The sequence below is a fragment of the Hoplias malabaricus genome, chromosome 1 (assembly GCF_029633855.1).
Source record: "Hoplias malabaricus isolate fHopMal1 chromosome 1, fHopMal1.hap1, whole genome shotgun sequence".
Lineage (NCBI taxonomy): Eukaryota > Metazoa > Chordata > Actinopteri > Characiformes > Erythrinidae > Hoplias > Hoplias malabaricus.
Genome location: NC_089800.1, coordinates 73,218,236 through 73,289,469, shown reverse-complemented (window position 1 = coordinate 73,289,469; position 71,234 = coordinate 73,218,236). Strand labels below are relative to the sequence as shown.

General features: G+C 39.1%; 5 protein-coding genes across 11 annotated transcripts in view; 2 read left to right on the top strand and 3 right to left on the bottom strand.

The window, feature by feature from the left end:
• rin3 (Ras and Rab interactor 3) overlaps positions 1-9,611 on the bottom strand; it is a 21,387-nt gene extending 11,776 nt beyond the window's left edge. For all 4 annotated transcript variants that reach the window (XR_010802768.1, XR_010802769.1, XM_066673281.1 and 1 more), the window contains exons 1-6: positions 9,339-9,611; positions 6,598-7,235; positions 4,111-4,225; positions 3,339-3,411; positions 3,161-3,252; positions 916-2,388 (exon numbers count right to left, since the gene is read on the bottom strand). Coding sequence is in view for 2 of the 4 variants with exons in the window: in XM_066673281.1 (XP_066529378.1) it covers positions 916-2,388; positions 3,161-3,252; positions 3,339-3,411; positions 4,111-4,225; positions 6,598-7,173 (2,329 nt within the window). In the remaining 2 variants the exon portion in view is untranslated. The remainder of the gene's footprint in view (positions 1-915; positions 2,389-3,160; positions 3,253-3,338; positions 3,412-4,110; positions 4,226-6,597; positions 7,236-9,338) is intronic.
• Positions 9,612-14,275: 4,664 nt separating this feature from the next.
• LOC136708578 (synaptosomal-associated protein 23-like) lies at positions 14,276-27,251 on the bottom strand. 4 transcript variants are annotated; one of them, XM_066683216.1, is made up of 9 exons: positions 27,079-27,251; positions 26,835-26,873; positions 24,331-24,445; positions 22,558-22,599; positions 21,537-21,585; positions 20,722-20,839; positions 20,079-20,249; positions 17,466-17,610; positions 14,276-15,133 (listed from the first exon to the last, which is right to left on the bottom strand). In XM_066683216.1, exons 2-9 carry the CDS (start codon positions 26,843-26,845, stop codon positions 15,074-15,076), a joined length of 711 nt encoding a protein of 236 aa, XP_066539313.1. In that variant the 5' UTR covers positions 26,846-26,873; positions 27,079-27,251; the 3' UTR covers positions 14,276-15,073. The 4 variants fall into 4 exon arrangements, with proteins under 4 accessions (XP_066539313.1, XP_066539322.1, XP_066539337.1 ...); XM_066683225.1 differs by having other exon boundaries at positions 27,072-27,087; XM_066683240.1 differs by lacking the exon at positions 26,835-26,873 and having other exon boundaries at positions 27,072-27,249.
• Positions 27,252-28,419: 1,168 nt separating this feature from the next.
• On the top strand, positions 28,420-31,674 carry ccdc28a (coiled-coil domain containing 28A). Its single transcript, XM_066683205.1, has 6 exons — positions 28,420-28,575; positions 29,188-29,363; positions 29,834-29,997; positions 30,134-30,288; positions 30,671-30,693; positions 30,879-31,674. The coding sequence occupies exons 2-6, from the start codon at positions 29,209-29,211 to the stop codon at positions 30,931-30,933; spliced, it is 552 nt and encodes a 183-aa protein (XP_066539302.1). The 5' UTR covers positions 28,420-28,575; positions 29,188-29,208; the 3' UTR covers positions 30,934-31,674.
• Positions 31,675-33,844: 2,170 nt separating this feature from the next.
• LOC136697917 (epithelial cell-transforming sequence 2 oncogene-like) lies at positions 33,845-63,908 on the top strand. The gene is made up of 22 exons (XM_066673255.1): positions 33,845-34,147; positions 36,001-36,113; positions 36,455-36,617; positions 37,542-37,794; positions 38,096-38,223; positions 38,679-38,785; positions 38,922-39,006; positions 40,812-40,980; positions 41,217-41,345; positions 44,860-44,952; positions 45,169-45,345; positions 45,854-45,957; positions 46,052-46,186; positions 54,096-54,301; positions 54,429-54,576; positions 57,837-57,910; positions 57,985-58,141; positions 59,153-59,218; positions 59,375-59,463; positions 59,958-60,130; positions 60,980-61,108; positions 63,726-63,908. The coding sequence occupies exons 1-21, from the start codon at positions 33,983-33,985 to the stop codon at positions 61,105-61,107; spliced, it is 2,862 nt and encodes a 953-aa protein (XP_066529352.1). The 5' UTR covers positions 33,845-33,982; the 3' UTR covers position 61,108; positions 63,726-63,908.
• On the bottom strand, positions 61,120-69,158 carry zgc:162964 (uncharacterized protein LOC560569 homolog). Its single transcript, XM_066673268.1, has 8 exons — positions 68,722-69,158; positions 68,147-68,288; positions 67,789-67,929; positions 67,004-67,138; positions 66,095-66,257; positions 64,503-64,680; positions 63,959-64,231; positions 61,120-63,418 (listed from the first exon to the last, which is right to left on the bottom strand). Exons 1-8 carry the CDS (start codon positions 68,912-68,914, stop codon positions 63,195-63,197), a joined length of 1,449 nt encoding a protein of 482 aa, XP_066529365.1. The 5' UTR covers positions 68,915-69,158; the 3' UTR covers positions 61,120-63,194.
• Between the last annotated feature and the right edge of the window lie 2,076 nt (positions 69,159-71,234).

Sequence of the window (71,234 nt, the reverse complement as noted above, 5' to 3'; positions counted from 1 at the left end):
TTCAATTTCCAGCTTCATCAAAATACTGTGCTACACTAAAAGTCCTTCAGCAAGAGTCCTAACACTGTATTTGTATACATCTGTAACAATGTGATTCTGGGGGGAAATGTCAAATCTGTCAAATGCCATTAATAAGTAAATAAACAAATATTCATTTTACGTGAACCATGTCTTCATTACTGTGAACAAATCCCTACCCTGAAGTTAATCCTAACCCACAAGTTTTCGCAATCATGCGTGTGACCCACAAGTCAACATATCACACTGGATGATGACAGCATGTGCAGTTAAGTGTGATTTCGGGGAAAAGCACATGATGAATTATCTGACCATTATTCTGGACACACAGCCACATATCAGATGCAGATCATATCAAGGAAATAAGAAGATTGCTAAAACTAAGTTTAAAAAAAGGTTTAAGTTCAGATTTTGTGTGTTCCTCAGACTTTAACAGAATCAGATCTGTGCTGAAAAGTCATACTTTTAACAAGTCAACCCTGTAATGTGAATGTTGCCAAAGCTACATCTAGACCATTCTGACCATACACACTTCATATTAGTGGTCATTCATTCATGCATTGTCTGTAACTGCATGTCCAGTTCAGGGCTGCGGTGGGTCCGCAATACTTATACTTAAATCATTTACTATAATGTGTCCTTTACATGTATATAAGCATATGTATAAGGTACTTTACTAGACCTACATACATTTCTCAACCATCCAGAGGCTCTTTAGGGAACCTAATGACCTTCTTCTGGCACCTGGTTTTAATTTGACCCTAAATTTCAAGCTGAATCATGGTGGTTGGGGGCTACTGTGAAATTTCAAGAAGGAATTCTAGAATTATCTTCACAAGCAGAATAAGTGACAACTGCTTTACACAAATGTGTGCTGCAACTGTATAAGCAATTTACCCAGCTTTTCTTCAGAGTAAGCTGCCGACTCCTGCAGGTTCTGCAGCTCTGTGCTCTGGATCAGGTAGCTTTTGAGCTGAGTCATCATTTGTCTAATCTCCTGGAGCATTTCTGTACTTGAGGAGTGCCTTCGCATGGTGTCCAGGGTGTAGGCCCTGTAATCCTGCACAAGGTTCCCAAAGTAGGTGTTTCCATCTCGAGCCATCTCCACAATTCGTTTCTGCAGCTTGTGGTCAGCAGACATGAAAGTTGTAAAAACAGTGGAGAAGCTCACCAAGGACAGTCGCTGTTTAGCTCGATCTAGCATGATGGTGGGTGTTCTCTTCACTATACCACTTGTCGCTGTAGTGTCCGACTCCTCTTCTGTGCTGCTGGTAGAGTAGGAGTCGTGGTCTGGCTGGGGAGCACCTCCTTCAGGAGAGAACAGTGAGACGTCAGGAACTTTTGAGTGACCTTCCGTGACAAATCGGTGTGTGGAAGTAGGAGTTTTGGGGGTTTGTGGCATTAAGATAGGTTCTTTGGTGGTTCCTCCAAGGTTGTCATTGACGTCTTGAGTTGTTGTGTTTACAGCTTGAGAAAACCTTTTCCTTCTTGGAGGTGGCACTGGAGGACCAGGCTTCTTGACCTCCACCTCCAGCACTGTAGTCACAGCAGAAGCTCCATTTGATATCTTAGAATGATCTACAAGGCCTTCATCTACCTGAGACTTTTGCTGCACTGGAGCCTCTTCAAGATTCTCGCACTGTGCCATGTTGCTGTCGTCGTCCAGACAGATGAGAGATGCCACAGGAGCCTCTCCAGGAACCTCTCTCTCTGTCTCAGCTGGTAAAGAGGAACTGGAAGCCTTTCTGTTAGAAGGTTCCTCCAGGATGTCGTCTCCTGACGGCTGATTCTCTGACAGCCTGCGACGGAGTGGTACTGGAGGAATCCTGTGCGAAGGCACACGTGTAGCCTGCTTTGACACTTCGCTCTGAGGTGGTTTGGCTGCGTCTGGCTTGGTCGTCTCGGCGTCAAGGCTGAGCTCTGAGGTTCCCCCTCTCTCTGCATAAGCATGCTGGTTTCCTTCCTCTTTCTTAACCACAGGCAGAGGTGGAGAGCTCAGTGAGATCAGAGTGGACTCATGTGACGTAATCTCCTCTCTTGCTGTTTTATTTAAAGCCTGCACCAAAGCTCCTTCTGATACACCAATAGGACGTGGAGGCAAAGGTGGGGGTCTCTTGTACTTGGGCCCCTGAACCTGAAGGGGATTGTTGAGGCTCTGGCTCCTGAGGATGGGTGGAGGTGAGCTGGAGGACAAACTGCTGCAATATTCCTCAATGAATATAGGGTTGACATACCAGAGACGGTCGCTACCAACAGAAAGTTGGATTTCACAGGAGCTGCTATGATTTGCTGCACTTCGAATGCCACCACTAGCTGCACATTTACTCATATTGTCATGGATTTGGCTGTTCAGTGTTGAATTCCAGAACTCTGTAGCAAGAAAAATAAATTTACTTACTTAGTACATAATAATGTTAATTAGTGTTATAAGATTTTATCCTAAATAATTGTAAATGGTGCATGGTAGGCCTAAAAATTAGTGGGTAGAGTCCAACTCCTAGCGCAGGCAGGAGCACTGCACTACACTAATAATAGTCCTTAGGCAAGACTCCTAAAGCTACATTAGGCTACCTCTGAAACATAATAAATCTTGCTAAAGGTATCGGTCAATATATATATAGTGCACTATAATAGGGAACTGAATTCAGGAGGGTAGTGAAAGATTCCAGGCACTGCCTTGTGGGTTTTTACCAAGCAATGTAATGCTTTATGGGTACCTGCTATGCTTTATTTGTACACTACTTCTTGCTGTACATTTTGGGATTGTTTGTGTGCACTCTGTTTTTGGACACAACTGCAAAATGGCAGAGCCCCAAATTAGTGCACTGTAGAATGAACAGGGCACAGTTTCTGAAATATTTTTGGACATAGCGCTAAATTGCTGCATTCACTGCTGTATACACTCAGTCTAGTGATGTGATCTGAGGTGGAAGTCACAGGCACACGTCACAACACACATTGCTTAGCAAGTTAAAATGCTGTTATAACTTCACAGAATGAGAAAAAGAGGAACATGCGTTTAAATTTTTGTGTGTAATCTGGCATTTCTCTGGAGTTAATAGTTATTGAAAACAAGAACACAGCACTAGTCTGGTCGGTCAGTCATGTGACAATGATGTTGAGTTCACCCATCACGTATTACCTAGGCCAAGGCTGGAAATCACCTCCATGTCTTCATATTTAGTTGCCCTGACAATGGCTTGAGGTAATTTAAGGGGGAAAGGGAGGATGTCCCTAGATGAAAATGAAAATATAGTGTTTATAATGGGCTCAGTTTTATAGTCATATGGTAAATATTTTGATGTTGGAGCATACCTTACCTGCTAACACAGTAAAACGAAATGAGTTTGAAGATATTGTCGAAAACCAGGAGAGAGCCTTCAATATAAAGCACTTTGAGGGAGACAAAAAAGTTTATGGTCAAAAAAGCATGAGAGCTTCAACATGTTTAGCAACATTACATTACAATGTGTCCCCTAATCAGTGGACCCAGGATGCCACCCAGAAGAAACTGTTGGCTGGATATTTTTGTTTCTCAGTCCAGCAGTGACACTGTGGGGTTTAAAAACTACAGCAGCACTGCTGTGTCTGATCCACTCGTACCAGCACAACACACACTAACACACCAACACCACGTCAGTGTTACTGCAGTGCTGAGAAAGATCCACCTCCCCCATCTTACCTGCTCTGTGGTGGTCCTGTGGTCCTGTGACATACGTATGTGTGTGTGTGTGTGTGTGTGTGTGTGTGTGTAAAATGGTGGCCTTAAAAATGAGTTTAGATGGTGACCATATATAAAATACTGAGGCTAACAGAGAGAAAATCCCCTATATTTGGCTCTCACAAACACACACATCAAGACAAGTAAAGTGGAGTGGGCAGGAAGTCCGCTCAATTTTAACAGCTGCAGTTTAAGGCTGAGAACAGGAAACCTATGGTCAGCTCCCCTCCTCCACAGCGCACCGCTGGCCTATGCAACACCTACTGTCTGTCTATGAGTGTGTGCATACACATATATGTGTGTGTTATTGCAATTGTTTCTAAATATTGGATTTGTAGACTTGTTTACAGTTTTCCAGGTTGTATACTCACAGGCCTTTTCTTCTTTTACATGAAATTCCTGGATCTGAGGCTCCCCCTGCTGGTCCTGAAGACGCATGGATACAACCATCGACTTCTGGCCTGTGTCCCGTCTCACTAAAAAAATCTTGGAAGAAACATTGACAGCATTAGAACAGTCTGTTGTACGCTATGAAACTGGCACGAGCTATAGATAGAAATATATATTTACATTGAATCCACACTGATCTCTGGATTAGGAACACCTACATTGTATCTACGCTCATTGTCCATTTTATCAGCTCTATTGACTACTCACAGGAGCACTTTGCTGTTCCACATTTACAGACTGTTGTCCACCTTTCTCTGCACACATTCTTGTCCCCACCCTGTTCTTCAATGGTCAATTGGTGGATCATTCTCAGTACTGCTGTGACACTGGCACGGTGGTGATGTGTTTGTGTATGGTACGAGTGGATCAGACACAGCTGTCCACACTGTGTCCACTTTCTCTTCGTTCTGTTAGACACACCTACCTCGGCCCATCTTGTAAATGTGAAGTCAGAGACTGTAGCTCATCTGCTGCTGCACAGTTTGTGTTGGTTGTCCTCTAGTCCTTTATCAGTGGATACTGCAGTATAGGACACCGTTGGCTGGATAATTTTTGGTTGGTGGACTATTTTCAATCCAGCTGTGACGCTGAGTGCTTTAAAAACTCTAGCAGCCCTGCTGTGTCTGATCCACTCATAGCAGGTCAGGGCACACCAACACGCCATGTCAGTGTCCCAGCAGCACTGAGAATGATCCAACAAGCAAATCATTCTTGCGGTGGTCCTGTAGGGTTCCTGACCATTGAAGAGCAGGGTGAAATGGGGAAAGAAAGTATGCAGAGAAACAGGATGGACAATGAGTGTAGATACTAGTTAGGTGTTCCTAATCCAGTTATCAGTTTATAATCAAGCCTGGAGATCATAGCAAGTAAGTACTCCCTCGGATAAACCTCGGGAGGAACAATAAATTCCTCTTTTTGGAGAGCCCATCTTCCTCTGGTCAAACTACTTAGAACATTATAAATAAATGAAAACTGCTTAGGTAGAAGTTGGTAGGTAGAGTTGTATGCATAGTGGAGGCTTTAATAAATATTTATGCTGAATCATTCCCATCATATTTCCGACTAATAGTAGATCATTGACTGGATGTCAATCCATTGTACCATTACCTTAATTATTAGTGGACATTTAACAGCAGTTACATTCATCCTCCTTTCCTCCTTAAAGGAACACTAGGTAGGAATTTGTATCTTAAAATTACAGCTTTAAAATCAGTGTGATTTAGAGTCTGTGTGTTTGCTACTCCAGGCTCAGAATGGCAGGAACTGCACTATGTAACCCAGTACCAGTCAAAATTTTGGACACACCTTCTCATTAGTCATTGGTGGAATAGGGCTAGTGACTGTACACTCTCAGAAAAAAAGGTACGGTAGAGGTACATTATTGGTCACTAAAGGTACAAACTGTGTAAATGTTCCTTTAACAGTACAGCAGTGTTTAAAAGTCCAGTTTTGCTCCTTAAAGGTACATTACATTCTCTTCTACAGAAGGAGAGATACCTGTTTGTAATCTTTCAGTATAGAACTGTGTCATAATAAAATAAATAAATAAATAAATAAATTAAAAGTCCTGGAGATGAAACGGGGAGTATGAAATGAACACAACTTTAAAATCTTTAATTATAATAAAATAAGGTACAATTATGTTCCCTAATTAAAGGTACAAGTATGTACGTTTCAGGGTACCACCACAGAGACAGGAAAAGGTACCAGCACAGTGACAAATTTTCTGACAGTGTATAGAACTATGTACCAGCCCCAAAGTCTGCACAACTCAAGCTCTGGTGGCGAGCAGTTCTACAAATTAACTCTTGATGAGGCCACAGCTGTTCACTGAAAACCATTCTAGGTGACGACCTCATGAAGCTGATTGAGAGAACACAGAGAGTGTGCAAAGCTGTCATCAAAGTAAAAGGGGGCTACTTTGAAGAATCTAAAGTAAAAAAAAACATGGTTTGTTTAACACTTTTGTTTTGTTTACTACATAATTCCATGGGTGTTCCTTTATAGTTTTTATGTCTTCATATTCATTTACAGTGTAGAAAATAATAATAATTTAACCACTGAATGAGATGATGTCCAAACTTTTGACTGGTGCTGCACATTCACAACGTGGAAAATGACCCCAAACAAAGGAAACCCTTCCTGAGTGGGTGTGTCCAAGCATTTGACTGGTACTGTATTTGGAGGAGGGTAGGAAATCACCCCCCCCCCCTTTTAATTTCAGGAAAGTGCTGCAAAAATGAGTTACACTAGCGAGAGCTGCAGAAGTAAATAAATAAATAAATAAAATTCACCTAGTTTTTCTTTAATCTACCTGTTTAGTGTTGTACCTCCAGGAGCACAGAATATCAATACATGTATTATTTATCATGATGTTTCTGCCCAGTGTTCATTATTTATAATCTCACCCCAGGTGCTTCCTTGTTGAGTATACGAACAGCTCTTTCCTGTGTCATTCCCAGCTGCAGCCACACCGGACACGTCTTAATGAGCTTATCCAAGACACTTATACTTGGAGGAGCTGGTTTCTGAGGCTGGTCAGATGAAACTAGTGTGAGGGGACTTTTTACGACATGTGGTGGCGGGGGTCTGGCGAGAGCAGGAGAGGAGGGCTTGGAGCCAGGACGTGGTGGGGGTCTGGACATAGCTGTGGAGGACACCTTAGGAACAGATGAAGGCTGTTGTGCAGGGACGGGTGGGCAGACTGCCTTGGGCACCTGCGGAGACATGGGCTTGTGGGCTGGAGGAGAGAATGGTTTAGGGTTGAGAGACGGAGAAATGGTTTTCCAGCTGGAGAAAGGAGGTGAAAGAGGCAGTGGAGGGGAGGTGGGCTGCAGGGGAGGGTCGACTGAAAGGTCAACCAGTGGTACTGGAGATGTAGATGGAGGGGAGGACGAGCAGTTGGCTCTCACAGGAGTAGGAGAGCTTGGGCAGTTGGGTTTTGGGAGGCCAGGCGGGGCTGTGGCAGGAGCCGAGGAGAGCATGGTGCATAATGAAGGATTGGGAGAAAAGAAGTTTGCAGATTTACAACGGCCTTGAGGTCACCCTGCAGAGAGATCAAAGAAACATACAGATACCTGTAGTTGAATGAAAGAGCAACACTTCTGCTGCTGTAGGCTGCAAGATGACCACAAAGACCTTTGGTAGAAAAGCAAATAATAGAAACATACTAAATTGTATTTGCTTGCAAATTCAGGTAAAGTTCATTTCCTGGCTGATAAAATAGGCACTGGTAAAATATTGCTGTAAAATACACTGTTAAAAAAATAATTAAAGTTCTTAACGGGGTACTTGGCAATTGGTACAGAACCTTTACATTATGAGGTTCTTTAAAGGAACACTACGTTAATGTGTTTATTTATTTATATTTATTAATATTTTACTCCTTTTTAGCTCCTCTAGCTCTACCTACTATAATTCATTTTAACAGCACTGTATTCAAATCTGTGAATTGGGGGAGGGAGAATGGCAGTTTTCTACCCTTCTCCAAAATGTACATAGTGCCGTTTCTGCAGTGCTGAGCCCAGATTAGCAAAGACAGAGGCTCTGTTCTCTGTATTACACCGCACTTGAGCATCACATTGATTTTGAAGCTGTCATTTTAAGTTAAAATTATTACATAGTGTTCCTTTAAAAGAGCTCATTTTTAAGGGCGCCATCAACTGAGAGACTCTTTTGCAAATCTAAACTTATTTCTTCTGTTACATTGCTCTCAAGAACCACGTTGATATTTTTATTTTGTCTTTTAGGCCCTTGTTTAATTCTGTCAAGTTCTATTTTACCACTTGATCCACCCTATTCCGTTTGTTTTGCAATACATATATTGCAAGCAAAGTTGATTAATGGTAATCAACTTTGAATATAAGGACGTACTGTGCAGAAGTCTTAGGCACCTAATAATTATTTATTCTTAAACTAATGCCTTCTCAGTAAGTGTGGTGCTTGTATAAAGTTAGATATCATCACAGTAAATACAAAAAATATATAATATAAAACAAATAAGACATATCACTTTTTTCCCCATAAAGTAGTAAGTGTGAGTGAGTTTAACGAACGATTTTGTTCAGATTCTCCTTGATTGCATGAATTTGTTAAATCAACAGCACACATCATTTAAAATCATTATTTATTAACCGCTAAAAGTAGGTATTGGATGCTAACCTCAAATAATATGGACTTCCATGAGGAGAGATTTGGAAAAATTTAAACCAACACATTCACACACAGCATATCACACTCACTGGAACAATGTTATTAGGTTTTATTCTAATGTTGGCCGCTATTTGTTGTTTGTTTGTTAGTTTTTTAGCAAATAAACACTTACTGCTCTTGTAAATAGCTTTTCAAATCTCATAACCTCTGGTGCCGAAAACTTCTGCACAGTACTGTAAGAGGAGCTAGGTGTAGTGTCTGGTGCTGTTACTGAGGGTAGAGTTGTAGTAGAATAAAAAAAATCATATAAATGTGGGTTTTTTTTTTTTACATTCTTATGCTTAAACAATAAAAATTTGTTCTTCGCAAGAAACACCCTTCCTCCCCTTGTCCTAGTACAGAAACATGTCTCTCAAAGATGCAATGTCAACTCTGTTAAAACGCTCACTGATTTTTTGGTTCTTTTTGCCATACAAATTTTGCAAACAGAAAAACAAACAAAAAATAAAAAACAGCAGAAGTATTGGTAAAAGTGAATCAACATTGAATATAAAGGATGTAAGAGGAGCTAGATGTAGTGTCTGATGGTGTTACTGAAGATATTGAGACTAAAGAAGTCCAGATAAATCTTTTTAATGTTCAGTAAAGGCCCTTGCTCTATTGTGTGTAATTCTATTTTATTACTTGATGCTGTTTAAGTTTTAATAAAGTCTTTTTTACTTTTCTTGTAAAAAATCATCTTTTCTTCCCCTTGTTCTTTTATAGAAACATCTCTCCTATAGATACAATCTCAACTGTTGAAACACTTAGTAATCTTTAAGATTGTTTTGCAATGCATATTTTGCAAGCAGAAAATAAAAAAAAAGTCCAGGATACTTGTCATAGTAAGCCTTTTTTAATCCGAGAAAAGGAGTTCAATGTAGTGTATGCTGCTAAAAGTTCTAGAAAACTAAAGAAGTCCCGAAAAGTGTAATTCAGTATTTGTTTGTATACTCACCTACTAGATGATCCACATTCTTGGGCTGCAGCAGCTGTTTTCTTCATCGTTCTGTCTTTCACATCACGAAATCCTCTCTTATAGCCCCCCGTTTTTTCTTGCCTTATTAATCTCTCTAGCAAAAAGTCTCTCTGAGATAAGAGGACTCCTCCAGCTCCTTCCTTTGCTCCCTCTGACTTTCAGTTTTCCTTTAATGGAACTGGTATTTCTCCTTTTCTAACAAATACCCAAATAGGATTTGAAATGCCCAGAAACACCCAAAAACTCTCTCTCTCTCTCTCACTCTCTCTCTCCTTCTCTCTGTCTTGACTTCCTGTCTCTCTGTGAATAGCAGTGTTGTCAGGAAGGGGCTGTCCAGGGTGGCCTGCCAAACTCTAACATACGCATAGACAAAAATATTCAAACATGCACAAACACATTCAAAATATCAGAGTCTGCCAAGAAATCCCAGCTTGCTTTCTTTCCTTTTTATTTAATAAACCCAAGCTCCAGATGAGTTGAACTTGTGAAACAGTTCTAAGTAAGTTTGAGCTGGAGACCCCCTTCCCCCACATGTCTGAACCTAAGTAGCTCCAGATGCCAAGAAGACCCTGAAAAGTTCCAAAAGGAATGTAGAGCAACATGAGGTTAGTCTCACTGCTGGGGCCCATACCCCACCCCAGCCCATCCCATCCCTGCAACTCATCATGGTCATAATATTTACAAAGCACGCCTGCACATCATCATTGTCACGGTTTAGTCCTCTAGCTGTGGTACTTGTGAAGGTCATCGCTTTTTTGTTTTTTTGGTGCAGCTTTCGTGCACATATCACAAACACCTGAAGTGTGTATAATTTTTGAAAAATTAAAGGATTTAAGGTAAAATTATACCTTTCAGGGGGCCATTAGATTTCACTCCACTCTGTTTCTAACAGCCCCACTTAGATGTACAAATACATTATTAAGATTTATAAGTATAATTTTAATTCAAAATTCAAACCCAGCCCTTTTGATGTTTTATGGTAATTGTTACATTAAATTAAATGACAAACAAACAAACAAACAAACAAAAACATAAAAATTAATTAGTTTGAAAACGGCAAGCGAAAAAATCGTATCCTGTCAAAAAAAAAAAAAAAAAGAGAGAAAACCATGTGCATCAATTTGTTCTGTTCTTGGGAATAATATTGTAGCCAAAAGCTCATTGGTTTATATGATTTAAAGATGGTCATTTCGATGTTAGCAATGGTGATTGCAGTGTACAAACTTAAATTTTAGGGTTCTTTTTTTAGCTTAATATAATGACAATTGTCATTTTTAGTACTACACAATAATTGTCATAACATGACAAAAGCCCATGGTTTGAATTTTGAATTACATATATATGTTAATAAAAGCACAATTATTTGTACACTTACTGTGTTAGATTTCAGAGGTTTTATTACTGTTTTTATATATGCAGTTTACACCGTAAATCATTAACAATCAGCTATAACACATATAGCTCCGTTTTCCTCCCTAAGTTAAAAAAAAACACGTTGGTAGGTGGATTGGCGACTCAAAAGTGTCCGTAGGTGTGAGTGTGTGAGTGAATGTGTGAGTGTTGCCCTGTGAAGGACTGGCGCCCGCTCCAGGGTGTATTCCCGCCTTGCGCCCAATGATTCCAGGTAGGCTCTGGACCCACCGTGACCCTGAATTGGATAAGGGTTACAGATAATGAATGAATGGATGGATAACACGTATATAATAACATCTAAATACTGTGAAAAGAATCCAGAGAAATCCATTTAAGGCAAAGCCACACACCATTGTTGAATGTGTGTAGGCCGGTCACAATATCCATATTGTATGATTGATATATTTTCCCAGAAATAATTGTGATACAATATTATTGTCATTTAAAGACCATTATATGCCCCTGATATAAAGATAATAATATAGCATTATGATGCAATTACACCCCTTTAAAGAGCAATACAATTTTAGACAAAAACAAACAAAAATAAATAAAACAAAATAGTATTGAAACTATGTAGTATTTTTACATTAAAATTCATTCATTCACTCATTATCTGTAACCGCTTATCCAATTCAGGGTCGCGGTGGGTCCAGAGCCTACTTGGAATCATTGGGCGCATGGCGGGAATACACCCTGGAGGGGGCGCCAGTCCTTCACAGGGCAACACAGACACACACACATTCACTCACACCTACGGACACTTTTGAGTCGCCAATCCACCTACCAACATGTGTTTTTGGATTGTGGGAGGAAACCGGAGCACCCGGAGGAAACCCACGCGGACACGGGGAGAACACACCAACTCCTCACAGACAGTCACCCGGAGCAGGAATTGAACCCACAACCTCTAGGTTCCTGGAGCTGTGTGACTGTGACACTACCTGCTGCACCACCGTGCCACCCTTACATTAAAATTACAGCTGTAAAATCATTGTGATGCTTCACTGTCACGTAATAGGAGAATTGAGACTCTGTCAATGCTACCCTGGGCTCAGAACTGCAGAAACTGCACTGTGTGTCTTTTGTAGCCTTCCCCATTGATTTCAGGACAGCGTTATAAAACTAGAATAAACTCTGCATTTGTAGATGGAGCCCAGGAACACAAAATATAAAAAAATCTTACATAGTGTCGCTTTAAGTATATTCAGACTTTGGAATCCAAACATTAAAAATCATATAAATATATCAAATAAATTAAAAAATAAATAAAACAAACCACTGTTACCTAAATTGTGACAGGTTTTTCGAACCCTCTGAAGGCACTGCATGAGTAAATGTCAAGCTACTTATATAAATATAGTTAAAAGGGAGTATTTAAGGAACTCGCTGTCACTTAACACAGTTCGCTGCTGCATAAAGAAATGCAGCCTGAAACTCTTAAACATGGAAAAAGTCATACATCAATTTTGTGTAGAAATGCTAACAAGTTCTCTGTACTCAATCTCTTCTCAGATGGCTCTAGTGTTTACCTTTCTGGGGAAATCAGTCATTAATACATTTTTAACAACCCCACTCTCTAAAATGTGTTTTACTGGTACTACATTACAATACTCCTACTTAAAAAAAAAGGTTTATAAATGGCTCAATAATGGTTAACAAACAGGTCATATACCTTATAATACAGTTTAAAGAGAAACTCTTCATGCTCAAAAGACCACAACTGTGCTGTACCCACAGATGTTTCCTGTTAGTGATATGTCTACCACACTCCACTGAAGAAAACCATGTTTTTTTTTTAACACAGCTGCTTCAATTTATTTTTAAAAGGCCAAAGCACATCAGTGAGTTATCCATGCCATATTAGAGCACCAAAATATTAAAGTGTACAAAGAGAATCTCAGTCATTCTGCTATTTATAAGGTTATACATAACAGCAACTCAGAATGAGGTGGATGACAAACATTTAGGAACAGTCCAGTGTAGTGTAGTGTATTTCAAAATGTAGTCACTGTAGTTAATGTGGCTAGAGGCTGAGAGCCCATTGATGACTATCATGGAATCTGAGAGGAAGGAAGGACTAAAGAGGAGGGGGTGGGGGTGACTCAGTCTTCTCATCCAGGATGGTCAAGTCATACTTTCCGCTACACGCAACTCCCCCTTCCCTCACCCTCCCACACCCTGTTCTAATGCTGCCAGGTCAGCTGAAACCGAAATCACCACTATCCCTCCCATAGCCAATGGGATTCAGCTCTCTGGTTTATTGGTTTCAACTGGATGAAAGGCTACATGGTAACATAGAAAATCTCCTGCAATTGGACTGGAGAGCTGGCATAGTTTTTACTCACCACTCCTTGACCCTCAACTCCGCAGTACTGGCCAGTCAGTAATACACACAATCCTACTTCCCATTTTTACTTCCAAAACTTGCACATTGTGTTTTCCACAGAGCCAAAGCCATTAATCCCATCCTCTCTATATCAGGAGTAACACCTGAATAAGTGTAAGGTACAAGAAGTCAGTGAGCTATTATTCCTTTTGTGTTTTTAACTGCATGTTAGAAATTGTAAGTTATTTATTGCTGTATTAATACACTAAATATATACTCCTTCCTAAACATTGTATGTACTCATTGTAAAGTGGTACAATTGTGCGTACAGTCTCACACATACATGTCTTGTTTATGTTTCATTTTACGTCATATACCCCTATGACCTTGATTCATTATATTGTACCTTTTTAAAAGAATTTTTACAAAAGTTTATGTTGAATTGATTTTTTATAGTGTAATTTCTTTCAAATCTCCATATATATTATAAACCATCTCTAAAAATGGGAACTTTGCTGGTGATAGGAAACCATTCTGAAGAACGTTTTTAATTTCTTTTTTTTTCATGAAGTCCTTTAGGAGCATTTCTATTGATCTATTAATCATGGCATTTACACAGTGTAAAAAGCCGTGGGCCTGTTCAAATAATGTCAAAATAATGTTTTGTTTTGTTTTTTCCCCCTGATGATTTCAAAAGATTAGCATGAATTAGAATTCAAATTAAAAGGCCTCTAAAAGTATGAGGGGAAGTTGAATGATAAGTACAGATAAGTCCATTTTAATTTGCTTCATATGATGTCATTGTTTATTATGTTTTATTTTGGTCGTGATTAATAAAGTGCAATGATGCTGTGCATATTGCTATTGTTTGTTTTTATCATTGAAATAGCTGGTAATGTTAAGCATTAAAACAACTCAATCTGATTCAGCAAATGTTTAATTATTATTTTACCTTTTGAGGGTTTGTTTGTTTGTTATTTTTTTATTGATAAAATTACTGAAAAGTACATTTAATGAGAAAAGTTCTATATAAATAAAGTTGTTAATTCTTCTTCTTATTATTATTATTAGTAGTAGTGTTAGTGCTAGTTGTATTACTGTAGTCTAAAAGTGCCCACTGCTGGAAAAAACAAGAAACTGTAAAAACATGACAATAAATATCAGTGTAAAGGAATGACATGGGCTTTATTAGAAATTTAAAAAAGACATTTAACAGAATTGTATTTCGAGAGTTGTTAAATGTATGACAATACCATATCCATGCTTTATCCTAAACTTTTACAATTGCACATTCAGTTCATATCACTCTCATTTACTCATTCTAGTCATTATCACTCAGCTTATTCTTTCCAGCCAACAAGTGGCGGGATTAAGAGAGATAAAGAGTTTATTATTTAGACCTTCTCTATTCAAAAGTAATTAAATATGAATACAATAGTGAATAGATAAAGGTGCTACAAAAAAACAACAAAAGTCATATTTTAAACCAATCTAGAAAGGGTTAGGATGAACTTAGGTCACAGGCTATAAGAGGTCAACATCCAAGGGAAATATCCCTCATGGGCCTCTGATCCCTTTATTGCAATGTAGAAAAATTAAAAGGACCAGCTATGTTGAACCAGTTGAAGAGAAGCTATTCCAATACCATCCCTAGGCATGTATATTACAGACAGACAGCACAGCAGGGAACAGTAATTATTGTATATCTACACTCTGTGTGTCCAGCATCTGATATCACATACAGGGGCTCATGCCTGATTGTATGAGGCAGTGTTTTTGTGTGTACATTTACTATTTACAATATAGCATTTAACTATTACGAAAAAAGGCACAGGAGCACTGGAAGAACATATCTCCAAAGCTGAATTTCTTTGCTTTTAAGAAGAGCATGTTTTTGTTTACTTTTCTGAGAGACAGATGGAGAAATAAGGCTATGACAAACTCCTTATTCAAACCTGTAAAAGTCACTTGTCTACAGAAGCTTGTTGGCTCTCTGATTGGCTTCATCAATGCGTGCTTTATTCATTTCAGCCTGTGTGAGGAAAAAAAAAAAATTAAAACATAAAAATATTGCAACATCACTTTTAAGGATCTTTTTTTTTTCCTTTTCCCAGGTGATTCTTCTTCATGTGAAGCAAGTATTATACTCACTGAAACATGGCTACCCCCATGTATAGGGCCCATTCTATGGAGTAAAAACTGAATAATTCTGGGACCACAGAACAATTTGATTTTTCATCCAATGTAAGTTGCACTTTATAGAAACAATGCAGAAATAATAAATTATCAATTTAAATAAATATTTCTTAATATGTTACAGAGTAAAAGAGATTGCTCCTTTAGGTCAAGCTACTTTTAAGTAAAAATAAAGAAAAAGAAAGTCTAAGAAATTTCTTCAACAAATGGAATATATTTGTACATATGTACATTTATATGTATGTAATACATTTACATTTGAAACATTCACAAACTGTTAATTCACAATTATTGTTTGATTTGGAAACAATAAAAAAAATATGTGGCACCCCTTCACTCAGTACTAAAACTCCTTCAAATATTTCTTTACACAGTCAATAGTCTCTGTTCTTTATTTACACATTTTTTGTTTGAGAACATTTCAAGTTCAGATATATTTAGTGGTAGTATTTGCATGCACGTCATGTTTAAGATCTAGGAACAGATTTTTATAAAATTCAAGTCTAGGGACAGAGGAAATTCTGTTTCAAAACCTGAAGCTTTCATTTCTTTAAGTAGAGGGTGGGTGGATGTTGGATTCTGAGCTATGCGACTGACCCCACAGACCTTTCACTAACGGTGGAACATACACTTCCAAAACTTCATAGAAGTCCTTCTTCTCTATTCTGACAGTGTTTCATGAACTAGTAACTGTTGCACAATCCCAAGGCTTAGAATACTGTCAAGAACTGCCAAGCTTAACCAGTCAACAATATGCTCTTTTCGAAAAAAATGCTGCTCATGTGTCCAAATTACCTATTGGTTTTTGTGCCCAATGTGTTTTTGTTTCATTGTAGTCCACCACACTAGCTTAAAAATGCCTCTGGCTGATCGAGATATAAACTGCATAACTCATATTTTGAATTTCAGCTAAGTTTCTAAATTATTATTTTTATTATTTTTTCTTTTTCTTAGCTGCATCAAAATTACACAATGCAGCAATGCATTACTATTCCCCATGGCTGCATACGTTTTCCTGTGGCTCTTTGGCAGTGGTGTGTGTACTTGTGCTGACTTTCAAAAGTTCTCCCTAACTTCCATTTCTTAAAAAAAAAAAAAAGAATGAAAAAGATAAAGATTGAGCACCTTACAAAGTGCTACTTATAAAATGTCCACAAATGTTGTTTGCCAGTGTCATTTATTACACTCAGGGAATGTGTATTTTTACTTTAACGAAGGCCTCAGGAGCAATTAAGCTTTGAGACCTTACAGATAAATGGGACTAGCCGACTTACTAAAATATTTTTTTACATTTCTAAACTTTGCAAATGTTTAAATTTACCAATAAATTAAATGTTAAATTTTCCATTACATTAAACTCATTTTGCTTAGAAAAATCAACAAAATGCCCAAACTTATGACTGTAAAAGTGCATTTAAATAAAGTGATTTTGAATCTTTCACCCAAGTACAGTGAAATGTATAAAAATTGGATAAGGTAGCTGAGAATAAGTTAAGGATGTAGTACTATCTATGGTTAAAGCCACTGTTCTCTCATTTTAAAGTGTTAAAAACGTAAGTTAATCATAAAGATATGCCATGGAATAAGTATTTAATCATGTTTAGTAGTAGCTCTAAAAATCCCTGTCCCCTGAGGGTGGGTCAATCCCAGAATGATTTACCTTGGCATTGCCATGGCAACGTGAACAAAACAACATTAGCAGTGGAGTCCTAGTGCTAGCTGGAATGTTGGGGGAAAGCCTGAGACTAAGCTGAGTTCGGACACCCTGCAATGAGTCTTGTGAGCATTATTACTGAGGAGAGATAAATATTTCATCACCACCATCCACTGAAAAACCACTGCAATCCCAGCAGGGCTTGAGCATTTGAATGTGCTGGAAGGCAGTGTCGTTTTCGAGTTGAATGATGTAAACGTTACTAACTCTGATTGGTTTTCTGAGTAAAATGACATCACTTAGCCCTGCCCCACTCAAATCCATCAAAAGAACACTGCAGACTTTTTTTTGTAAATCTCTCTAAAACCTGTGTCATCCTCTCTGTGATGCTTCAGCGCAAACTCATCACAAAACAAACAGATCATGGTTAAAAGGAGGACATAAAAATGAGTGGACAGTGGCTTTAGGAATGGTGATGCACTATAAAGGTGAACAGCACATAGAATGTCCTTACTTTGTCTGTAATGCGGTCGATACTTTTGTTCTGCTTGTCGATCTCGTTGCCCATGTCCAGAGCCATGTTCTTCAGATTTCCGATGATGCTGCCAACCTGTTCAAGGTTTTCCTCCATCTCCGTCTCCCGATCATCATTCGTTATCCTGTAATAAGGAAGAACAACAGAAAGAAATAAAGCACTTCATTAACGATAGCATTTGTACAGAACCTGTGAAATACTGGATAAATAAGACCTTAAAACTTATGCAAAACCGCATTAACAAGTGGAGGAATATTTAAAGCATTTAGAAAGGACTTGTTGACCAAAGTCAAGACATTCTGCTTTGCACATCCTCAAATATATTCAATATAATGATCGTCTAAAATATTGGAACTACTGGATTTCTGTGTGGATTGATATTCGATTAAACATTTTCCTCAGCTTTTTTTTTATTGCTCCAAGGCAAACCAAAGAATTTCTCTGCACTACTTAAGACAATTTTTTGAGTTTTTAATTTGGAACGGAATATAAAAAGACTGGGTATCTCTCACTACACAAACATTTTTGGTTAATTTTTCTGTAGATGAATAAATATCAGTTACATACGGCATGACTAGGGATAACACAATACACAACTAAAAGGTTCTGCTTAAACTAAACAAACATCCCAAAAAACTAACTTATGTTACCTAGGAGACACAGACATAAACATGGAAATCAGCTAAATAGATTTTGTGGGTGACATGTTGTCCAGAGAAAAAAATTGTCATAAATTATACTATTGTCATTTTAATACTTTTTTATGACACTGATATAACATTAATAAAATAGCATAATAATGCGATTGAATTCCTTAAAGAGCAATGAAATTAGTTCTTAAGAATTTTCAGGCACTGAAATTGGAATAGATTAAAAAAATGATATATCATAAATAAATAAAACAATAGTTTTCAACAAATTGGCCAAACAGCCCTAGAACAGAGAGACTAGAGAAAACCAGAGAACAGAACAGATCGAGTGGCAAAAATATGGATGATATTCATTCTTTTGTAACCAAACACGCAAGTAAACACAATGGACAATACTGAGGTCAGCAGTTATTGAGGAAATGACCATATAATGTATCATGAGCCAATAATGTAATTGTGATAGGCCTATCTCTACATACTGAAGAGGGAACTGGAGGTGAGTAAATTAGTGCACATCAGAGACTACGTTCCACATCAAATGGTTCAGAAATATCAGGTGTGCATCATTAGTCGACTCCACTTGTTGATGCATAATTTAAAGTGGAACGGAAAATTAGAATAAAGCTGTAATGACTTATGTTGCCCACTTGTTTCTGTTACAGGTAGTACTGGTTATTTAGGTACATGTGCATCTAGTATATAGTTGGACTTGTTGCCTGTTGGTGTTGGTGAAGAATTTACACGTTTGACACCTGATCCACAGCTCAACTTAAAAAATCAGGGTTAAAAATCAGGACAAATATTGTATAGTTTAAGCCCTCCAAATGAGTTTTAACAACTTAAAAAGGGTCTTATTTAAACCTTTATTGTACGTGTTGTTTCAAAATGCTGTCATATCATGGAAAAAATAAGCAGTCTACAAAATGGCCTACTCTTTGAAACTCAAAATGAGTGGATTTAGACAGCAAGATCTTTTTAGAGAGCTGCATATTGATGTTGTAATTTTTAAAAAAATTTTGCAACATATATTGCAACATTAAAAACTGCAGGAATTTCTGCCAGATGACTCAAACAGCTCTATGTGAAAACAATGTATCATTTTAGAATGAATGGGTGATTTTGTAGAGGAGTGCATAGAAAATAAATATTATAAGAATGCTATGAAATCACGTTTACTTTGAAAAGATTTTTGAATGCCAAACATCATTCTGTGAATTTTATTATGAGAAAACTAGTTTTGACACACCAAACATAAAAGCAGGTCAGCACTGAGATTACTCTTCTGAAGTCCTTTTTGGACAGGAAAACTAGAGTTTAATACACTGGTTGAATCATAATGATAAAATTATATCCATATAATGAATACTCTTCTAATAATCCAGTAAGGTGTACATTTGTGGACATCCTCAGACCTCAGCATCATTCCTCACATTTCGAGTCTCTGGAACACCATTGTCATGTCTTGCGTAATTAAACATAAGGCCTCAGACCAAACACCCTCACAAAAAACAGACCAAATGCCCTGAGTCCAAATGCCCTCCTAAAAAACTCCCTCAGACAACAAAATAATTCATACAGAGTATACATAAGATACAGAGTTACATCCAAGAAACTTTTTGTTGTTTCTTGGAAAATGCCTGTAAATGTATAATTTTGATTAACATGGGTTTTTTATTAATTTAATTTACGGCTAAATATTCTGGCTATGTAAAACATATCTAAAAAATTAATTAAGATGATATTTATTTACTTTATTTTTAAACTTCACCAATGATTAACAATATTTCACATCAAACTGGTTCTCGTTATCACCACATTGGTGGAATGAGGAAAATGCCTAAAGTTTCAATTCATGTAGCAATATCAAATGCAGAAAAAAAAAAACAAAGCATCCTTAGTTATTTATCATTATCATCATGATATTAGTTATCATTAGTGTTACCTCTTGACGTAGGGGCCAGAGGATGATGATACAGGAGCAGCAGCCTGGCCATTGCGGAGGGCCGATGGCTGGCTGGACACCACACCTCCATCTCCACCTTCCGTGCTGGCATTGTCACTTCCAGTGCCCCATGTGCGTTTATATCGTCCATCATGCTCAATGGATTTCACTCTGAAAGATAAGCAGTCTGCCATTCAATGGTACTTATTGATTTTTGTATAGACCCAATAATCTCATATAAATACTCAATACATTCAGTACCAAATACTGAGTGATGCTTACTTCTGAAAGTCAGAGTTCTAAATCTGGTCTACTTTGCAGGCAGAACTGTAATGCTATGTGTGTGTGTATACACACACACACACACTCTTCTAAAATATAATTAGCAATGCGGCATCAAAAATGCTAAAATGCTTAAAACTCTAACTCTGTTTTTACTGTTTTCACTCAAGAAAATATCAGTAAAGCAGAGAGAGAAAGACTAGCATACCGGACGAGACCTGAGAGCTTGCAAATGTTGAGGAAACATCTGAATTTTATAAATTTATTTTTTTTCTTTACAATTGGGAACATTGCCATTAAATGTAGTAAATTTACTATATTGCAGAGCCTCACGTGGCTTTTTGATTTAACATGTTATTACCTATCACAGGGACACACACACAGGCCACAGCACTTCGACAAATCAGTAAGGTTCTTCTCAGCCTCTCTCATGTCCTGGTTGATCTGGTCCATGCCCTGCTCCACGCGCCGCAATTGCTCTGACAGTATACGATGGACAAGCGTAAGTAACAAATGAGGACAACATTTCATGCAAATATTTCAAATATTTAACTAAAAAAATGTCAATTAAATTGGTGCTCTTCCACTACATTTCATCGACTAAACTCGGCTCAACATGCTTTTAGCTGGTTCACTTTTCCACTAGCATAGCTTCCCCATGAAATGGAGTCTCTAACGGAAACCGTGGGCTTTAAAAACCACAACAATGGCAGCAGTAAGGTTAGGCTCTGTTTACTCGTCATGTATTTGTGTGTTGTTGTTTTTTTTTTTTGTTTTTTTTTTAAATGGACACGGCCCCATGCCCCTAATTTTCCATGTTGCACTTGTAGGAGTTTTTTGTTGGCCACCAATCCAAGGACCATTTGAACCTCATCAAAATGCCACAGCATCATTTTATGAGCTGCTATTGTGGGTCTGATAAAAACAATCTGTAGAGATGTAACAAGCCAAGAGTTTGTGCTGGAGGTCTGCATTTCACCACGTAAACAAGTCTCCCTGGCCAATCATGTGCAAGCAGGCACTAAGAATAGACCTGGTTGCAATGACCAGGTACCACATTTGGCTGGTGGAAAAGTAAAAGAGCTGAGTCGAGTCGAGCAGGGTCCTTGCATTGGAAAAATCACTATATGAAAATAATAATTATCTTCAGAATAATGAGCTGATGGACTCATTCACCTCCCTGCTGATCCAACATCGTCATGGTTTTAACTCCTGTCTCTTTGCTCTGGAAATACAAACATTGAATAAAAATTTGGAAATTACTGAGGGAAATAACAATTTATTAGGCCTTTACTTTATATTCCTTAAAGTACAGCTGTCGTGCGACATTAGCACTCAATTAGGCTCTTCAAAGTAGGTAAAGGCAGATATAGAAACAGAAAATTATTTTTCAATAGGTTTATCTTCACATGAGGAATCGTTAACAAATCAAATTCTCTCGATCCCCAGTCACAGGACAATAACACAATAAGCCACTTAAAGTCAATTTACATTTTGACCTACACTGAAACTACCCATTTTAAATAATTTTACTGATGCAAGATTAAGAACCAGCATTTATTATAACACAAATGTTGTGACATTTTTTATTGACAAATTAGTTAGATCAAGAAAACAAACATTCAGAAATGGCAGAAGCTGCATTTAATTCGCTTAATAAGTAACATGAGCATCTAACGGTCAGCTAGCCTACTCATTACCTTTTTAAAAAGGCATTTTAAAAGATTTTTTTTTCTTTATTTGAAAAGAAAAAAAAAATGCCTAACTGACATTCAAGCAGGATATCATTCAACATTTTATTGTTGGAGTTTCCCTCACTTTCTCATAAATCACTCTGATAGAGCAGTCCCCACTAAGGCATTAGAAGCACTCAGTTGCAGCCTGGTGCCTACTTTTTATTTTTTGTGAATTTATTTACATGTTGGCATGGCTGAATAGGGATGACTGAATGAGGGGAATACACAAACAATTTATCCCAAATAAATTTGCATTAATAATTTAAAGAGCATTTTGGGGGTCCTAGCAATCCCAAAAATGTGACTTGATCTTGAGCTATCAAGGACAACAATTCATAGAAATTTAAAGATTCCAGAGGTAAAGCAACAAACATAATTTTGATTTAGATAAAGTACACAGAAATGTAGGGGAACTTTAGAACTGTAGAAATGAAGGGCAAAATTAACACAAAAGCTCTCACCTCCTCTGCCATCTGCAGCATTCGCCTGGTACTTTCCAGAGACTAGAATAGAAATAAATCATCTCAGTCACCATTAAAAACTCATAGCTTTGTCTATTCTACTGAGATGAATTTTAAGACAGACACAAACACACAGGATTACAGGGATCAGATGTGTAAAACAAAGCTCTTGGAGGCATTACTGTTTGGAAGGCTGAAACGGTAAGGGTGTGTCAGCACAGCCATTGAAATATTCCCTGATTGGAACAAAGTTTTGTATGAAGCTTTATATTAATACAAATACACAAAGATAAATGACTAAACGAGTGCTACAAAGTAACATCAACAAAATAATATATAGAACTATATACTAAACTACACTAAAACTAAGCAGGTATACACAACATTAGTATACTTTTATGTGGAGCCATATAACACTGAGGATTTGAAATGGCTAATATCAGGGAGCAGAGTTTCTGCTATGAATGTTTTGGTGCCTGTGTTCGGAAATTATAAAGCACAGAGTACATATAAGTAACATTTTGGTCATATGTTGCAAATACTGTAATAAAGTAAATGGTGGATATGAAAGCATGGTCTCATTTTGCATGATATTATATCAGCTAAAAAAGGGTTTTAACTCTTAGTAATTTCATAAACACGACTCTGATTTGGATCAAATCTTTTTCTCAAAGCTACTATTACGAAATGAGTAATCATAAAAAAAAGCATAAATTCAACTGATTTGTTGGCTTTGGGTGTTCTACATCTTTGAATAAACTGTAAATGATGGATAATTGACAAATAATCCCTCAAAGAACCACCCTCTTCCTTCCTAGAAGCTTATTCAATGTAAAAGGCTAATTCTTTTCTAAGTTAAACTGAATGGATTGGTTATTAAACCATGAAGTAACAACATTGGCAAAAAAGAATATTTTAAGTGAATGTGACTAACAGAGGAATTTAAACCTTGACTGCCAGGACTGTACAGGTAGGACAGTACTATTTAAGAGGAAATGAAAAACAAAGCATTTCGTTTCCTTAGCTTAAATTAGCTCACTGACCACTATACTGGAAAACAACATTCAAAAAGTGCTTATGTTATACAACTCAAATTAGGAAGTGGTAGTGCAATATGGAGGAATCTATAAAAAGCTCTGAGCCAGGTTGAAATGTGTTATATTATTAGTTTACCCCATGATCCCTGTGCTGTCCTTTATGGGCAGAGCCAGACTTTCATGCTGTTAGTACCCAACATGGGTTATGCACAGCAGAAAAAGTTTATCCCAGTCCCTCAAAAGGCACAGAAAGAGAAGAAATGCAGGAGGGAAGAAAGCAGAAGAAAAAGATTAGATGGCCTGAGAATACAAGCATTACAATTTGAATTCAATTTAAAATGTGGTTACACATTTGCAAATTATGTAACTACAAATATCAGCCCCAGTAGATCAGAAAATTTGCTGATGAGAGAAAATTTGCAACTACAGTAAGAGTAAGTGTGTGTTTGAGTGTGAGGGAGAGTGAGTGGGTGAGCGAAACAGAGAGAGAGAGAGAGAGAGAGACACTAGTGCCACAAAGAAAGACAGGGCCATGAAATTTCACTGTGATAAGTTATAATGAGTAACCTAAATACCACAACAAAGCTGACAAAAGAGACAAGTAATATGAAGAGCAAGCCCTCATATTTAGTAGTCTTTAAATCATCACAGGAAATCTAAATAACACCACAGAGCTGACAAAAAAGCCATACAGTACTACATATTATTCTAACATGGTAACAGATGACACACATACCTCATCAGTCACTTGGTTGGCTCTCATTGTGATCTGTTCCACAGTCATATCTGCCATCTTGCTAGTGTCAATATCGGCTGATAAGCCTGCAGCTCTAAGCTCTACACTCTGTGGTCTGAGGGTCAGAAGAAAGGGGTCAGAGACATCAACATTACACATGAGAGAAAAAAAATTAAAATTTTCCAATGTGAAAGGATTCAAATATTTGAAATATAGAAATTTGACAATAAACATTTCATGAAAAATCACCCATTATTGCAAAGTTTTCAACTTCAAATTCTTAGGAGATATAATTAGTAGTGAGAGTTTCATCCACATGAAATGTGGCAGGAAAAAGGAAACAATGAGATAAGAGTCTCTGACACACTCTGACATAGACAAAGCTAACTTTTTGTTTTACCTAGGTCATACATATTCTAAGGCCAAATAATTTCTTTACTGGCCCCAGCAAAACTTAAAATGTCCAGGCAGACTGGCATAGAACATTTATAACAAGAATTCTGGGGTGGGTGTCTATGCATGCACACTATGCGCAAGTGTGAAAGAGAGTGTGAATGTCACAAGCTCAGTCATAAATTTGTAAACCCAGTTCAGCTCTGTAGTTAACAAATGTTAGTCCATATCATAAAAGAAAGAGAAGATTAAAAGACAAATATAGTACTGGTGTGAAATTATTATTGTTTAAATATAATAATGTCCTGTACTAAGAAAATTATATTTTTTTAATTAATCAATGCCTTCAATAACATTTATTCATTCCTTTTCTGTAACTGCTTTATTAATCTCTTCACTGTTGCAGTGGGTCAGGAGCCTACCCAGAATCACTGGACACAAACAGGGTCAAACCCTGGACAGGACCCATCCCACTCAAACATTCACTCATTCACTCACACCTAAAGAGACTCTTCAACATGCATATTTGGATTGCAGGAGGAAGCTGGAGAAACCAGAGGAAACCCACACTGATATGGGGTGAACACACCAAAGTCCTCACAAACAATGACCTGAGGCTGGGTGGAACCTGCAACCCCAGGAGTAGAGTGACTCTGGCATGACCTGCTGGGCCACAATACCACCCCACATTAATAACATGAATTCATAAAAGACTAATATCCATTGTGTAGAGAATGCCTGGTTCATCAAAAAAATTTTAACATTCACTCTGCAAATGCATAAATCAATGAGCGCTAAAGAAACGTTTATTTCAAACCTAGGCATAGGAATGATTTATGTTGGCAAAGGACAATGCATATAGTGACTTTTCCTAGGCTACTATATTCAATCTAGATATTCACTCCTCTTCTGAATAATCATTTTCAGCAGAGGTTTACTGTACAAATACAAAGAGAAGTTATATTCTATTAATATACTTCCAACTACACCAACTACAAGCATACAAAAACTGCTGATTTATACCACAAGATCTCGCATGCCATTCTCAAACCGTGCTCTCACTCATGTATTCACTCTCTGATTACAAGCAAACGCACAAAGCCTTTCAGTAGATCTGAACAGAGTAACACATTTCCAGTTTTTCTCCATAAACTGGTTTTCCAAGATGTCATGTCTCCCCACTGGCACAGTGTAAGCCTCTATCAAACATAAGGAGAACAACAGAGCGTAAGATCAACTAAACTGTTTAGAAAGGTAACTTTACACCACGTCTACTTCAAAATAATTATCAGGATAAAAAAAGAGGTTTTCAATTTTCTTTCAATATAACAATCCATTTCAACAATTAAATAATTTGTTCCCTCAGGTTAAAAATGTATTCCTTCGCTCAGATGAATTATTTTCTTAATTTGGTCAAGAATACAATTAATGTATAAAAATGTTTCATTTACAAACTGAATTTACAGTTAAAGTTTCCACACAACAGGGTAATAAGACTTCAGAGTTATGATATGCACCGGCAACAGTGATTTCTGTCAATGAACCTAAATTATAATTTGATCCAAACATATTAATAAAAGTTATTTTCCTATTTTAAACTATTGCTAGGTAAAGACAATTGAGAAGAGACAATATGAGGTTTAGAGCATAATGAATTAAGAAACCAATTGGTTTCAATAAATTTAGGGGAAAAATGTATTAAATATAAAATATAGCAAGCCATGGAACTAACAATGGCTCGTTAAATTAGGGAACAATTTTATAACTTGAGGGAATCTGATGGTAATAATGGTTATATAAAATTAACATAATGCCTGTCAATGAGACAAGACTCACACAGCAACCTACATATGAAATGGTGACTCGTTTGGTAAATATAAACATCTAAAAGTTAATGTAAAAAAGAAACGTCAACAATGTAATGAACTGCTTAGATACATCAGTGACGGCGTTATGACGTTCGCGGTTAGTGCCTTTAACCCACACCCAAAGAAAACTGCGTCTTATCAACAGAGGTTTGACTTGTTAGTAGAAAATACACACTTTAATCCAGTATACAGACATCCCATCACCTCAGTTCTTTCGGCTTAGCTCTCGTATTACATACTTACTCTTTACTCATGGCGTTGCCTCGTCTTCTTTTGATCTAACTGACAAAAATTATTGCTTATTTACACTGTCAATGCCAAACCAATGGAAATCTCTATCTCGGCGTAATGCTAACTTTAGCTGGCTAGCTTAGGTTAGTTTCCCTTAGTTCCTCTTTACTTTCGAAATTACGTTACAGACACCTTGCGGTGGTCTATATCAGAAAGGCCGTAGGAGTTCACACACCGTCGTTTACTTACTACTTACTGTGGTGGCTTCAAAAAGGAATTACTTCTAGTCTCCGAGTAAAGTTTCTATCTTCTGAGATCAACGATGAAATTCCTTCAGAACGATAACCAGCAACGAAGCGCATGTCATCATATGACGAACACAACTGCGCATGTGCAAACAAGCACAACTTAGATCTGCTGTGAACGATAGACGGCGCTGTGAAGTGTAACATTTACAAAAACAGTCCCACATTTAGAGTTTGCGTCTGAGACTAATAAACCCGGACGCTGACTATAATAACGCTTTTATTGTTGTAAAATATATTTATTGTACGGTGTATAAAAATTTAATGCACATACATATAATTTACACAAATTTTACATGAAACATTTAAATTCATATCCAGGGTATATATGTATCTATCTATCTACCTTTCTAACTGGCACCTCTGTTTGTATTGTATGGGCCAAATGAAAAACAAAAACATTAACGTGTAAATCATTAACAATCTTATTTAAATGAAAGTAGTACAGGAAAAAAAAAACATATAAAATGTTGAGACAGAAAAAATGTAATAGATTTTTAAAAGATATGGTCATTTTGCACAGGGAAATTCGGTTGTATGATACAAAAGGCAACACCACTTTAATAAATTTCACCACTTTGTTTCATCACGTCTTCTTTAAACCACACATCGTAAACATTTGGCAACTGAGGAAACTGCTGCCGTTTGAGGAATTTAGCTGCTCAACACATCCGAGTCTCCTTTGCTGGATTTTTCGTACCACGTTTTCAATGTATGTCATGTCTTGACTGCAGTAAAAGCGAGTTTAACAACCAGGCTTTACATTAAGAGGAGGCTATTCCCCGTGCAGGTGGTTTGGCAGTGTCTTGCTAAAATAACTTTTTGAATTGATGTAAGTGTTTATGTAATAATTACAGCACACATCAGTATATCTGAGAAGGGGTTGATCTAAAACAAAATTTTACTTTTGTTTTTTTTTTTTCAAATTAATTTCGTAATTCAAATAATTTTAATTGCAATGAAAACTACAATACTTACATACGTCCAGGAAAACAGGAGCGTAGAACACCAAGAGTGAAAACAGAGAAAAGTTAGATTTGGTGGGAAATATTACATAAAGAGTAAATGTATAATATGAGAGAGTATATGTAGAAATGTGGGAGAAAATGAAGAAATACGGGAAAAGATTTATAGCACTTTGCTGTGTTGCCTGGAATTAAGCGTATTAAAGTATAGATAAAAAATACATCATTAGAATAATGACAGTAGGATTAAAAAATTGTGTTTTGTTTGGACAGTTCGCTCGTGTATTTGTTTTTGCACGTCTTGATGAACTGACGTGATGACGTCACAGTACGTAACAAAGTAGGAAGTGTAGCTTGTAAACTTTGTTTTTGAGCGGCGGTTCTGTGCGGTTTAATAAATTAATTCACAGTTGTAGAGGAATGTTGGCCATACGTTTTTTGTCTAATAGTCTTTTTATGTAACAGAAGAGGCTACTGTTGCGGGTAAAGTGAAAGAACGTATCATTTCATCTATGAAATGTTGTTTTCCAAGTTAGCTTCGGTAGACAATTCCACTCTTCATTTACAGCGTAGATATGAGCTAGCTATAGACTGTAGAAGTATTCTTTGATTTTTGTTTTTTTTTACCACACATGTTTGTCATAGCAGTGACGGACAATGCTTTTTTAGATACACAGGACTACGGAGATCACAGAGATATTTGTGTATTTCCCAGGTTTTGTAATGCTGGTGGACATCAACATTGTACACAAAAGGGTCCAGTCATGAATTATTTCATTCAAAGTAAAAATCATGTAAACTGTGAATCGTACGAATGACACTGTGGACGAACAAGGCGTTGTTGTTAATAAGCGGATTAGTTACAGTTTTGTTTATAGCAGATGGCAGCTTTTTAAACAGTGGCTAACGAATGCATTTATGTTACAGATGTAGGCTAATGTTGTATGCATATTTTTGCTGAAGGACACAGTGTTATAGTGTGATGTGCTTACTCGAGCCCTCATCTTCTGTATATATGTTATATAAATCACCAGACTTTACGTACACGTCGTCACCTACTAAATGGTTAGTCTTCTCCATCTAATCTTACTCTAGGTCAGGATCCATTTTGGCAACATGGAGGAGAGGAAGGTTAAACGGAAAAGTCCCAGGCCATCAACCAACCAGGCAGCTCCTCCAGGCACTGCCCGAAAGAGTGTTACCTCTAGCAGTAGAGCCCCAGGCTTCTCTGGTATGGGCTCCCACACCAATCAGAGGAGTAGATACCGCAGGTGGGTATGGGGAAAAAGATAAAAATTTAAGTCTCATCTCAGAATCAGTTGTGAATTTTTCATTACTTCATAGATTCACTGTGCAGCAGCAGATAAGCTACTCTCTTTGATTTTACACCTACAAGGTCGACTCGGCACACACTTGTATACTTCCACCATGTGAGTGTCACTGCAGTGCTGAGAAGGATCCAAAACCTAAATCATGCCTGATCTCTCATGTCGGGTCCTGACCATTTAAAAACAGGCCGAAAGGGAGCAAAAATCATTCAGAGCTGTCTGTAGTTGTAGAACTACAAAGTGCTCCTTTGTAGTCAGTGGAACTGAGAGAACAGACAGTGTAGATAAAAGGTAGTGGTCATAATATTATGGCTGATTAGTGTATGTCTTCTATTTGGTAACATTCTGATATAATATTGAGAGCTATTTGACTTTGAGCTATTTTTGTTTCTTTTATTTTCTGTGTCTGATAGAGGGGTAAGAGATAAACCAAAGCCACAGAGCCAGACAACTAAAAGTAACCAGTCTGCCCCTATTCAGCACTCCTTCCTTACAGACGTGTCCGATGTGCAAGAGATGGAAAAAGGTCTTCTCGGTCTGCTAAATGACTTCCACTCTGGAAAGCTCCAAGCCTTTGGTGAGCTGCCACATTTGCCCACAACCATATTTTAGTAGCTGCCATTTTTCTTTCTTTTAGCCCTCCCATCAAATTTATGGAATATTCCCATCTATAAACACAAGAGACAACTTAAGCTGATATTTCTTGTAAAAAGGTAATGAATGTTCAATTGATCAAATGGAGCATGTACGAGAGATGCAGGAGAAACTGGCACGACTGCACTTTGACCTCTATGGAGAGGTGGAAGAATTGCCAAAGGACCAGAGGAAGGCTGCCTGTGACAGTAACATGGACAAACTTCTACTGAATGTAAGTACTAAATGTTAACTTCAGTAACTGGAGATAGGGAGTTAAGAAGAACTTAATTTATTATTTATATGTTTACATGCCTAAACAGAGTAATTCCAAATAGTATTATTTATATATGTTTTATAAACAGAACAAATTAATGCAAAAAAAAAAAACATTGATGAAAATTGATCATAGCACTAAGGATCACTAGGTAATATCTGGGTTAAGTTTGTTTGCTCCTGAGGCTCCCCCTAGTCTAATGTATATGTACAGCAGTGAATATTGTGAATCATTATGCATGTCTTAGCATGAGTCTTGTTTTTATCAATGTTATTTACTTCGTAGCAAAATATATTTTCTACGTTTGTTGAAGTAATCTGTTATAAATTGTTTTCTGCAGCTGGAAGAATTGAGTTCATCAATGTATCCTTTAAAATAAATAAATAAATTGCTATGTGAACATTGTATTTAAATGGAAAATTAACAGCCATGTAAGGAATATCTTTATCGCTCATTGACCAAAACCTCTTGCTGTATTCTTATTAGTGTCAGTTGAATGAGTGACTCCCAAAACACAGGTTTAAAAATTCTTAACTAGAATTCTTTAGACAAAAACTGAACCTTGCTGATAGCCAAGATGCACCCAAAATATCCAGTGTGTGAACTCATGGAGCCCAGATGTCGACCTGTCTGTTGTGGTATACTGTTGTGTACATATCATTCAAAGAGAAACAGCATGTGAAGCAGCATTACTCTTAACCATTAGTATCACTGTGGAATTGTAGAGCTGCAGAGGTGGCTCACTTGCACAGTTTAGTATTAAATGCAATATCAAAGAACAAACTCATGCACTCATTACATTACCATTGCACATCTTACCCATCAGTAGATTTGGTGTACGGGGTCATGAGCAGGCTAGCGCTAATGTATTTATATCAATCAACAATGTTAGCTCTAATCATTTTATTTGTCACTTGAATGTTGCCTTTGAGTTGTGCAATATGACAACATTTGCAATGTAAGTCACTAATTCACTTTATTGAATAACTATTTTTTCATTCTTGGGACTTAAATATTTTAATTTTTTGTAACCTTCTTTGAAAGATCACTGTGTTTAGTGATTTAAAAGTGAAAGGTGAGGGCAAATGTTTCTGAGCCAGCCTCTTTTAAAAATACAATAAGAACAGAAACCATATGACTATTTGCCTTATTACAACCTCAGACAAAAGTTTGCAGAGGAAAGGTTTTAGCATGAAAGACTACTTGATGGAATGTTATTTTGTTATAATAGCCTATGTACATTGCAGATGTACCTACTTTATTTTAAAATGATTTACATTTCTAATATAAACAGGTTGAATGTTCATTTTGTGTGGCTTGAATTTGAAAATGCCATCAATAAAGGTCACATGCTAATGACTAATGTCTCCTTTGTACAAATCCTGTGTATCAAGGGTTTTTGTACAGATTTTTGTCAGTTCTGCAAAATTGTATTATTGGAAATACATTGGAAAACATTAATGTTCAAAGAACCAATGACTGTATTTAAACTCACACTACCACACTAAATAATGTATCAAAAGATCTCCACCTTGTACTTCACAATGGCTGAATGCATTTGCCATTTTTGGTCCAATTGACAACTTTAAGGGAAGGGTCCCTGCCAGTTAATATAGTTATTCTCACAAGTTATGCCCCAAATACATACCATATATGACACTTTCAATCACTTTGTTTAATAATGCCTTACAACTGTGTGGATTTTTCATGGGATAAGAAATGTAAGAAAAGGTGTACATTAATGTGCATTTACTGTCTCATAAAAATTGGTTCTCATTTTTACTCAATATGCCCCATCATGATTTAAAAAAAATCTATTTTACAGTGAACATGTGCTTTTCTGAAAAGGTTAGCAGTAGATATTAGAACATTGTTCTGAGGATTGATTGAATTAATTGACATATGTTAGATAAGCCTACTGAGTTTGGATGATTTTGATTCACAAACATCACTAACTAGTGACAGTGTGTCGTGTAGTAGACCTCTAATCCTGAGAACAGTTGTATGATATGCAACTAGGGCCAAAATTGTCTTAACACACATCTGCATTAAATATCACATGCGCAAATGTAAATGGTGTTTGTACAGATGGCAAGTAAGAGGCATTAATACCTCTTGACATCTTACAGCCAATCAATGAACTATAATATGAATATATCTGCATGTGACAAAAGCTGAAAATGTGCAACTTATTGCTTCCCATATTCATGAGACATGTACAAGTTAAAGGTACTGCCTACTAAGAATGACACACGTGCAAATATAGCAGTATGTCATTTGCATGTGACAGAATGCACTGCATATGCACTGTGCTCCTAAATAAAACGTAGACTTGTGAACATGATGTATAGTTTGTTTCTACAAAATGGCTGTAATTTTCTAAAGACCAAAGAAAAGAATCCTACAGATCATAAGGAATTAAAGCAGCAGGTTAATAAAACACATTCAAATTGCAGCTTCATTCATTCCTTCATTGTCTGTGACCGCTTATCCAGTTCGGAGTTGTGGTTGGTCTGGAGCCTACTTGGAATCACTGGGTGCAATGTGGGAACGCACCCTGGAGGGGGTGCCAGTCCTTTGCAGGGTAACACACACTCACACATTCGCTCACACCTGGACATTTTTGAGTACCCAAACCAACAACCAACGTGTTTTCAAACTGTGGGTGGAAACCCACGAGAACACACCAAATTAATCACAAAACACAGAACCCCACGACCCTGGAGCTGTGTGAGAGTGACACTACGTGTTGCGCCACCACGCCGCCCAAATTTATTCAATGTGTAAGTAAATATCCCCATCTACTGGCAAAATATTTTCTTCAATGAAAAGGTCAAGATTTTGTACTATTACATTTGTACAGGTAAAAATGAAACGCCTCTGCAGACGCAATTACATGCCATTTGCACATGTAAAAGAAATACGTCTCACTCCATCAATGCGCACACATTTTACGTCTGGACATGTTATATTTTACATGTACAGGCGTTGGAAATAAGCTGATTTTGGCCCCAAATATATGCCATACAATTACATGCTATACTAGTGTACAGGCACTGGGAGTGATGACTTAGACTCGTGTAGCTGCACAAGTGTGTACATCTGTACTGGTCAATGCTTTCCTATAGACATTGTACAAATCTTGTTTCAGCAATTGGTGTATCGTAAAGTTGGAGAAATTACAACCAATGTGGTGACTACAAACTGTGTACAGATATCTAGCGTAGCAAGTCAATATTATGGTTCTTCGATGTACCCTTTCATAAATCTTTTAAATGGTTGTGAACATCTCATTTAAATGGAAAAAAAAAACAACTATGTAAAAGCCAAGTGGCTACAGACTGTTGGACAAATAGCGTAATATTATGAGATAGTAAGTAATAATTATGACTGTCTTTCACTATTTTTTTAACGGTGCTACACGGGTTTCCCGCCCTCAATCCGAGTGAAGGAATTCCATCCTGCGCTTTGTTTTCCGGTTTCTATGGTAATGTAAAGAGAGTCAATGTGTCGCTGCTGTTCAAGGTGCCAAACTTCGGTCATTGTTATAAACTTCACTACGGAGAAGTATTTCAGGACGCCCTTCACCTACAATATGTGAACGGCCATTACGTTTAGGTTTCATTAGGAAGAACCAGCAAGTGACAGGAAAATGACGTCCGTGGAGTGGAGCGCGCTAAAGCCCGGGACCCGTTCTCACAGTGTAAAACAACGGCAGCTGAGAGAGACAGAGACCTCACCAAGGTCCTGGTCTGTAGCTGAAAGCACTCGGTTTAGTGCCTGGACACCTGTAACAAACAAGGTGTCTAACCAAAAGGTAAGATAAAACATCATAACACTTAACAATAAATACTTATTTATACCGCCAAAAAGGTTTTACTTATTTTACATTACCATGTGAAATGAAGAGTCAAATTCCTTTGAGGTCCCTGAATGAATCAGTTTAAGTTCCAAAGAGTGGTTTCCTCATATGGGGGCAGCCATGGGTAAGATTTGGCATGCATTTTCTGATTCCTCCAGGACTGGCTTTCTCAACCCTGGTGTGAAGTATCTGCAGGCTGGAGACCAGCTAGTGGAAGAGACATATGAAGAAATAGACAGATACCAAAAAATGGGTGGTTCTGGCTAGGTTTAGGTTTAGGGATAGGTTTTGTGTAAGGCTGTAGGAGCTGCCTTCAGGATGCAGAGATGCCCTTCACGCTTTTTCAGAGGAAAATATTCGGATGTCGCTGACATAAAAATAAAAATGACATTTACAAAACCATAAAAATGCAGCTATAAAGTCAGTGTCCTGCACACCCCAAAGGAGGTCCTTTGAGGTGTGCAGGACACTGACTTTATAAGGACTTTTTACGACACTGCGGTGGCTTCAGTGATTTTCTATGCTGTGGTCTGTTGGGGCTGTGGAAGTTCTGATAGGGACAGGAAGAGGCTAAATAAACTGGTCAGAAGGGCTGGTTCAGTCTTAGACTGTCCTCTGGACTCCATAGAGGAGGTGGGGGAAAGGAGAATGTTAGCAAAACTGAAATCAATTGTGGATAACCCGTCTCACCCCCTATATGCGACAGTGGGGGCCTTGAGCAGCTCCTTTATGACGTTTACACCCACAGTGTAGGAAGGAGAGATACCGAAGGTCATTCATACCTACTGCTGTTAGATTATACAGCACTTACAATATGTAATATATACTATTATCTTGCATATATTTTTTGCATTATCTGTCTTTGCACTACCAGTATTACTACCTCTGCCCTTTTCCCAACAATGCAAATAATCATGTGCAATAACTTCTCAAGTGCAACCATCTCTGTATGGTTGTATGAGTTATATGTTTTGTGAGTATGTACATTTTTAAGTCTTTTTCTCCATTGTTTTTATTGCGTTACTGTCTTTTTTCCCCCCACTTCTTGTCCAATGCCTAAGATTGTGTGCTGCTGTAACAAGTGAATTTCCCCGATGTGGGATCAATAACGTCAAGTCTAAGAAACGTATGAGGATAAAGTCAGAATATATTGAGAATAAAGTGAGAATATTAAAAATATATATATCAGACTATTTTGAGAATAAAATCAGAAAAATAAAATGTTCAGACCTTATCTCTCAGCATCTAAAATTCTTAATGAGAGATTTAGTCAGGATTTTCCATCAGAGCCTTTTTGCACACTATTGACAGAGCTGGATGGAGTGTTTGCATTGTGGACACAGAGGATGCAGCCAAAAATGTATTTAATTCTCTCAAGCAAATTATTCAGTCAAACAATCCAATTGATCTGCTAATATCACAGTTTTATATTCAAGAAGGAATGTGTGTGTGTGTTGTATGTCAGGCGAATGCCAAGTATGATATTTGAGTATACATTTTTGACTGGGGTGACTTGACATTTTACATATTTTTAAAGGTTGCCACAAAATAACATTGAGAAATGCTGCTCCAAACCAGCATGTTTAGTATAATGATTGTTTAATAATAATTTCAGGAAATGGCAGATTGCATCTTTTAAATAGCCATTAGGAAAATACAGTGCCCTCTACACAGCAAACTTGGGCAGGAACATCGCAGTATACAGAGAAGAATCCTTTCATAGGCAAGACTATTAATGCTGCATTCACCAGTATGTGCCAAAAGCCATAAATGTAAATTGATTAAACATTTCTATAAAATCTGTGCAGCTTTTTCAAGAGAGAACAACCCTCATCCTCCATTGGTTTGACCTTTGGACAGACAAACAGCGAAAACATTTTCTTCAACTGCTCTTCAGAAGATGCTCCAAGTCCCAACTCAAGTAAATTAATGAAAACATATTGAACTCTAAAACTTTACTTACTGGAGTTGCTCCACCATTTTACACAATATTAATTTCCAAACACTTCCATGCAGCCTGGATTTGTTTTAGATTATCTTTGATTTTAATGCATTTATTTTTTATATAGTTTTTAATTCCCTTTTTGATTGACTGTTATTATTGTTTATTAATTAGATTTTTCAATACTTTTTTATCCTCTTCTGTATATGCTTGGCTACATTGCAGTGAGGGTTGCCCTAAATATACTGAGTTTAAATAAATGTTGATCGATTGAATGATTGATGATGATTATAAATATTCACATCTCTTACTAACCTCAGGTTTATCAGTGACTATTTCATGGAAGTAGTGCCCATCAGTCGAGTGGACTTTACCACTGTCCTGCCACGCTTTCTTTCTCTTTATATCCTATCTTTCCTGAACCCAATTGACTTATGCGCTGCATCCCAGGTCTGCTGGCACTGGAGGGTTCTAGCAGAGCAGGTGAGCAAGACTTCATCCTTAACATTCTGAACTTAAGTATTATTACATACACATTTCATATTTAAAGGAACAATAAATATTTTTAATATTTTAAAAAGTATAAAAAAATAATTGTCAGTGATTATTGATAATGTTTTCAATTCTGTCTTTATCTCAGCTCACACAAGGTGAAAATCCCTAAATGAAAATATTTATGCTCCATAGAGCAGGTCCACCACATGGGAGTGGCCATGCTTAAAGTAGTTTTACTAGTTTAATAGTTTTGAACGTCTTTAGGTGTACGTAAAATGGCAGCTTCACAACGTAAAAAGAAGATCAAAAAAAAAAAAAACATATATATAAAACAATTGAATTACATTCTGTATTGATATTGCTTCTGTTTATTTTGATGTCAAGAAATGACACATGATAGAAATTATGCAAAAAATATGTAATTAAATCGAAGTCATAAAATATATCCCACTTATATTAGAATTCAGACTGGACAGAACGCTAGGTCAGATTTGTGTTTTTTGCTCCAGGGACTCCCCCTAGTGTAATTAATTTTTAGAGCACTGATGAAATCAATGGGGAGTGGGCGTGTGGTTTGCATAGTTCAGTTCCTGCAGTGCTGAGCCCTGAGTAGCATTAATAGAGACCCTATTCTTCCTATGACAGGTCAGTGGAGCATCACAATGATGTTGAAGCTGTAATTTTAAGTTAAAAATATCACGTAGCTCTCTTTTAAATAATGAAATTCATACAAAAGTGCAACTTATTGAATAAATCAATATAAAGTCAGAAATTACATTTACATTAGTACACACGCACACACACACACACACACAAATCATCATTAAAAAAATTGCCTGTATATAGCTGTACATATTTGGTAAAGTGTATGTACAAGGTTTGGTAACTTTCTCTTGCTGTGTGAATATATAGGATTGCCTGTGGTCTCCTAAGTGTATCAGAAGAGGTTGGTTCCTTCCCTACAGCCCATCAGAAAATGAGTTTGGTGCTTGGAAGAAACACTATGTGTCTTGTGCAGCCAGTCTTGATTTTCTTACCCCAAGGGAAGCGGCAGATATGTATGGTAGTCTAAATGAAACTGTGAGTGAATGTGAAGAGCGGATGGAGAGAAAAAAAGAACATATAATCAGACAAACCATCCACGAGAAGATGATGGAGCATAAAAGTGAGCACAAAAGCCTTTTTTAGGGTAAAATTTAACCAAATACATTTATTTTGCATTACTCCAATCAATCTCATATATACAGTTCATTTACTGGGACATTATAAGATTAAGATGCTGCTTTTATTTAATTTATTTGAGATTGAAGTTTGTTAATAGTTTGAATGAAATGTCACAAAGCTAAACAACATAAAGAAAGCTTTTTTATAACCCTTTTGTTCATCTTTATCTGTGGTGTAAATATTTGTTGAAGGCACTAGTTTATAAGCTGATCTGAGGAATTAATGAATACGTTTCTCAACAGGAGTGGCTTTGAAGACCAGGAGAGCGTGGTTAACTAACAGCTTATCAGGAGGAATATCATCCAGCAGCATCAGAAAGAACTCCAGCATGCATCCGCCCAGTTTTACATCTACTCTTGTCCAATTAGGGGTGAGAGAGACAAATCTGGGTGAACTTAACAAAGGGCACTGGCGCTAACATAGATGTGTTTAGGAGATCACCATAGCAGGGCACATTTCTTAAATGAAATCCAACATATTTAATCCTAATCTGTATGTTCCACAGATATATACACAGGGTAATGTAATTTAATATCGTTTAAACAATATTTAAATTGTAAGTGGTAATAATTTACTTCACGCTAATTCTACAGTCGGGCGATACACTAGGCCATTGTCACTTTTGGGGGTTCTGAGCATTGGATTTATAAAATATGTAATTGTGAAGTTAAGGAAAATTATTATAATGAACTACAATAATAAAACAGATACAGCAGTTTAAAGATTAAAAACGGAGTATTCCTGTAGGACACAACCTACTGTTTGGTTTCATGGATGGATTCACATATTCCTTGTAAATGCATATGGTGTTGTGTTCATGTTTAGGAAAAGTGCCGAATGGGGATTTCACTCAAAATGAAAGATCACAAAACTCAAAATTCAACACTTGAAGAGACCTGGGCTACTAGTACAATGAAAACACTGTCAGTGAGGTCAGTGAATACATTTCAGGTAAAAGATTGAAGTTTATATTGACTTTTGGACCAGATGGTGCACAGCTCTCACGTCAGTGTAAAATGCAAAATCAAAAAAAAAAAAATTCATGTAGAATTTATGCTTTTTTTTCAGTTTACCTTTAAACTCAGATATCAAGTCCAGCAGCAGGCTTCCAGTTCACATGCTGCTTGTGTCATCCAGGATTCCTGCATATGAGGTAAAATTTCCTCATAAAATTCAAAATGATTATGGCAAAGTTTGCTAACAGACTTTAAGTTGGCCTAAAGGGGCATATGGGGCTTTGTTGAGATTTTCAAGGTGGTTACTAAGGTGTTTCTAGTCTGTTGCTATGGTATCCCAGGTGGTTGCTTATGTATTGTAATATTATTGCTGTGGTATTCAAGGTGATTCCAAAGTACTTCCTGTGCAGCTGCTATGGTATCCAAGTGGCTACCAATTTGTTGCTACATCGTTTCTAAGTTATCCTAGGTGGTTGATATGGTGTTGCGAGGGTGTTGCTTAGTTGTTGGTATTGTATTCCAGCTGGTAGCTAAGGTGCTGCTAGGCCATTGCTATGGTCCTATAGGTGAGGAAATCTACAGTGGCTAGCCCCTTAATAAAGCACTAATGAGTGAAGTGTGTGAAGGCAAGCTGTTTCTGATTTAGCACATTATTTGTACATTTGGTGCTTTATTTATGGTGTTGCCCATTTTTTATTCATTCATTCATTCAGTGTCTGTAACCCTTATCCAGTTCAGGGTTACGGTGGGTCCGGAGCCTACCCGAAATCATTGGGCGTAAGGGAGGAGCACACCCTGGAAGGGGCACTGGTCCTTCACAGAGTGACACACACTCACACATGTGTTTTTAGACGGTGGGAGGAAACCGGAGCACTCGGAGGAAACCCACGTGGACACAGGGAGAACACACAAAACTCACAGTCACCTGGAGCGGGACTTGAACCCACAACCTCCAGGTCCCTGGAGCTGAATGACTGCGCCACCGTGCTGCCTGGCCATTTTTTTAACGTTGTCAAAACTGTAATGTACAAATTAAAATGAGACAACAAAATGGCCGGTGAATGACATATTAATACGTAGAGTGATACATCAGATACAGCTTGTTTGTTTACAGTGAATACACAAAGCAACCATAAAATTATGACCACCTCATTGTTTCTTCACTCACAGTCCATTTTCTTAGCACCTCTGACCAGACAGGAACACTTTGTAGTTCTATAATTAAAAAGTGTTGTCTAACTCTTTCTCTGCATACCTTGTTTTCTACCTGTCACCATGTTCTTCATGATGTCGGTGGTGGATCATCCTCAGCGCTGCAGTGAAACTGATATGATGGTGGTGTGTTAGTGTGTGTGGTGCTGGTATGAGTGGATCAGACACAGCAGTGCTGCTGGAGTTTTAAACATTGTGTCCACTCACTGTTCACTCTGTTAGACACCTCAGTAATTCACTTTGTAGATGTAAAGTCTGAGACAGTATGTATTGGTTGTCCTCTAGTCCTTCATCAGTGGAGACAGGGTGCTGTCGGCTGGATAATTTTGGTTGGTGAGCTATTCTCAGTCCAGCAGTGACACTGAGGTGTTTAGAAACTTGAGTAGCCCTGTTGTGTCTGACCCATTTATATCAGTGCAACACACACTAACACACCACATCCACATCAGTGTCACTGCAAGCGCTGAGATTGATCCACTATCCAAATCACACCTGCTCTGTGGGGGTCCTGACCATTGAAGAACAAGGTGGTAGGAGGCTAATAATTTATACAGAACAATAGATGGACAACAGTCTGTAGTTGTAGAACTACTAAGTGCTTCTGTATGGTCAGTAGAGTAATAATATTAATAATATATCTTCTGTTTAATTTGCAAACAGGACATTTTCTGCATGATTTAATGAGCCATAAAATAAACAATTAACATTAAAGTTCTATCTGTGTGTTAAAGGTAAGAAAGATTTCTAAATTTTTTACCCTGCTCTCTTTGACCTTTTCTTTGTTTTCTAGATGGTGCTGTGTGGGGCTTTGATGAATGTGGTGCCATTGTTGTACGACTACAGTGGGATGACTTTGGAGGCTCTTCTCTCTCTGATAGAGAGAGCCGTAGAGGGCAGAAGAGTGCAGAGTATTGGAATTATGACTGAAGGAAGTACTGAGGAGATTCACCTTATGGAGGGTGACCATTCTTAATAAAATTCATAATGTTGTTTTGGAACAATGAATGGCTCCCTGATGAAATCTGTTTTCTGAACAAATATTTGTGAACAATAATGCAGGGGTTGTTTTTGTTTTGAAATATGTGACATCCAGGGTGGTATTTCTCAATATCAAACCTTTTTTTTTCTAGTGAGTTATTTACCGATATTTGTGTGTACTGAGACTAAATTGGGTTTTTGAATTCCTTGATTGCAGGCCTAACCATCACAGAGAGGACTGTTCTGAAGCCGTGTGTAAGAGAATTCTGGGAACAACTTAGTGGATGGGTTGTCCCTGCCTCAGAAGCAGGGACTTTGGACATCTTTACTCCTCTGGCTGCTTCTGGTCAGTCAAAAATATACAGGGAGTAATCATGAAGTTAAAGACCTATTCCAGGGAAAATTACATTTTTTTTAAACCTAGTTACTATGTCCATGTGTTGTTTTGTTTTATTCTATACAATGTATCATGCATGAAATACGCAGCCAATTCATCAGTCATTCCTGCTTTAAAATGGTAGTATTCTACAATCTCAAATAGTGAATTCAGTCAGTTAGAGTTAGTTATGTTATAAACTTAACAATCCCATAATTTGGCCCCGGGGACTTTCAAGTTGCAGTTGAGCGATGGAGGAATAAGTGGAGATACCAATTTTTATTTCAAATGCAGCGATCCATGCCATCGACATAAATGCCAAAGTGTAGAATTACATCATACTTTTAAGGTTTTAGGGGAACATCTAAAATCAAACACCAAATCAAATATATAATGATTAAAGATGAGCTTACCTTGCGCCCAATGATTCCAGGTAGGCTCTGGACCCACCGCGACCCTGAATTGGATAAGCGGTTACAGATAATGAATGAATGAATGAATGAATAAAGATGAGCTTAAATGAACACTAATTACAATTTTACAATTACAGCCTTGAAATCATTGAGATGCTTTTCTGTAATAGGGAGAACAGAGCCTCATTACTACTCGGGGCTCAGCACTGCAGCAACTGCACTGTGTAAATATTCGAGGAGGGTAGGAAACCTTATTTTCCTTGCCCTCCTCCCCAAAGAATCCACTGCCTCAAATCCCAGAATGAACAAGTTTATTCTCCATAGAACGTGTCCCCCACATGGGAGTCATTGTATCTAAAAAAAAAAAAAAAGGTTTTCTAGAAAATCATTAACATTTCAAAGCCACTAGTGTGAGTATAATGGCTGTTTCATAACATGAAGATGACAGATTGTCCCTTTAAAGACATAAAAGCACTTATGATACAGAACATCAGACAACAGAGTAGGCCAAAATACAAAAACTAAAGATACTACATATAATTAATAAATAAATTAAATATGATTAGTGTGTTACTGGTGGCACTAAATGCATTAGTGGTGCCATTTGGGCTCAGTACCGCCATAGTCACCCAGAAGGCTAGTGTGGACTTATGGTTATTGATGTAATGTGGGTATGTAGTGTGTACAGTTGATGATGTAGATTGCAAAATCAACAGGAACTAGTTAAAATTAGCATGCATTAATGGATCCAAGGGGCGGCACGGTGGCACAGCAGGTAGTGTCGCAATCACACAGCTCCAGGGACCTGGAGGTTGTGGATTTGAATCCCGCTCCGGGTGACTGTCTGTGAGGAGTTGGTGTGTTCTCCGTGTGGGTTTCCTCCCATAGTCAAAAAACACACGTCGGTAGGTGGATTGGTGACTCAAAAGTGTCCGTGTTTGTGTTGGAGGACTGGTGCCCCCTCCAGGGTGTATTCCTGCCTTGCGCCCAGTGATTCCAGGTAGGCTTTAGACACACCGCGACCCTGAACTGGATAAGCGGTTACAGATAATGAACGAATAAATAATGGATCCAATGGGTCTAGATACACTTTCAGTCATCAGGAAGACAAGGGTGGATTTAAGCAAATGCAGAATATTTAGCAGCTTATTCAGCTTGTACCTTCACCAGCTCTTTGTTTATTGATTCGCTTTAGTGTCAACACTACTAAAGTTTTGTCCTCCTTTTCTGAGTTTTTCCTTGTAACTGTTGCCTCAGCTTGCTCACTTGGAGCTAACACCTGGAATTCCGTGAAGCTGTTTAGTGACAACTACAGTTTTAAAAGACCCTGTAAACATACATTTTAACTGAATTACATTAACTACCCTAAACATCACAAATCAGAATTTTCACTTTTAAAAGAATAAATAAGTTGTAAATACAAAACTCCCGAGGAAGGTACACTCTTAAAAATAAAGGTGCTACAAAAGGTTCTTTGAGTGATGCCATAGAAGAACCACATTTGGTTCCATGAAAATCCATTTTATAATAATAATCAGTATAGAATTCAGAATGCACGGTGGTGCAGCAGGTAGTGTCGCAGTCACACGGCTCCAGGGACCTGGAGGTTGTGGGTTTGATTCCCACTCCGGGTGACTATCTGTGAGGAGTTGGTGTGTTGTCCGCGTGGGTTTACTCCGGTTGCTCCGGTTTCCTCCCACAGTCCAAAAACACACGTTAGTAGGTGGATTGGCGACTCAAAAGTGTCTGTAGGTGTAAGTGTGTGCGTGTGTTGCCCTGTGAAGGACTGGCGCCCCCTCCAGGGTGTATTCCTGCCTTGCGCCCAATGATTCGAGGTAGGCTCTGGACCCACCGCGACCCTGAACTGGATAAGCGGTTACAGATAATGAATGAATGAATAAACTCAGAATACAGTACTAATAATATTATGTATTGACATACAGAATCTAATTTGTTTGATATCATATGTGTGTACAATATATCGCCAAATGTATACACTCACCCATCCAAAACATTGAATTCAAGCATTCCAATCACTTCCATGGCCACTCTCAGGAGCAACATGGTGCAATAATTCCATTCGTGAAATGTCCTTGTTATTAAATATTCCACAGTCAACTGTGGTATTAGAACAAATTGGAAGCGATTGGGAATGACAGCAACTCAGCCATGAAGTGGTAGTCCATGTAAAACGACAGTGCGGGGTCAACAGATGCTGAGGTGCATAGTGCAGAGAGGTCCCCAACTTTCTGCAGAGTCAATCAAAACTCAAAACTTCATGTGGCCTACAGATTCGCTCAAGAAAAGTGTGTAGAGAGCTTCAAGGAATGGGTTTCCACAACCAAGCAGCTACATCCTTGCCTTACATCACCAAGTGGAATGCAAAGCTTTGGGTGCAGTTGTGTGAAGTGCACTGCCACTGGACGCTAGAGCATTGGAGATGTGTTCTCTGAAATGATAAATCATGCTTCTCCGTCTGGCAATACGATGAATGATGGATGAGGGTTTGGTGGTGGCCAGGAGAACAGTACTTGTTTGAGTGCATTGTGCCAAGTGCAAAGTTTGGTGGAGGAGGGATTGTTTTTCAGGAGTTGGGCTCGGCCCCAGCAAAAAGAACATTTATTTGCTTTAGCAGGGCTCCTTCCTGCTCCAACATGACTGTGCACCAGTGCACAAAGCAAGGTCCATAAAGACATGGATAAGCGAGTTTGATGTGAGTCCTGACCTGACCTGACACAACATTTTGGGATGAAATAGAGCAGAGACTGATAGCCAGGCCTCGTCCACCATCAGCGTCGTACCTCACTAATGCGCTACTGGACGAATGGTCTAAAATTCCCATAAACTCCTAAACCTTGTGGAAACCCTGCCCAGAGGAGCTGAAGCTGTTTTAGGTGCAAAGGGTGGGTTGACATCATATTAAACCCTATGGAAAAATAATGGGATTTTGCTCTAGTTCATATGATAGTGAACGCAGACGAGCAAATACGTTTGGCAATATAGTGTATATCAGTTAATTTGCAAAAGCTTCGAATGTTGATTAAACTATCCACTTAAATATTCCGTTTCAGTTGCAGGGATGGAGCTGATGAACAAAATGGCCACACTCACTGGACTGAATATCAGGGCACCCACAGGAATCTGCACTGGCTCCTACCAACACAGTGAGCTTAAGTGAAATCTTAACTGTCTGCCATTTCAGAGACCATAGTCTCATCAAGTGGGCAAGTTCATGTGTGACATGCACTTAAAAATGCATTCGTGTAGTTTGTCAAACATGATATTTAAGTAATTCTGTTCAATTTCATGAGTATAAATTTAAGAGATTAGTACAGTCTTGGAAATAAAATGTTTACATTATTTTGTGTACCTTGTGTCAGTTCTGAGTGAATGGTCAGAGCATGGTGCTTTTCCTCCACTGATATATCTGAGAGAGGGGCCCTTGCTGAGCTGGTGCAGACAGGCAGAGTGGATCGAACAGGTTCTAGGGATCCTGAGGAAACAGCTGCAACCTCAACTGAAGCTTCTGAGTCAGGAGAGCAGATCCCGGACACTGGGTAATTCGAATAATTTAAGAGTAATATACATTGTTTATCTCTAGAAAGAATATTAGTGCAGGGTTGTTTCTATCTCAATGCATTTGTTAAATTCCATTTTCAAATTAATTCTCACTTATTTAGACTTGTTGCCTTCTTTTTACATAAATACTCTTTCCAAATGTTTGTAGACATCTTCTGACAGAGGCATTTAATTTTGCAAACAGTGTTATCTCCTTACAAAAACAATGAACAATAGCATGAGCCTATGTTCAGCATGCTTGTTGCCAAGTGATGGCAAGAGGAGTATAAAGCGCCCAAGCATTGGGCTGAGCAGTAGTGGATACTTCCAGTATCTTTGAGATGAATTGGAGTTGCATTCCTGATCAAGTACTAAACACTCAACCTCAGTTCCTGATAATTGTAATATTTATGTGCCAAAATGCAATCAAATGTGTGTGGATGTCTACAAACCTTTGGCCACATTGTGTATAGAATAATCTAGAATCACACTGATTTGGTTCTACAGGTTTGTTTCTTTGGGATCATATAAACTTGCCTGTTTTCACTCTCAAATCTGAAGATACAAAAGTTCTAATAGAGGGTCTTGTGGCACTTACAAAAGAAACAACAGTAAGTAAATAATTTAGGACAATTCTATTTTCATATCTGGGTATAAAGAGTCTTTATGAATTGGTTGGTTGCTGTATCGTGTATAATTCTATAGGATAATCCACTGGAGTTTCTGGGAACCTACCTAATGAACAAATATTCAAAGGGTGCCGAGAAAACACTCGATCCTAACACCTTCACAGAAAGTTCATCCTACAGACTTCTCCATTCTATCCCTGATTCTACAGAGGTATGTGTGTTAATGTGTGTGTGTTTGTACATATACAGATCTGTGTAAGGTATTCACTTCCTTCATAATTCTACTAATTTTCCACGTTTCTCAGAATTATTTCAGATCTACTGCAACCCTGAAAAGAATGAAGCAGTTAGAGAAAACGAACGAATGTTCATAAAAACCCGCTGTCACATAGCTCCAGGGTTCCAGGGTTGTGGGTTTGAGCCCTGCTCTGAGTTACTGTGATGAGTTTGGTGTGTCCTTCCCGTATCTGTGTGGGTTTCCTGTAAAGGTCCAAAAACACATATTCAAAAGTGTCCATAGTTGTAAGTGAGTATGTGTCGCCCTGCAATGGACTGGTGCCCCATCCAAGGTTTATTCCTGCCTTGCTCCCAGTGATTACGGGTAGGCACTGGACCCACCACGACCCTGAACTGGATAAGGGTTACAGACAATGAATGAAAAGATTACAACCCGAGAAAGTGCATGATACAATCATTGTATTTATTGGAAAAAACTCGATGAAACATTCATGGTCTCTATCTGTTTATCCAGCTCAGGATTGCGGTGGGTCCGGAGCCTACATGGAATCATTGGGCGCAAAGCAGGAACACCGGGCCATTACAAAAACTTTCCACAGTAAAATGTCTTCATCTTCAGGATATCAATAGTCTGTTATACTGTGTCTTTAATGAGCTTTTCATATTTTTGAGACACTTTGAAAATAAATAGATAATATCCGCGGAAGGAAGCTAAACGTGTAGTTTTTCCACGGTATGGAAGTTGTGTTCGTATTTCGCCATCTAGCGGCGACAGAATGGAACTAGTGCATCATTTAAGGTGAAAGAGAAAATCCTAATGAATCGATTGCTCATCCTTGGTGTCCCGGATGTGTATCTGAATTTTTTTTTACTCGTATTTTGGTATCTGAATTTCATCTACCGAATTTGAGCAGCTTCGAAATATATTGCTTGAATTTTTTATCTGAATTTATTAACCTTGAATAATAAGAGTGAAACCGTGTTCTTGAAAATCCACGTTTGTGTCCAGTTCTGTTCAAGAGCAATTATATTCAGATGCATAATTTCGAAGCTAAATATTCAGTGGAAATCAGTGGAGGTGGAAATCTGAAGACTTAAGTTCAAAAGCAGCAAAATTCAAATGCATAATTTCAGTGCAAAAAAAAAAATCAGTGCTACAAATTCAAAGGTGGTAATATTTCAAAGTCTGATGAGACTTCCATACACGCAGACACAGAGAGAGCACACACCATACTCCTCACAGACAATCACTTGAACCTTGAACCCACAACCTCCAGGTCCCTGGAACTCTGTGACTGTGACACTACCTGCTGCGCCACTGTGGATTCTTCTCCATTGTGGTGGAAGTTTTACCCTGAAAATATCAGACAGGCAGTTCTTGTGTCAAGTAACAAAAAAAGATTTTATTAAGAGTAAGGGAGAGCGTGCGTTGTTGGATGAAACCAGCGGGCACACTCACACTGAGAGAAGGTTACACACAGTTTTATCATTCCCTGACGATGACGTGAGGAAGTGAAACAGAGTTTGCTCAATGTTCTGTAACCTTGTTCTCCTGTCTTATCAGCTTTAGCAACCTTGTAAGCTAGCCTTGTGAGTACGCGATGTTCGTGTTGCAAGGTGCAACTGTCAGTTTAATCTGATGAATGTGAGCACCTGCTGGTCACTTCTTCACGTCAAACGTTAAGGTACATTTTGCTCAGTATCAATCATAAATGAGTTTGTCATTACAATCCCCCCTATGATACTATCAAAATTTACCTTAAAACAGTCCCACTAGACATGGCTATGATAATATGGTGTAAGCGTCCTAAGTCAGCTTGTCGCTGAATTTTACTAGGCAATCGCGTGCACTGCATTGTATATGAGTAAGCGTATTTCTACAAATTCACTATGCACATGTGAACATAAGCGAGTGTTTTATTAAACAGAAACAGGTGGTACATCTAACAGGTCTCCCAACTCCAAGGCATCCTCGTCCGGGAGGGGCAGTGTTGCGATGTAAGTCAGCTGATTCTGCTGGAGAGAGAAAGAGCGGAGGAGGAGAGAGGAACAATGGGAAAGCATACATGGGATTAACAGTATGATGAAGAAAAACCCTATCAGTATGGGCAGGACCACGGTCAGCAGCCAGTGGCCCCATGGCCCCCACAGGGCAGTCAACTGTTCGAGCCACCCAGTTGGTTCGGCGCCCCGAGTGGCGTCTTCTACGTATCTCTGTAGTGCAGTTAGGTTACTTAGGGCTTCCGCAATCTTGCCATGGCCTTGTCCTTCATCCGGGATGTATGTGCAGCAAGTAGTACCGATTATTTTGCACACGCCCCCTTGGGCTGCAGTGAGTAAGTCTAACGTCAGGCGATGCTGGAGAACCATATCACGCAGAGCGGCCAGTTCTGTCTTTGTCCCTTCTCCCATTGTCGCAGTAGCATTGATAAGTCGAAGAAGGGCGTATCGATTTATTTCTACATGATCTCGCACCTCGCCTAGGCCTACCCACGGAAAAACTTGTTGCCAAACCTTCGCTCCCCCTCCCCAGATACGATGGTCCCATGGGACTTTGGTGTCAGCTGTAATCCAGGTCTTACTTCCCCACTTATGTGTGTTTGTTTAAGGTTAGTGAATGCCTTTTCTGCCTCTGCAGTCCAGACCAGTCTAGAAGAGCTAGTTCCCTTAGTGGGTATTAAGTTTCGCAAGGGGCCCTCAGCCTGAGCATAAGATGGTATAAACGCTCTACAGTAAGATGTAGTTCCTAAAAATGAAAGCATTTGTTTTTTGGTTTGCGGTTTAGGTATGGCTGCAATCGCTGCCGCTCGTTCTGCTGACAGTGTATGGGTGGTACCTGTCAGGATGTGGCCCAGAAAAGTCACTTCTTGTTTACAATATTGCAGTTTTTTAAGAGACGCTTTGTGCCCCTCCTTAGCCAAGTGCAGCAGGAGGTCATGAGATGCTACAACACAAAGTTCTCTCGTGGGGGCAGCTATAAGCAGGTCATCCACGTACTGTAGGAGGGAAACGCCCTCAGGAAGAACTAAACCATCTAAGCTTTGTTTCAACGCTCCGTTGTAAATGGTAGGGGATTCACAATATCCCTGACATAGCCTGGTGAAGGTGTAGGGTTTACCCTCAAATTGGAAAGCAAACCAGAATTGGCTATCAGGATGCACTGGAACGCTAAAAAAGCGTTTGCTAAGTCCACAACTGTGTACCACTGTGTGTCAGGCGGGATGGATGATAAGATGGTGTGTGGGTTGGGTACCTCTGGGGCTCTAGCATGAACTGCAGCATTTACAGCCTGCAAATCTTGAACAAAACGCCAGTTATCTCCCCCTGGTTTTTTAACTGGGAAGATAGGTGTTCTGACTGGGGAAGATGGGCATGGGATAATTACTCCTGCCTCTTTTAGTGCCTCGAGTACTGGCCTAATACCTTCCAGTGCCTCCTTCCGTAAGGGGTACTGGTTCTGTTTGGGTCTGTATGTGCTCTTTGGGGTTATCACAACGGGTTCACAATTCCTAATGAGGCCCACATCATTTTTACCTTTTGCCCAGAGGGTATCTGGGATATCTGCTAGGTCTGTTGGCAAAACTACCTCTGTTACCATGGACAGTGTATCATTTGCTGCCAATGTGACCACTCTGTGCGCATGGAACAGGTAAGGTGTGACTATTTTATATATATTTGTGCAACGGCTGTGCATGATGGGCAGTGGTCCCTCCACAGGACGCCAGTCTGTAACCTTCAACACTACTGTGTTTAACCATGTACCCACGTCCTTCCATTCCTCATGCGGAGCCTTTCCCAGCGACACATGAGGAATGGAGTCGTACACTTCAAACAGCTCAATTTGGTCCCTGTTTAGGGTGACTGTTGCGCCTGCGAGGGTATCGCCTACGTACACTGTGTTAGTCCTAATAATTTCGTTCTGCACTTCCTTAAAGAACTTTAGTTCGAATTCTTTATCTGGCCCTTCACTTATTGTGGCTGTGACATGCAGCTGATCAGGCTGCATCCACTGCATTGCTGTCCCCATATTTAAGTCTTTAGCTTCGTTTAATAGCATCGCTCCTAGATTTCCATGCCCACTCTTCAACTCCCATTCATATACATACAAAGGCTCTCCCAATCCGTACCTCACGCCCTGAAAATCAGGGTGTTCTTCTGCAAAGCACACCGACAATCCCGTCGGGGTACTTTCCAGCTTACACTTTAGTTTACACATGAGATCTCTGGCTAGTAAGTTTACTGGGCAACACATGGAAATCAGGAAACTGTGCTGAAAATTTCTATCTCCCAATCTACATTGGAGCGGGCCAGAGACTGGCTCTTTGGTCATTCTCCCTCCAGCTCCAATGGTCGTTATTGATTTGTTTGGGAGTGGCACATTTATTTCATTCCCTTTAATAACTGAGTGAGCTGCCCCACTATCTACTAAAAATTTCAATGGCTTGTTTTTTACAATGAGGGTTACCATAGGCAAATCTAAAGCATTCTTAGTCAATTGCGTTTGATAAAGTAAATAAGGTGATTGTACTTCCCTGTCTGATGCGTCGGTGTGTTCCCTGGTGTTCCCGTTCCCCTCCTCCGCCCGTCATTCCTCCTCGCCATCCGCTGGTGTCCAGCTGGTTGGGTATTTTGGATTCTTTGGTGGTTGTGGGCAATCGCGCGCTAAATGTCCTGGCTTATCGCAGTTGTAGCATCGATTGTGTCACTCCATGTCAGGTCCTCCAGGCGCGTCGCGTTCTTTCTTTTTCTGATCTCTTCCTCTGCCTCTCCCACGTCCTCTGCGTGTGGTCTGGGCTTGGAACTGCTGCACCATGGTTAACATTGCTTGTTCTTGGACGTCCGCCTTTTTCTTGTTCCTCTTGTTTTCTTGCTCGCGGAGTAGTGTTTCGTGGTGTCTGGCATGCTCCTCGATGATCGTCAGGGGCTGCTTTGAGTAACCCACACAAGTGGTCTTTACACCTGCGAGAATCTGAGGCTTCAGACCCAGCAGGAGGCTTTGGACCAGGTAAGACTCCCATGTGGAGCGGTCCGTGGTTCCGATCGCCAATGTCACTGGTTTATCTAATCCACAGCTTTCAGTGTGGACCATGGTGAGCCGAGCAACGTAGTCTGACACTGTTTCGTCGTCCTTCTGGACACATGAGGCGATGCGGGAGGAATTGACCATTGCAGGAAAAGCTTGTTTGAGTCTCCCTTGTAAATCCGTTATGACCCTTCTATAGTCATTATTGTCCGCATGGTCCAGGCTCGGGTTGACCATTTTTGGGTCCCCGTTTGCCCACTCTCGGTCGATCTTTGAGAACTGTGATCCGAGAACAAGGAGGTACAGGCGGCGTAATTCCGTTTGGGTTGGTTTAAACGAATTCACAAAGGGTATCAGTTCGTCCGCTGCGTGCGACCCTCCCACCTTCAGGGGGTTGGGCAGACTTTGCGCGATATCTTTTATGTCCGTTTCTGTCCAGTAGCGGACCACCAGTGTGGGTCCACTTGCTCCAGCCACTTCAACCATTGGGCAATGTAGCACTGGTTCCGCTGTCTTTCTTCCTATTGGTGAAAAATCTCCATCTGTGCGGACGCGTGATCCAGACCTAGTATGGGGCGGAGAGTACATTCCTGTATCCGTGCTTGAATCCGCGGACGCGTAGGGAGGCGGCTGCTTCGTCTGGTTGTCAGCAGTGGTGCGCTCCATCAGTGCTCTGGCTTCCGAATACAACCCCTCTGGTCGGTCAGGTGCTTGGACAGGGGGTGTCGGGGCTGGTGCTGGCGCTGGTGTCGATGCTGGCGCTGGTGTCGGTGCTGGCGCTGGTGTCGGTGCTGGGGCTGGCGTCGGTGCTGGGGCTGGCGTCGGTGCTGGGGCTGGTGTTGGTGCTGGGGCTGGCGCTGGCGCTGGGTTCTGGTCGGGAAGTCGCGGTGGGGCAGAGTCGAGGTCAGGATCCACCTTCCTGGATACACACTGAGGCAATTGATTAGTAGGGACATCATTACGTACATTTCGAGTGCGGTCTTTCTCCCGCTTCTCTGCTTCCTCTTCCCAAAAAGTTAGGGTTAGCATTCCCTCTCTATGTTCCTCACAGTATTTCTTATCACTCTTTAAGTTTCCCGTTGGGCCTGTTTTTATTCTACTTCTTAACGTACTCAGTAATTTAATACTCATTGAACCATGAGGGGGAAACCCGAAAACCTGCGTCCAGTAGGGCATATACTTGGTCACATCATTGCCGTAATGTTTTCTCATATCGTGGCACAAAGCTGATGTCCAGTCCCCCTCCCTATAAATATACTTACTCTAGTGGCCACCCATTTTGTTCTCTTGACACAGTTCTACTAGCCTGTTTATTGGTCCCTTTCACGGCTCCCACAACCAAGAGAAAATCACAAGGAGGTCCGGACCTGCTTACTATTTTCCACTCCCTCTTAGAGCGGATGAACTATTCTACCGTCGTAAAATAGCGAGATTCTCTGATCTAACTCAGTATGATTGCCATTTTCCTTCCCCTTCTACAGGGGTCTTTAGCAGAGCATACACTTTTGTTAGATATTCTCTAATCTGTCTTGTGACTTCTCCGTGAGAACAGCGTAGGGTCACTCACCACTTCTAGTTCTTCAGATGACGCACGCGCTCAGTGGTCGGCGGTCGGGTCTCTCCACAGGGTCTTCCCTTGGTTTTGCAAGGTCCCGTAGTGGTTCACCTGCTCCAGGCGAAGAGCGTCCTCAGAGCCTCTCCCTCCGCTCACTGAGGCGACGTGGTCATCCTGTTCGTGACGCCAAGTTTGTGGTGGAAGTTTTACCCTGAAAATATCAGACAGGCAGTTCTTGTGTCAAGTAACAAAAAAAGATTTTATTAAGAGTAAGGGAGAGCGTGCGTTGTTGGATGAAACCAGCGGGCACACTCACACTGAGAGAAGGTTACACACAGTTTTATCATTCCCTGACGATGACGTGAGGAAGTGAAACAGAGTTTGCTCAATGTTCTGTAACCTTGTTCTCCTGTCTTATCAGCTTTAGCAACCTTGTAAGCTAGCCTTGTGAGTACGCGATGTTCGTGTTGCAAGGTGCAACTGTCAGTTTAATCTGATGAATGTGAGCACCTGCTGGTCACTTCTTCACGTCAAACGTTAAGGTACATTTTGCTCAGTATCAATCATAAATGAGTTTGTCATTACACCATAAAACAATTAACCAAATATTGTTTATTGTTTATTGTTATATATTATTGTTAGTGTTTACAGAAATTGAATAGTAGATATATGCCACCATGATTATGGCATGGAAAAAACTATGGACAGGGTTGAATCTTTCCAGACATGAAAGGCAGACCAAAATTCCTCCAAGAGTACAGCGACTACTCATACAAGAAGTCAATAAATAACACAGAAAAGCTTTAGGAAAAAAACCTATGGGTTATGCAGCAAAACATAAATGCAAAGCAAAAAAAAAAAATCCTAAAAGTTTTGAAGTGGTCTTGACTTGAGCTCCACTAAGATGCTGTGTCAGGACTGTAAACAAGAGGTCATTCATTAAATAGATCAATTGGGGTGTATATTAGAATAGTACTTAATGATTTACTAAACTGTAAACAGTCACAGCCTTACTCTGCTGCTAGTGGTGACTAATTTATACTTTGGCATTATACCAATTTATACTTCGGCATCCAACCTACGCTGTAGGCAACGCGTCGACAAGTAGCCTGACACCACCTCTCCAGAAAGGTGGCTAGAGTCCTGCTAACTCTGCTGCTAGCTGTTGCTAATGTCAACTGGTTTACAGTAACTTTAACTTTTTTTTAGGTTTAGTCTAAATTCCAACATTTAAGGTAGTCAGCTTTATTATTAAACAACAAAGTAGAAGGGATACCTTAAAGCCAGGCTATTCTTTTTATTCAGGTTCCTTTAAGGGAAGAAGATCGACGTGAGGCAATCTGTAGGGAGCTGCTGAGAAGCGAGAAGGATTATATACGTTTGCTGCAAGCTGTACGCACGGTTTACTACATTCCACTGAGAGCAGCTCTGGATTCCAATCGAGCCATTATCAGCTCTGCAAACCTCCTAATGCTGTTTAGCCCTCTGCTGGACATATTACAGGCCAACAAGTGAAGAAACTCCTCATACTTTTCATTAGAATAAACACTCTTGTCTAGTGTTCTCTAGTATATTAATCAAAAATCTTTTTTAACACTTTGTTTAATGTTTAATCTCTGCTCATGTTGTATTTTGCAGAGGGTTTCTGCAGGACCTTACAGAGAAGTTGGAAGAGTGGAGTCCTTTTCAATGTGTAGGTGATGTGTTTGTCAGATTCTGCACCAAGCTACGGGCTTACACCAATTTCTTCAACAACTATCCAAATGGTATCAGAACCATAGACAAGGTAGGTAAGGTCTCTGTGATCTCTATGAATAGGTGACTAATTGTGAAGTCATATCCCCTGGTAATACACTAGTGAAAATATTGGCCTTGTAATTGGAAGATCCAGTTTAATTCCTCAGTTATATCTAAGCCATTCATGGCTGGGAGTCCAAGAGAGCACAACTGGCTTTGCTCTGCCATGGTGTGTAACCTTTGTCTAACCCCATAAACCAGTGACATGCTAATCTATATGAGCACCCGTTGTCAGTCACAGCAGAAATGGGCAGTTGGTACTTTTCTCCAAACGAGTATTGGATGGCGTTTTTCCATTGCATGGTTCGTACCGCAGATGGTAGTTTGTGCTGGAGGTCTGCATTTCATCATGACTGACAAGTCTGTCTGTCCAATCAGAACTCTGCGATGTTTAAACGGCAGTCCCTACATTTAGTCCCTACTTGACTCACTTGGAACCACACACAAGCAGGGACTAAAAAAGTACCGGGATCAGATTCGCCTAGTGAAAAAGCAAAATAGCAGAGCCAAGCCATCCAAAACTGACACCATAAGAGGGCTGCAACCAACAAAGGAGTATTTAAGAGTGGTTAATAAGTCTAAGGCAGTGTTTTTCAACCCTTGCCCTAGAGGCACCAGCTGGTCCAATCAGATAGCCAGTTTGGTTTATCCAATCACAGCCGTGCTGTCACTCAAAGCTTTGGATCACTGTTGGTACCCACCTCTAATGCTCTATCATCGCATGTCGGTAGGAATAGCAGGGAGCACAAGGGCAGACAGTTCTGTTCATCATCAGTTCATGACTTGCCAATCAGAAAGATTTGAAAGGCAACGGCATCACGATTACTTTTGCAAGGTTACTTCTCAAAAACTTTTCCTTGGAACACAAATTCTGTGCCCTATACTGTATATTCATGTTTTGCAGCCGTCATCACAGTACAGAATAGCTGACATTTTGGGGACCTACTCATTAGTCAAACACACAACTTTAAATTAAAAGTTTTATTGTTTCTGTCAAAACCTGTAGTCATCATTTAGACATTAAAATGAAAGAAATATAAGTATGGATCTATAACCCATTTGTTCATGTCACATTTTTAACAGACAAAGGAATATTTGGGTTGTGTCTGTAGTCTTTTACACACAAACCAAACTTGAGTGAAGTAAGACGATTACTGAAGCTTGTATATGATCTGTGTAAGAATAACTCACTCAGATACAGCAGAGCAGAGAAATGCATTAGAGGCAGATGTGTAACAGTTTTTATTAGATTCTATGATGAAAATGCTAACACGTCTATCCCATTTTAACAGTCTTATTCTCCGCATTAAACTGCACAGTGCAATAATTTACCCCCGACACAGTGAAGTGATGGGCCGTTTTGCTTCTGGGAGTTGTAAAACTCTCTTCAGCGCTGGGAGAGGAGCTGTGTATGAGATAAACGTATCCATTTTTCCCATTCGTCATTTGGTCCCCAATATGAAATGAAGCTTTATTGTCATTGCACATTTTACTTATACAACAGAATTGGATTAAAGCCCCCTCTTCGACTTGGTGCAATTAAGAGAAAAAGGGATTAATACAAGAAAGAATTAAAAGAACATTATTTAAAGAAACAGTAAACAAATTTAAGAGCATAACATAAATTGTTAACTAAAAGTTATCCTATGTACACAATCCACAACTGCAACATCAGTTATTGCACTGAACCTGTTTAAACAAAACCAGATCTGTTTATACATTAACTATTTGGTTTTTGTTTAACAGAGATAAGGCCCTGTCGTAAGAACTGTTCCTCAAACCGATGTCCTTGTTTTAAGTTGTCTGTAACGTCTGCCTGAGGGCAGCAGTTCAAACATCTGGAGTGTGTACAGTCCTTGATAATAGCGTAAGCCCTCCTGAGGCACCGAGTGCTGTTGAGGTCCTCCAGGGAGGGGAGAGAGTGGCCAATGATCTTCTGCGCTGTGATGATGACCCTCTGTAAGGTCTTTTTATGCGCTGTGGTACAGCTGGAGAACCACGCAGAGATGCAGTATGTCAGAACGCTCTCCACGGAGCAGCAGTAGAAGACAGTCAGCAATTTCTTATCCAGATTCAGTCTCTTAAGGATCCTCAGGAAATAAAGACATTGCTGGGTCTTCTTCACCACTGCTGAAGTGTTAGAACCCCATGGGAGATCTGCGTCCATATACACCCCCAAGAACTTGAAGCTGGACACCCTCCCCACCTCCTGTTCATCGATGCAGATTGATTGCAGGTTGGACTTCTTCCTACAATCAGTTCTTTGGTCTTGGAGGTGGTAATGACCAGGTTGTTCACTGAGCACCACTCCACTAGCCTTTGAACCTTTCCCCTGTATGCTGTTTCATCACCCTTAGAGATCATTCCGACCAGAGTAGTGTCGTCAGCGAACTTGATTGTGATGTTGTCCGAGTGGCTGCTGCTGCAGTTATACGTGTACAGTGTATAGAGGAGTATGCTCAGCACTCAACCCTGTGGAGATCCAGTGCTGATGTTGAGGACTGTGGAGAGATGTGAGCCAACTCTAACACTCTGTACATGGTTTGTGAGGAAGTTCCTTAGCCAACTGCATATAGTGTATGGAAGACCAATGCCCATTAGCTTAACAGTCAGTCTGTCCGGAAGTATGGTGTTGAATGCAGAGCTGAAATCAAGAAAGAGCAGCCTGGCATAGCGCCCCTGCAGTTCCAGGTGGGAAATGGTGACGTGACACCCGCAACAAAAACATTACCTCACTGCAACCCATGAATTTCTCAGGGGCGGCATGGTCCAAAAACACCACGTTAGTAGGTGATTGGTGACTCAAGTGTTCACGTGTGTGTGTGTGTGTGTCGCCTTGTGAAACATTGGGGCACCCCCAAGTGTGTGTTCCCACTTTGCACCCAGTGATTCCGGGAAGGCTCCGGACCCACCACCACCCTGAACTGGATAATCACTTACAGACAATGAATGAATGAATGGATGAAATTTACAGGAATGTTATAAACGGTCCAAACAAAAGGACTGCACTATATTTTATCATTACCTTGCATATTTTTGCTTCAGTAAATACAGAGGATTTGCAGTAACAGCAAAAATTAGTGTTTTACGCTCCAAAAGTCTAGTGTGTGGTCATAAGTGTTTATCGTGACCTACACATGTTTATATTACAGTGTTCATGTAACACAAGTTTCTGTGATTAAAAGTCTGTGCTACTTTGAATCTATTGAACCTTTATCAAAAACATTTGCAATTTTGCTTGCTTTGTAGTGCAGAGAGATGCTTCCTGCATTTCGAGCCTTTCTAAAGAGACACAACAGGATTCTCGAGACTAGAATGTTAAGGTAAGCTCAAAGAGGTCTTTTCCCAAATAAATGTTTAAAGCAGTGTTTTAACAAGTGTTCACATCTGTGTCCAGTCTTCAAGAACTGTTCTTGAGTCCTTCCTTACGAGTGGAGGAGTATGTGACTTTGCTCCAGGCTTTAATGCTACACACACCACCTCAACATCCTGATCACACACACTTGTCTTCTGCCTTCAACACTCTGCTGAACTACAGGAGTTTTGTCTACAAGGTAATCAGTAATATTTTTCAGCTTTCAGTTTAGTCACTTTACAATTGTATGTGGCTATACCAGAATGTAAATAAAACATTAAACAGTGAAGTCCACTAATTGTAAAAAGAGCACACTTTATATTTTTATATAGACTGAGCTGTAAGTCTGTAAAATCAACATACATAATGGAGTTTACACTGCCACAGAATGGCCACTACTGTGGTAGGAGCATGAATGTGCTATAAATAACAAAAAATAAATAAATAACAAAACCAATATATGTTGCCAGTGGTGGTGCCACTGTTGCTCTATTCCATTAAAACACAGAATCCAGGGTAGCAGGCCAATTTTACATAGCAGGTGATCAACTATTTTCTCCAATTGTTATCCTTCACATTATTCACATTATGGTCTATCTAGTGGCCTGAACATATCAAAGCAGTTGACAAAGCAGTTTGAGTCTTCATCTCACAAGGGCGTAATCCTTGGGAAAGGAGCTTTATACCTTTAGTGGAAAATTACATTATTTGTTTATTTTTAATTTTAAAAAGTAAACATTAGTGTATCTAAACTGATGTGATGAAGATAATAGGAGATGAGTCTATGTAAATCTTGCCCGGACTTGCTTCTACAGCACAGTAATGTGTACAGTGTCAGAGGAATTAATTAATTTACTAGTTATATCTTTGCAGGGGCGTGTCTACAGATGGGATGGTATCATCCGCCCAAGCAGAGATATCTACTAGTCAAATGAAATGAAACAAAAGAAATTCATTTTATTCGTCCGTCCCTCTCCCCAGAGTCAAGAATTTGAATCCCAAACCCAAACACTCAATTTGATGAAAAACTGAATTATGTTTGTCTAATTGAACTCGTTGCGCCCATATTCAAAATATATTGTCTCACCCAAATAATCAAAATGCAGACCCAAAGATGACATTATAGTAGCCTTTGTATCTTAGAGTAAGCACATTTTACTTTGAGGGATATGTATACTCAATTGAATTTGGCTTGTTCCCCCCCCAACAGTTAAAAAAGTGCTCCGACCTGGACTTTAAAATGCTGGAAGTTCAACGGACCATCAAGAGCTGCCCAGTGAGTTCCACTGTTCCAAATATTTATGAAGGTGCTCAGGTTTCTCTGACCCATTAAAAGGCGTGTCAGTGTTCTGTAATTCAAACAACCCATGAATTGAAAATTAAAATACCAGCACCCAATACAAAACAGCTGAATTGCATTGTATTGTGGCAGAATCTACAAGAACGCGGCCGGCATCTGATCACCACACAGGATGTGTCCTTACTGGCCTGCATTAATGAAGACATAGCTCCGTCCCTCAGGTACTACTGCCAACTTTAATGCGCAGATCAGGTAACAGAGCGCCTTCAAGATACAGTAGCACATAAAGATATTTGGTGACATTCACAATCTGGCTTTTGCCATAGACAATGTATCGTCTCTCGCCAAAGATAAACATGTGTCTCTAAGATAGCAACTTTATAGGAGAAGGAACAATTTTATTTTCAATGGAAGTCAATCTTATATTTCCTTGTGATCTTGGTAGTATTCCTGCTGGTCCATTCATCATGAATTGTTAACACAACATGAAGGACAGCTACTGTGTTCAAATGTAGCAAACTAGAAATAGAAAAAAAAAATGGAGAAAGGTTTTCATGAAACTTATATAATGTGGTTCTGATCCGACATTGTTGAGAACCAACTGAACTTTACCAGAAAGTTGGTCAATAATTTGATACTAAATTAAATAATTAATTTATTATTACTTGAAGTATATTAAAAAGACTATTTACAGCACGTTCTCTCTCCTTTTCAGGATATACGAGTGTGTAAATGAGCTTGGCCTGTTCCTGTTTAATGATGCTCTGGTGATTAGTGAGAAGAGGGAGTCGTACATGCCCTTCACTTTGGCTGTTAACATCTCCTACACATTTCTGGCCTCTGTAGCGCTGCACAGCCTCAGTCTCTCCGAGATCATGGACACAAAATGTGAGTACAGCCGTCTCAGCACGGTCATCTATGTTTAGCTTCAGAGGTTTAGATTCCAGACTGAATATGTCCCACAAAAGAAGAGAGTACTGTAGCACGCCCACAGAAGACTGAGGTAGCCATGAGGTTTTCTATCGCAGTGGCTCTGTAATCTGTATCCGCATTCCTCCTAGTGGCCACCGATTGGAAATCAACTATAATACCAATATATATTCCTGGGTTAAATAAGGGGACGGAGGAGTCAGGGCACGTTCACATTCACACTGTACGAAGTGAATCATTGCTTTTTTGTGGAAATATGTCTCCACTCAGTATAAAAATGTACTAGGTTTTATTGATTGATTTATTTATTTTCTCCTAGATGAGCACAAGAAATTATTTAGAGCACAATGAAAGCTTATTTGGATCAGTAAGAGGTTATCCCTGATTTATATGATTGTAGTTCCTTGTTTTGCAGCGTTCATTAAATAAATGCACATCAGTGACAAATTACATTAATAAAACTTAAAAACAATAATAGATGAAATGGCAAACATTGACAATTTCAGAGTTTGCAGAAAGGTGTAACAATATTTACAGTGCTGAAAAGCTCTACATGGACATTGACCCCCTCAGAGCATACTCTCAGTGGTACACTACTCTTTCTCCCACACACATTGAGGCTGATGCTTTTTAAAGTAAATATTGCTTAATTTAATAAAAAAAAAAAAATGACCTGAAATGAAGGCCAAAACGTGAACACACACATCATAAAGAGAAAGTTGCCAGATTACGCTTCTGCAACACAGAGTGGACCCGAATGTGTAAAGCAGAGTATTTTATGATACTGTGTTTAACTTTTCTTCACAGATGTGCAGAATACTTTTTGCCTCAAGAGTCCTACGCGGCAGTGGATGTGTGCCACAGACAGACAGCAGGACAAGATCAGATGGCTGAGTGTTTTGCGCAGTGCTATAAACGCAGCCAAACATAATTAAGGTATCAGCAGGTCATTAAACATTATCTCAGCAGGATACAGAGTCAATGTTATATTACCTTTTTATATTATGGAAGGTATTTAATGCTGAGAACAATACAAAACCGAAGAAAACTGCACATTTTACTGTTTTAATTTTATTTCCTGACCACAATCACGTTTCTTCATATATTAAAAAAACACTTTGTTTGAAGTGTAATGACTTTTGCCTAGCTACAAACAATGTGTGATCTGATTGCATTACTGTGCACAAGTGGGTGGCTAAAATTAATATTCACAAATAACGTTTCCTGTCCCCCTTTGTCCAGGAACAATTACTGAGCTAAACGGATCAGAAAGAATTTAAAGATGGTGTGATTTTTGTCCATCCGGTATTAAAACATTTAAAACTGACAGGGATTCCTGAAAAACACATGCAAGTAAACGCATACCTTGTTATTCATTTTAATTCAACAACAAACAAAAAGAATATATACCCTTTACCAGTACAGAGAGCAGCAGTAGTCAACAAGATTTCTCTACAAGAGAAAAGTTTACAGGTCATATTGTGTAGAATTCATGGCAACATTTAAAATAAAGTCTAAATAAAATTTTATTTTCAGGATATTCCCAAAGTTAAAAATCAATCAGTGCACTTCAAATAAGTACATAAGGCACATTTCAGTACTTTGTCCAGAATATTTATAAAACACATATATTACAATATATTAAGACTCTGCACAGCCCTTCTGCTAGGCCTAGGTTTTCTGTATTGCATTATTTGATCTGTAGTTGCTAAAGACTATAGACATCATAAAATTTATGGCCAAAGGCTTGTAAACAGTCCAGTTAACGAATTCATGTTCACACATTTTGGATACATTCAGCTGTGTACGTACACACACACACACACACACAGCTTGCATTATCATTTTTGAATGAATAGCATGAAATAAAAAGGGATGCTATGAAACAGCTTCATAAGCTTAAAGCAGCCATAACTAACACATGGTTGATGAGCATATGGTAGAAAGCCCACCAGCTTTAAGCTGCAGTAATAGGACAAACTACATTTTAATGTCCATAATTTCAGAGGAAATATCAAATGTCGAGGTGTCCACAAACTTTTGGTTTTGTAGTGTATTTTTCATCAAATGTTGATTAGTCAGGTGGTCCACCACATAATGTGTCATACGTATTCACATATAAACAATGATGCAGAAGCTGTTTTGTCTGCTGTGCAAATGCCTGTGGGTCAAGAGAGACCTGTTCATGTTTTGACATTCCATTATAATTAATAATGTTAAAGCAACTACATCAAAGCATGTTACTGATTAGGTTATTAAAAAAAAGTGTTAAAGAGTTGAAAATAAACCTTAATAAACTCCACCCTCAGTCTTTGCAATAAATCAAACGTGTTTCCAGTGTAACACTTACTGTGGGCCAATAATGAAAATATTAAAATGATCAAATTAACCCCTCCTCCCTAAAACCCACTCCCTGTAATCCTTCATTCAGTTTCAAAGATTTTTTTAAGATACTACAGCTAACGAAATCTCCAGTCAGTAAACGACCTGCAGGAATAAGCCCACTAGTAAATTCAAGCAGCAAACATGCAGACGCTGGGTTCTCTGGTATCCACTTTGCTGCATATTGTAAATAATATAAATAATAACATGTATTGAATTTCTTTCAGCTTCTTCAGTCATTAGCCATAATCTATTCATACTACTACCTCCTTCATTAATCAAGTCATTTAATGAGTGAAGAGAGTTAACGATGACTTAATTCCACCATATGGCATTTTTTTAACGTCAGACAAAACTTGTAATAGAAAGCTACAAACATGTAGTACACGACTCATTCATCTTTTGATAAACTAAACAAAGTAGGGTATAGCTCCTAGATCTATCTGCTTTTAGCTCCAGCATTCATAACCAAGAAAAGGATATTTTTTTGGTAGCTGCACACTATACTTTAGTGTTTGTTAACATTTTACACTTCTCTTTGAGCTTATTTCTGTACTTGCTATGGCTCTGAGCCAAACACAGCAGACTAGGTGCAAGAGTGCAGAACCTGGTTTTGTGACCAAGAATGCCTTTGCAAAATCTATCTGGTGTAGTAGACTCTGTAATAAACAACCTTTGATCTCCAGAGGGAGTAGGAATTGTCAAACTTAAGCAGGTAAACTCCTTGGCCTGGGTACTGGTGACTGCCTGCGTACACTTCCTCGTGACTGTCCCGCCGATAGATGGGCACCACCTCGTTCACATGAGAGCAGCTGCTTCCTGTTTGGCTCTTCTTTGTGTTTCCTATCTCTTCTTCATTCTGACCTTCAGTGGAAAGAATTACATGCAGCTGTTATTAGATTTGAAGCAGCATTTACTGCAATGATTCTTCATGAAAAATATTTTCATATTCCACATGTATCAAGGGTCTTTATTTTCTGATTTTTTTATGCATGCCCATGAAAAACATGCAGTTCTATTGATTTGCACTGAAACATGTAATGCCTTGCATGATTTATCACAGCCAAAGTTATATAATAGTGTATTAAAATGTTATCCACATGTCACAGTAACTACTGACTGCTGCTTTTTAAATCTGCCTTGTAATAACAAGGACACTGTCTCTTAACAGAGTGTGTTCCTGCCTTGCGCCCAGTGATTCCAGGTAGGGTCCGGACACACAGCAACCCTGAACTGGATAAGCGCTTACAGACAATGAATGAATGGCACTGATATTATGTCTGGAATTATACTGACCTCATATTGATTGTACATTTGGATTCTTAACTGTACGTATTTTAAAACTGTAGTTCATTTGTTCCTTTGGACATTGATACTTCAATTAGATTCAACCCCATTTCCTACCTGCATCTTGATTTTCAGAAATAGGCTCCACTGTATCAGCACTTGTTCCATTTCTAGTGTTGGGCCACTCAAAATATAAACCAAAGCCAATATCATAGTGATCTGTAGCAAATTCCCAGAAAAGATAAGTGCCCTCCTCATGAGTGGGCACCCGAACGGTCAGCACCTCCCCTCTGCCCACAGTGATCACAGATTCTGCGTCCTGAGCCATCTTCTCCTTAAAGTCCTTTATCTGAGGTCTTGTCCACATAGAGGGAGCCAGGATAGCCATGTCTGTAAAACATAGAAAAAATGAGAGATGAGATTAAAGAAATACATGGATAATAGTGTATTGGCTAACAAGCTGTACTCCATGTGGGAGACTGTGGTTCAGTTCCCCATTCAGGCAATCACTCTATACCAATAAGAGTCCTTGGGCAACACTCCTAAAATAACATTTGCCTATTTTAACTATTTGTCATTCAGCATAAAGGTTTCATCCAAATACCATTAATATTTAAAAAAATCAAATACATTATAATTTTTTACAATTTAAAAAACACACCTCCTGGTTTTCCTTCTATGAATAAACGACATGGTTTTGGGTTTGCCTCTTGCTTTTGACTCTGTGAAAGCTCTGAGTGGTTGCTGGGATCTCTGACTGATACAAGGTTATTTGAATGTGAAGCTGGTAGCTGAGCATCCAGAGTTTCAGCTGAGTCTTGCTGTCTTTGTAAAGCCATCTGTGTTCAAACACAAATTCACACATATTAGTGAAACCAGGCGGCACGGTGGTGCAACAGGTAGTGTCGCAGTCCTGGAGGTTGTGGGTTCAAGTCCCGCTCCGGGCGACTGTCTGTGAGGAGTTTGCTGTGTTCTCCCTGTGGGTTTCCTCCGGGTGCTCCGGTTTCCCCCAAAAAATTCTTCCTTCCAAAAACACATGTTGGTAGGTGGATTGGGACTCCAAAGGGTCCATAGGTGTGAGTGTGTGACTGAATGTGTGTGTGTGTGTCGCCCTGTGAATGACTGGCGCCCCCTCCAGGGTGTGTTCCTGCCTTGTGCTGACCCTGAACGGGATAAGCGGTTACAGATAATGAATAAATGATTTATTAGTGAAACCCCTACTTAATTCTATGCTACTACACAACAACTTAAGTTAATTTACATAGTAGGGATGACTTAGGAAGATGTAAAACACTAAGAAATTGTCACAAACATATTGACATCCATAATATTTCACATTAGTGATCATTCTGATTTATATAGGTCATCAGACTTTATACACACCTTTTGAGTAAGTTAATAGTAATTTGAAATACTGAATACACAACAAGACAATAAGTAGCACCACAACCACACGGCAACAGGGTCCTGGGGTTGTGGTTCAAATCCCAATTTGGGTAACAAACTATCTCGCCCTGCGAAGGACTGGTGCCCCCACCACGGTGTTCTTGCCTTGTGCCCAGTGATTCAGAATAAGCTCTCACACATTCACTCACACCTAGGGACACTTTTGAGTCGCCAATCCACCATGTGTGTTTTTGGACCGTGGGAGGAAACAGGAAACATTTTGAAAGTGAAAACACACCAAACTCCTCGCTGTCAGGTCACCGGGAGCAGGGCATGAACTCATAACCCCTGGTTCCTGGAGCTGTGTGACAGGGACACGACTGGTTGCGCTGTGCCACCCCTAAATAGATCAATAAATATTAATATTCCTTTTGAACATTTGAAAACTAATGTATTGAAGGTTGAAATGCTCCATAATAAGTGAATTTGACTAACCGGAAAAATAATAATACTCAAATCAGCGCAGAATATTCTGAACAGCCTGCTCTACTGAGATCTCATGTGAGTTGAGGTAAAAATAATAATTGATAAAATATGTTGTATACATTTTTATAAAAACTCTTTGCTATATATTGGGGGAATAAATTATGAACATCATTATAAGTAATAAAATATCTGTCTACACAGCCATTACATTTCAACACACTGTTTATCTTGTGGGTGGATTGGTGACATTTTCAATGAAGTTCAAACCCCTTACATATTTTTTACTACAGCCCCACAAAGAATACAATTGGAGCTGCCTTGTGTAAAACAGGTTTTCTTACACAGACCCAACCGGAACTTAAGCAAAAGCTGCTTTCAAACCTGCTGGACTTGGTACGCTTGTTGAATGTACTGTTGGTAGTGCTGTTCCTGTAGTTGTTGGACGAGTAACTGCTGCTGTTCTGGGCTGTTGGGGAACTGCTGCTGTGCATACTGCTGGAACTGAATGGCTGTCTGCGCATTCAGAGCAGCCATGATCTGTTTCCTACAAATAAATACATACACGTGTGGAGATGAAATTGGAATTGCCCAAAAGCTCAAACTGCAAGAGCTGCAATTTTTTTTTAAACTAAGCTCAGCTAGTCGCTTAACAAGAAACTCAATATTTTACCAGTAGGAGCCGTACTGCTAAAACCTTCCACTGCAGTGCAACTAGAATACTGAACAAAATTTGAAGTTGGCTTGGAAAAGCCTGCTTATATCGGTGAAATGTGTTGTTCCTTCTTAAGACTGAAGCTATCTTCTAATAAATATTTAAATGTAAAATAATCTAATCAATGAAAGACTAACACAAATGGAATTATATTTAGTAGTAGTGTCTTTCCATTTAGGTCCCTGGAGCTGTGTGACTGCGACACTACCTGCTGCACACTACACTGGTTTGAGAGACTATTTTTGAACATTTTAGACTAAAAAAAATTACACTTCAAAACTCTGTGATCTGATTAATCACAAAGACCCACACCATCAAAACTTGTATTGCACTTCAAGGGTTAAACTAAATTATACATGGATTAAAGCAACCATACACAAGTACTGTCTTTTAAAAACAACAGAACCAAAAATTAGCAAAAAAACGTTATTATTTATTATTACCTTTATGTACAAATAACAGCTTACATTAAGGAGAAACCGTGCTTAATTGTACATGAGTCAGTAAAACGTGGATTTATTGCTCCCTGGCATGTTCTTATTTAGCTGAGAACACATTTCTGCTCACTAGGCACTTACTTCTGTTCCAGAATAAGTAATTGTTCTGCTTCCTGCTTCCTCCTCTCTTCCTCCTCTTTGAGAAGTCGTGCTTCCTCTTGCTTTTGCCGTTCCTCCTCCTCTCTTTTTGCTTGGAGGCGCTCCTCCTCTTCTCTTCTGCACACATACACACACACAATCTGAAAACATGCAAGTCGTCTTCGCGTTTTAAATAGAGAAAAAGTACCTTCATAGATAGAGGAAATTACCAGTACCTGGAGGAAAACTGGTCTGCTAATAAAATCCTAAGTAAGCATCATGAATCTCTTCCATCCACGCCCCATCCACAAACGCGTTTTATATCTACCAGCTTTGAGAAAATTGGCAACAACTTGAAGTATTATATACTTCTAATATTTTAATTGTGTGTTAGTGCTAATTTCAACTTAGGTTTGGTAAAAAATACAAAATTATTGTTCATAATTTTTAATTATATTTCATTTTTAGGTGCATGAAAGTTTAAACTGTTAGGAAACATCCATTCTATTTTGTCCTTTAACTGATACATTAAGTTGTTTGCCTAGTTTTGAATGAATCAGCCTCACTATAGGTGTTTAGGTGGGAAAGGTTCTCAACGCCAGTCTAAATTCATGAGGCTGAATGGAATCTTTGTCTTACTTTCTGTTAAGCTTGGCATGCCTCTCCACTGGGGTCCTTCGGGGACACAGATTTATTTCCTAAATAACGTTTCCTTTTACTGTTACAGTGATTTTTAAAGCCAACATGAGGACTAGGCATTGAATGCATGTCCATAGGGTCACACTTACACTCTTCTCTCTTGTTCCTCCTTCTCAATCTTGTGTGATGTGACATATGGTGAAAACTGGCTACAGCAGGAGTTCAGAAGCATCACAAAATCCTCCATGGCATCTTCCTTGGCCATACTGCCCAGCTTTGCCCATTCTTTCCTTTGATTTTAAATTAAAAACATTAATAAATAAAAAAACACAACGTCTCTAACTTGTTTAATAAATAAATTAATCAGAGAATCTTACGCCTGGATACATTACATATCTTTACAGTATTACACTTTTTTTTCTTTAGTTATGCATGTATATACACAGTCACATAAATGATACATCCTTCCTATCATAAGAATTACAAATTAAATCTTAAAGAACTAACCTTCTGTCATTTCCCTGTACATCGAAGAACCCAACCTCTGGGAAAGCACTTGGGTTATATGGGCCAAGCGAGACTTGCTTATGAAGTGCAACCAAGCGCAGGTTTTCTTCATATGTTGGGTTGAAGGCCTTTCCATTCATTTCTGCCAGCAGTCAGTAAGAAGCAAACAACAAAAACCCAAATATTGATTATCATATGTGTTAATGTTTCCTAAATTACAGTTAAAATATTTGAATATTTGGAGCTAGCATACATTATTTAAACCTTTGTGTAGGGAGTTCCTACAATGATCCACTGTTGGTATCTGTTAAGTAGGATACATGACACTACAAAGCTGTCATGACATTTGAAATAAGCCTTCATTAGCAATCATACACATTAGCAAAAGGCAATGTAGAGACTTTATAGGTTATAACATCCAAAATGGTGCACTAGGTCTGTAAGTTTGACCAGAGGTTTTGACACATTTAGAAGAGGCTATAGGTGCGTCTAATGTTAAAATTAGATTTGATATAACACTTTAAAAAAAAGAAAACACAGTTTACCCATTTAGAAGACCAGGTTACAGACTATACCTTTAAAGAATTTAAGTGCGAGCTCGTATATCTCCTTTAACGAGAAGCCCCAGTTCCTTTCCATGTTCCACTGACTCTGGTCATGTTCCCGGTCCCTCGCCGCGGTGTTCTCCTGTTCGCTTTCCTCAGCGGGGCTCTCGTCGGTGTTTTCTGAAACTTGCGGGAGTTCATTTCTGTCTTTCGTCGTTTCCATCTCTCTGCTCCAGGAGGCCACGTCGCCCAACACAGCGTAGGAAAAAAAACCACCTTCTTCCGTGTTACACCACCGGAAATTCCGCGATATTTACTAATAATTCACTTATTAATAGGCTCATATTTGCCAAAGGCAAACTCCGGGTAGGTTTTTTATGTTTTTTAACGTTTAGCAGCTATCGTCGTAGTAAATGTCACTGTATTACTGTATTATCCTCTCCACCAAACAACCTGTAAACTTTCAGAGCCACGTTCACTCCCCGTCACGTGACGTCGTGTCAGGTGTTATCAGGTAGTGCGGGTTTGCGTGTGCTACTTTGTCAAAAGGTGCTACCATGCTATATTTTTTTAAAGTACAACCATCTAAATAAAACAGTTTAGGGTATTTCAGTAAGCTAAACATATAATTAAAACTCCAAACAAAAATATTATTCTATTCAATGTGCAATCATGAAAAACATTAAAGCTTGTGGGTCTGAGCATGCGCAGATAGAAAGCACAAATCAGTGTCATGATGGTGTTATTAATTAATGGTAGATCATACCACCAGGAAACTCTGTCAGTCGTTTGTTCAGTTTGTATCCCCTTTCCTGTTTTATTTAGAGCATAGCAGAATTTACCCTGAAGAGGAACCCTGACTTTTTAAGACGTAGCCACAATTTAATTGTTGATATAAACAAAGCCAGAATGTTTTGATATGAAATGGTGTATTGTAGAAAAAAAATTTGAAATCAAAGCACTTTATAAATCAATTTCTTTACTGTAAGTGGAATTTACAATGGAATTTTTTTCAAAAAACACTGCGTAATATTTTTAACTTAAAATTACAGCTGTAAAATCACTGTGATGCTCCACTGACGTGTGGTAGGCAAAATAGGTTCTCTATTGTTCCTACTCCAGGCTCGGCCCTGAAGATACCATTCTATGCAACTGCTGGAGAAGGGTAGGATGTGTAGGTTATTTTCGAATGTACATTTGCATGAAATACAACCATATTTTGCAAGCAAGATGCAAAGTCAGTGCAATTGATCTTTTTTATTGGTTTCTGTAACAGCAGGGGAACGTGTCATACTAAAAATGATTAATTGACATCAAGCTTTAAAAAAAAGCACAGTGCTATCGGAAATTGTGAAGACATTGAAGGATTCCTGATTTACAGAGAGCGCTCTGGGTATGTGCTACATAGATCTACACATTTTTCTGAAAGCAGATGGTCAACAAAGACAAACATTTTAAACCCCCAAGCAGGTTTAACTAGTCACACTGTCAAAAGGAAATACCTGAACAGGTTTGCAATGCAAATCCAAGAGAAGCATGTCTGTAGATATTGGAGTTGTCGAGGGACTTCCTTATGTCATTCATGAAATCTGTTAATGATTTTAATTCAAATGAATTCAAATAATCTTATCATGTACTACGGTTTCCTCCCACAGTCCAAACACACACATGGGTAGGTGGATTTGCTTCTCAAAAGTGTCTGTAGCTGTGAGTGTGTAAGTGAATGTGTGATGCCCTGTGAAGGACTGGTGCCCAGTGATTCTAGGTAGGCTCTGGTCCCACTATGACCCTGGACTGTATAAGCGTTTACAGACAATAATTAGTTAATTATTGTTATGTACGTTACATTAGCATATTATTAGAATTGGGCATGTCTTCATAAATGTTTGAACACTTCTTGATGCACTTTGTTCGTCTATTCAGCTCCAGGGACCTGGAGGTTGTGGGTTCGAGTCCCGCTCCGGGTGACTGTCTGTGAGGAGTTTGGTGTGTCCTCCCCCTGTCCATGTGGGTTTCCTCCCACAGTAGGTGGATTGGCAACATTAAAGTGGCCCTAGGTGCAAGTGTGTGAGTGTGTGTCACCCTGTGAAGGACTGGCGTCCCCTCCAGGGTGTGTTCCAGCTTTGTGCCTAATGATTCTGGATAGGCTCCGGACCCACCCCGACCCTGAATTGGATAAGTGGTTACAGACAGTGAATGGAGACAGATTTATAGGAAGAAATCTAACACATTTAGGCTACTACAGGCTATATGTCTGCCTTTATTTAGCAGTATGGTAAGATTCAATATGAGCTGGGTCAGGTTCTGGTTGTGAACATAGTGCTGACCGCTGGGCAGCTAATGGGCTTGTCTATTTCTTGGGCCTCACATTTTTGGTGCCACCTCAGTGCAGTGGACAGATAATTTGCAAAGTGACCATGACCCAGAAGCTGAACCAAACAGAGGCACCTACTATGGCTTCAGACCCTGGGTACATTGTTGGGCTAGTAAGCACTAACTGATAAATATGCAATTGCAATTTGATTGAGTAGACGGAGCTCCAG

Coding starts and splice junctions, on each gene's coding strand:
- LOC136697917 (XM_066673255.1), top strand. CDS start 33,983: ATGACGTCCGTGGAGTGGAGCGCGCTAAAGCCCGGGACCCGTTCTCAC. Junction 44,953..45,168: donor CACTGGCTCCTACCAACACA/GTGAGCTTAAGT, acceptor ACCTTGTGTCAG/TTCTGAGTGAATGGTCAGAG. Junction 60,131..60,979: donor CGAGATCATGGACACAAAAT/GTGAGTACAGCC, acceptor TTTTCTTCACAG/ATGTGCAGAATACTTTTTGC.
- LOC136708578 (XM_066683216.1), bottom strand. Junction 22,600..24,330: donor CCAACCAAGTGACTGATGAG/GTATGTGTGTCA, acceptor TTTCTATTCTAG/TCTCTGGAAAGTACCAGGCG. Junction 15,134..17,465: donor TCGACCGCATTACAGACAAA/GTAAGGACATTC, acceptor TTCCTCACACAG/GCTGAAATGAATAAAGCACG.
- ccdc28a (XM_066683205.1), top strand. CDS start 29,209: ATGGAGGAGAGGAAGGTTAAACGGAAAAGTCCCAGGCCATCAACCAAC. Junction 29,364..29,833: donor CAGAGGAGTAGATACCGCAG/GTGGGTATGGGG, acceptor TGTGTCTGATAG/AGGGGTAAGAGATAAACCAA. Junction 30,289..30,670: donor TGGACAAACTTCTACTGAAT/GTAAGTACTAAA, acceptor TGTTTTCTGCAG/CTGGAAGAATTGAGTTCATC.
- zgc:162964 (XM_066673268.1), bottom strand. CDS start 68,914: ATGGAAACGACGAAAGACAGAAATGAACTCCCGCAAGTTTCAGAAAAC. Junction 66,258..67,003: donor TTACTTATTCTGGAACAGAA/GTAAGTGCCTAG, acceptor ATTTATTTGTAG/GAAACAGATCATGGCTGCTC. Junction 64,232..64,502: donor CATAGAAGGAAAACCAGGAG/GTGTGTTTTTTA, acceptor TATGTTTTACAG/ACATGGCTATCCTGGCTCCC.